This window comes from Chenopodium quinoa, unplaced genomic scaffold (genome assembly GCF_001683475.1).
Source record: "Chenopodium quinoa cultivar QQ74 unplaced genomic scaffold, ASM168347v1, whole genome shotgun sequence".
Taxonomy (NCBI): domain Eukaryota; kingdom Viridiplantae; phylum Streptophyta; class Magnoliopsida; order Caryophyllales; family Amaranthaceae; genus Chenopodium; species Chenopodium quinoa.
This window is the reverse complement of record NW_018743199.1, coordinates 1598334-1659073: the sequence shown is the minus strand read 5'-3', so window position 1 is coordinate 1659073 and position 60740 is coordinate 1598334. Positions and strand designations below refer to the sequence as shown.

General features: G+C 38.4%; 7 protein-coding genes across 7 annotated transcripts; 2 read left to right on the top strand and 5 right to left on the bottom strand.

The window, feature by feature from the left end:
* Positions 1-3905: 3905 nt before the first annotated feature.
* Positions 3906-6005, bottom strand: LOC110733400 (transcription factor DIVARICATA-like). The gene is made up of 2 exons (XM_021913444.1): positions 5016-6005; positions 3906-4627 (listed from the first exon to the last, which is right to left on the bottom strand). Exons 1-2 carry the CDS (start codon positions 5441-5443, stop codon positions 4207-4209), a joined length of 849 nt encoding a protein of 282 aa, XP_021769136.1. The 5' UTR covers positions 5444-6005; the 3' UTR covers positions 3906-4206.
* Positions 6006-23038: 17033 nt separating this feature from the next.
* On the bottom strand, positions 23039-27050 carry LOC110733399 (laccase-22-like). Its single transcript, XM_021913443.1, has 6 exons — positions 26795-27050; positions 26206-26357; positions 25819-26063; positions 25066-25200; positions 23941-24867; positions 23039-23702 (listed from the first exon to the last, which is right to left on the bottom strand). Exons 1-6 carry the CDS (start codon positions 26912-26914, stop codon positions 23572-23574), a joined length of 1710 nt encoding a protein of 569 aa, XP_021769135.1. The 5' UTR covers positions 26915-27050; the 3' UTR covers positions 23039-23571.
* Positions 27051-28871: 1821 nt separating this feature from the next.
* LOC110733398 (sedoheptulose-1,7-bisphosphatase, chloroplastic) lies at positions 28872-31908 on the bottom strand. Its single transcript, XM_021913442.1, has 8 exons — positions 31810-31908; positions 31385-31507; positions 31108-31293; positions 30495-30576; positions 30169-30390; positions 29913-30013; positions 29728-29799; positions 28872-29374 (listed from the first exon to the last, which is right to left on the bottom strand). The coding sequence occupies exons 1-8, from the start codon at positions 31906-31908 to the stop codon at positions 29093-29095; spliced, it is 1167 nt and encodes a 388-aa protein (XP_021769134.1). The 3' UTR covers positions 28872-29092.
* Positions 31909-34082: 2174 nt separating this feature from the next.
* On the bottom strand, positions 34083-34845 carry LOC110733397 (ferredoxin-1, chloroplastic-like). Its single transcript, XM_021913441.1, has one exon. It carries the CDS (start codon positions 34758-34760, stop codon positions 34308-34310), a length of 453 nt encoding a protein of 150 aa, XP_021769133.1. The 5' UTR covers positions 34761-34845; the 3' UTR covers positions 34083-34307.
* A 7619-nt stretch (positions 34846-42464) lies between these two features.
* LOC110733396 (uncharacterized protein At2g39910-like) lies at positions 42465-47373 on the top strand. Its single transcript, XM_021913440.1, has 9 exons — positions 42465-42858; positions 42963-43425; positions 43520-43606; positions 44429-44619; positions 45327-45522; positions 45611-45675; positions 46002-46103; positions 46202-46295; positions 46885-47373. Exons 1-9 carry the CDS (start codon positions 42812-42814, stop codon positions 46894-46896), a joined length of 1257 nt encoding a protein of 418 aa, XP_021769132.1. The 5' UTR covers positions 42465-42811; the 3' UTR covers positions 46897-47373.
* Positions 47374-47789: 416 nt separating this feature from the next.
* On the top strand, positions 47790-49722 carry LOC110733258 (glucan endo-1,3-beta-glucosidase 13-like). The gene has a single exon (XM_021913273.1). The coding sequence runs from the start codon at positions 48168-48170 to the stop codon at positions 49299-49301; it is 1134 nt and encodes a 377-aa protein (XP_021768965.1). The 5' UTR covers positions 47790-48167; the 3' UTR covers positions 49302-49722.
* Positions 49723-50071: 349 nt separating this feature from the next.
* LOC110733689 (uncharacterized protein At2g39920-like) lies at positions 50072-51139 on the bottom strand. The gene is made up of 3 exons (XM_021913776.1): positions 50790-51139; positions 50413-50598; positions 50072-50300 (listed from the first exon to the last, which is right to left on the bottom strand). Exons 1-3 carry the CDS (start codon positions 51137-51139, stop codon positions 50072-50074), a joined length of 765 nt encoding a protein of 254 aa, XP_021769468.1.
* Positions 51140-60740: the final 9601 nt, after the last annotated feature.

Genomic DNA, 60740 nt, shown 5'->3' with positions numbered 1-60740 from the left:
TCTTTTGTTTGGGGTTGATAATTCCTATACCACCAGTAAGAGAAGCCATTAGATTTGAACATTTTTGTAACCTTGAAGATGAACGTATGTAGAGTTACTGTTCTTCTTTTCGATTCTCTTCTTTTCTGGTTTTTACTGCATAAGACATGTAACAGTTAATCAAATAGCAGGGCATAGAAAAGTTTGTCATACCTGTCCTGTTCTCCTATATTAACCATATCTCTAATTTGGTTTATCAATGGCATAAAATTGAATTCGTCTGTTATTAGTTGCATAGCCTTGTTAGGTTGTGATATGTTTATGTTTGGTTTACCACAATAAATCTGTCTGATGTATTAGAAAGTGACTTGTCTGATGTCTCAATATAATCACCCACAGGATGATTCAAAATTCTGAGTGGGCAGAAAATTATGAAATAATAACTTAGAGGAAAGCATATGAATATCCTACAGGAAACTGAACATACTAAGTTTCACTTGCATCTAAATCAAAAACAAAAACAGGGTCATAAACCCACAGATGTTAATGACAGATGACTGATGTTAGACACTGGAAACTAACTGAATACAGACACTATGAACGAGTTTTTGGTGCATTTGCAATGCGCATTCAGAGTTTAGTATATCAATCAGATCTTGCATCATTCAACCGTTTTCGACTTATTTGTTTTTGCAGACATTATATATGGACCAAGGGTAACCCTGCTGAATTGAGGAACCCTTTGTTGAAACTTGTGAATTTGATGAGTTGATCTCGACTGTCTGAAAGCAAACCCAGAAGTTGTTGGAACAGAAACATTTAGGGTGTACCCAGGTTAGCAATATCAATTATTTCTCAACAACAATTTTGTATGTATTGTTCTTTGTTAGCTGCCTCATTTACATTATTGACCTTTTTTTTTTCTGAGATTATAATTCTATCAGTCAACCAACCACTTATTGGTTGCTATGATATTGGGACCAATGAACTAACACTAATCCTGTCATTAGTGCTTGATTAGGACATAATTAGTCGGCTTCGAAAACGTGCAACGCAGGATGCACAGTCCCAACCTCAAATGGTTGACTTAATTAATATAGATAATTAACATTAACTAAACTTAATTCACTGTGTTCATTTCAAATGACACAATGAATGTTTTATTATTATAATTTTTTTTTAACTATAGTGATTTACAAATGTGAAAAGTACTACTAGATTAGCAAAATCAAAAGAGAAATTAGTGTTAATTTATTCTTTGAATAAAAAGAGCATCATAGATTTTCCATTAAGTGTGTTTTATGGTTTAGTCATAGTCTACTTTAAAAAGGTTCATTAATCTTAGAATAAAGTTTAAAGATGGGTGAGATTATGCTTTTCTTTCCCCATAATATGTGCAATTTGCAATTGCATGAAACTATTTAAAAGAACAAGGAGCCATAAATAATTATGTGGGATATTTGTCCTTTACCTTAAAAAAAAAAAAAAAAAGGTTGAAGAAAAAATAGAATAAACTGTACTGGATCAGTTTGAAATTGGGGAACTTTAATCTCTTAGTTTGTGTTTCAGAAAATCAAATCTTTTGTCTATACCTTTTTCCCTTTTTTTTCCTCCTATTTTTTTGAGTGTTATAATCACCATATTATTTTGGCTGCATACATGAAAAGTGAAGTGTATGAACATTAGGAATTCATATTGCTGCAATGATATACACTCCCTATGATGGCAACTTCAATAACAGCAACCCCAAAATCCATGCAATATTATTGAAAGGTGCAACACATTTCGAAACATACCTATCACGTTACGTTTGATCGAGTGTCATTTTTAAGGAATTGGTTACATCTCTCTAACTCTCTCTTTAGATTTTCACTTCCAACCATAAGACTATATGAGCGATAATTTTTTTATTGAATTAAATTACGTGAATAAATAATATAGAGTATAATCAATATGGAAATTAGAGATTCAAAAGTTAATTACTGACATAATTAGAAATTGGTTTATTACGCGCATTATTATAGAACATCTTAAAATAACGAGGTGGTCTATTATTTTGGGATGGGAAGATCAGAGTTAATAAAACTTCAACCGCTCAACTAAAGAGGGAAGCTGCCAATAGTCAAATAAACTTCACATTCTGTTTGATCCCTCTATTAGCCTAATATCATTAGAATATAACAATTTAATCAAGTACTTGGAAATTATATATATATAATTTCCCATTACTTTAAACGTAGAATTATGCCTAAACTTTTTTATGGTGATACTCATGCATAATTCTCTTCCAAGAATCATGACCTTTAAATTCAACAAATGAATCTACAATTTTTTAATTAATTTGATCATGCATGTAGTAAGTTAAATAAGAATCTTGAAAAAAAAATCGAATGTTTTTATCCTGTCGGGGGATCAACCCAATCATTTTGCTTTTACTCTGTAAAAAGAAATTTTAATTTTTAGTGCCGAAAGTTGTTGTAAGATTCAATTCTTATCTTAAATTTGCACCTTGTAATTTCTTGAATATAACATTACTAGAAATTCAGAGCTCAAAGAGCTGAAGTATTCTCTACCCAAAGAAGGAATCAATAAGATAATGGAATATTAAAACTATTATTAAGCTTCATAGACCATTTGAAAAGAATAGTCAAGATCTCATTCTATATAATGGAAGATAATGGAGATGCTTTGTTCCCACAACACAGTGTTAAAAATGTGTAGACTCGACTTATGTTTAAATTAACATTTTATTAAACTCAAGAATTTAGAAAGGAATGATATTCACATTAACCATTTTTTGTGTCGATAAAAGATGGGGTGTAACTTGTAAGATCAGATATTTTTTACTTGCATTTCAAAAATTGCGTTCTATTCAACAAGGAATATTCCTAAATGTCGTTTGTGGTTGATATATCTCATCGTAAATACATGAAAATGATATCAATATTGGACTTTTTAAGGTAAAAGATTCTTTCATACGGGTGAAAAAACATATATACTTGTATCATTTATATATACACAAGTAATAAAAAAACAAAATTCTATCGATAGGGTAGAAAGGAGTGCACAATTGCTTATTCAACCCATTTTCTCAAGTCGATTCTTTTTGCTTACCTTTATAAAAATATTTCTGTATAAATTATACTTCATTTGATAATTTAAAGCCTTGTAAGCTACTAGATCATTATCTTACATGTTATTGCAGATGTAGCCTTTAATTTATTTTATTGAGTTAATTTTCACATAGTTATTTGGTAAAAAGGTAAAATATACCTGGGATATTTTTTGTCATATGTCCTTAATAATGTAAAGAGGTTATTTATTAACTACCAAGGTGCTTTGTTTGTTAGTGGAATTCAGAGTCACCCCAATGACTAATTGATGCTGATGAAGAGGTTTGGTCACTTTGGCCATGTTTGATCCACTATAATCTAATGAATGGTTGATACGTCTTTTACATTTAGCATAAGAGCAAAAAAGCAAGCGATCAGTTTTAAAGGAATTACCCTTGAAGGTGACCTCCCTTTAGTCAGCTAATTTGGCTACTACTTTTTTGGTGTGACATGGCTTATTATCCTACTTGTCTAGATTCTTCTTTTTTTTCTTAACTTGTTATGCTTATCACTCCTAAAATAAATTAGAAAAAGATTAAAAAAAGGCGCAGATCGGGTTTGAACCTTGTTCATATTACTACATTAAGTAGTGTTATTCATGCTTATTGCTCCATTTAGTAGGGGTGTAAATAAGTGTAATATGATGCAGGTTTTGGTGGAATCTTAGTCACTTTGCTTCTGATAATTGCATGCACTTTGTTCTACTAATTGTGGAAAAGTGCATTAAGAAATTTTGTAGAATGACAAGTTGTTTAGAACACTTGGTTAGCTTGTAGGGAAATGGAGAAGTTGGAGAATATAATGCTCAATCAATTTTCTGAAGCTGAAGAAACTGACTTATTCATTCTCATAAGACGCGAAACCCATCTAAGGATTATAAACAGCACGCGAAAAAATTAACCTTCAGATTGACCTAGACAACTAGATATCATATCATGAGTACTCTCAAAAGGAAATCGTAATTCAAATATACATTCATTATACCCTCCAAAAGATTGAGATGTTTTCACATTCTGTTGGTGTCTACAGACTAAAATCTGATGAGCTTGAGATATGTGATGATGTACCACACAAGAACCATAAGAGATAGTTTACCAGTTGTATTACCCTTACTCTAATGTGATCCTATATAGGCTGAGGCTCCTTGGTAGGCACTACTGTACAGATTTTGCCGCCCATGAGGTGAGTCGAAAACCATGAATGCTTCACCATTCGTGTTGCTCCAATCCAGTAGCATCTTAGGCATGACGTTGAACGATTTTTGAAGCAATGGAAATGAGCCAGACGAGTGTTCTAAGAGTGATTTGGGCTTTTCATCAGTTTCTGAAACTGATGGCATAGCATTATCAGAAAGATTAGCAGTGGTGATATCGTGAATGCTAGGTCTTCGTTTATCCTTCCCACCCGAACTCTGCCTTAGGAAGTACTTTTGGGCATGGCTAGCTACTTGAGTTGGAGTTTTCGATATAACAAAGTTCCGTGATATGTTTCTCCAGTCCCCTTTTCCATGCTTCTGAAGTCCAAGCAGAAACCGCCTGCATAACTCATTGTTAATAACTCAACCTTCTCACAGTATAAATTCCTAACACAATTCAATCACATATCATAATGTTTAACATATAATTAAGGACATACTGCACATAAATCAGACTCTTATAGCAGAACTTGCTAACCTAATGCCAACCCTGTGAAACAATCTCATAATCAGACTCTTAATTTCTATAGAAACACATATCAGTACTCAGTATATAGCTCGTGCATTCACATACAAACCAGTGCAGACGAAGTAACACGAATATTTCAGGCAGTCTAACCCACCTATTCTGTAATCACTACTCCAGTCTACACCTTATAATTGCAATACACAATAAAATTTCACAATCAAATTTCATTGACAGTCACAGAAATGAAAACATGAATTACCTGTGTTCATCCTCAGTCCAAGGCACACCCTTTTTCCTTTCTTGATCATGAGGCCTAGACATAGACATAGACATGGCCATAGAAGCCGCAGACCTTTTCCTAAAAGGATCAAATTTGGCATTATCAACCCACTCCAAAGTGAAGGGAGAAGCAAGATAGCCAGGAATCGGAACCAAGCCGGCTTCAATATCGGTTACATCTTCCAACAATTCTTTATACTGTTTCATCACATCCCAAGCAGATTTCCCAGGGATCATATCAGCAATCCTTGAAAATCTATCAGGGGTATTCTCATCAAATATTACAAGTGCTTTCTCAAATCTCTTGTTCTCTTCCTTTGTCCATATTGTACTCTTGGAATCCCCAGGAAATAGCCAATTATCATAACTTGAATTTGTAAACAAAGAAGCAGGATATATTGCTCCCATTTCTCTCCCTCCCAAAACCTTTTTTTTTTTTTTTTTTTTTTTGAATTTGTGATTTTTATTTATTTTGTTTCTCTCACTAAAAATTTAGAATTTTAATTCATGGGGTTTAAGAGAGATGAAATGGGTGAATTTAAAGGGGGGTTTGAGGTGATGATCAAATTGCAAGAACAGAGGAAATAAGAGAGGAAAATGAAGTTTCAGAATGACCCAAAATTTTTTGTTCAAGGAGAATCAGAATAAACTTTGGGTTATAAATCAAATTTGAAGAATCCCTTATACTATAAAGACCTAAACTTTATAAATTTTACTTCAGAATATCAAAGGAAAATAAAATAATTGATTAAAATTTCTAAAAAAAAAATATGGAAAAAGCCACCGACTTTGTCCTCCACAGCACTAAAAATTAGAGCTAGTGCAGACCCTACCAAATACTGCTACCTTACAACTTGCACTGCCTGCCCACTGGAGAAGAGGGGAAGAAGCAGAAAAGGCAAAGAAGAAGAACAATTCTCCTAGATTCTGAATTATTATTATTTTTATTTATTTTATACAAGGTAAATTTTATTATGAAGAAAATTACAATTTTGTAATCTTTTTAATGGTTTTTTTTTTTAGAGGTTATGAGTTATTGGTAGTGTAGAAAGAAGCGGGAGAGAAAATGCTTTGACCTTTGCTTTTGGAGGTCGAATTTGAGAATGACAGGAAGGAAGGTGTGATGAAGAACAATACGCTTTATTTAATTGAGTTGCATTAATAAAAGCTTCAGGTTCAGCTGACTTTACATATATATGAAGTACAGAGAGGTTTTTTTTTTTTTTTTTTTTTTTTTTTTTTTTTTTTTTAATGGGCTTGTTCGGCTAAAGTAGTTGTTAAGATTGCACACTTATTACTTAAGTCGAGTATTAGGGTTTTGAATTACAGAGTAATACTTTTTGAACCTCTAATCTGATTTGGTAAGGTATTAGATCAAGCTAATAACTTAAGCTTGTAGACTTGTAGTTAGCTATAAGTGAGGAATTCGTTGTTTAAGTACTATTCTAAGGCTAATTTTTAATAAATTTTACATTTTATGAAAAGCTAAATTTGGTAAAAATTAATAAATTAAAAGTTGCTTCACAATACAACAATACCATGTTGAACTTAGGGTTTAATAATAGTTTTTTTGATGAATTGCAGCATGTTCAATTATGCAATATTAATGATACGATCTGAAAATCTTTTATTATTATAAAATAATGTTTTATCATCCTAATACTATTTGTGAAGAATTTTAATTAGAATTTTAATCTTAAATTATTATAGAAAATGTTTTAGGAAAGTTATTACGAAGTATCTTTTTTCTATTAACTACAATAATGAGTGTATGTTATCTCTATTTAGGAACAGATAGAGTAAAACAGAGAACACGAGTGTGTTTAAATTGTGAGAGCAAAAGACCAAATGGTGATTGGGTAGTATAAAAGGAGGCTGACGTGGTACCAAGAAAAAAGAAAAGGGTGTCGACTGTATGGTGGCTCATTAACTCATCATCATTGGAGGCTTTACTTCCGGTAGGTCATTACCAAAAGACAAACACCTCTACTCTTATAAATCCAAGATAAAAACTATTATAATGAATTTTTAATATTCAATTTAGTACTATGATCATTACATAACTCATCTTACTGTATTTCTACAAACTACAATTCTTTCTTTTTATAACTTGTTATATTTTAAGATTTGATTAATCACCTAGATGATAAATGCTTCCAAAAAAATTTATGGAGTTCATTCATCTCAAATAATTTAAGGTAAAAATGTATGGAAATTATTTATTTTATCTTATTTTACCTTAGCCTTAGTACAAAATTAAATACGTATGGATATGTTATTTCCTATCTAATTAATTAATTCAATAAAGTCAAATTTGTTCTAGTGTCACTTATTAATTCGTAAATTCCATTTGCAGTATATGTGGGGATAACGAGAGTTGATACACATACAACCATTGTATGTTATCCCTACATACAACACCATTAAAATTTTGACACATCATTAGAAAAAAAAGGAGAAAATTAGAAGTTAAATATAAATTAAATATAATGGAACTTGGGCCCATTATTCTAGCCAATCAAAACATAACAAATTAAAGTTGTATGTAGGGATCATATACAATAATTGTATGTGTAGCCTTTAGCGGGGAGAACTATCCATTACTATCTCTAAATTTTAGTGATGGTTGTAACAACAAATAAGAGGTGTGTTTTGTGAAGTGTTGGGACTCCGTATTTAAAAAGCATTTAGTCTTGTGACACTTGTTCACCTTGCCAGCCATTCTCTATCCCAAATTTGAGAATTCAACTGTATGTGAACTGTTCTTTGCATTTCATCCGGCGAGTAATTAAAAATTTTAATTAAGTATGATTACCCTTTTTTACGGAATTAAAAATGAACAAAACTTTATAGTTTTATACTTTATTCTTAAATTAGATTGGTCCCTCTAATAATGATTCCTAACCTAGTACTACAACACTGTTTATGCCAGTGGCGGACCTAGGAATTTTCGTCCGATGAGTCAAAATTGATAATAAAACATGTAATAAAATTTTTTTACCAAACAATAAAATAATAATACTAAAAATACAACCAAATATTCAAAAAGTATAAAATACAACCAAATGTTCAAATAAATTTATTTTTGGGTAGACTAGTGAGTGATATGACTCACCAGGACAACATCCAAATCCGCCCGTGGGTGTGTATTAGCCCGTAAGCTATGAACCAAAATTTATTAAATAAGCCGTGAAATTTAAATGAAAACTATGAACTTACATTTATTAATATATAATCCATGAAAATTAAAAAGAAAAAAAAACACATGGTGAAGACACTTCACGTTGAAAAGCCTGAACTTCCAATGACTAGTCCTTTCCAAATGTGAAAGCTTTCTAAATCTAAATTTTAAGCTTTTCCTCCCATACTTGAAGCATTATCCTGCTTCCCTCCCTTATAACCAACCAAACCCTTATTATCTTTTCCAAAGCTGGCCGTGTATCCCCATCAAGGCCATCAACCTTCCTATTCCAACGCTTCTATAATTCCCCATCAAGGTTATGACACTAGACCTCACCTACATCCGGGGCTCAATGGCAGCCATCCTTTTGAGTCCTCCAAGACTCAACTTGCCCCCAAAACATCTACTTCCATTTCCGTCAGTTTCGTAACCCGGTCTAACGCCGATAGGGTTCTTCTCTTTACAGAAGCACGAGAGGAAAGCTTTCATGACTGTCTTCCTCTTTTTCTTTCATTGTGACTACTGGCATCTTGGACCGTCCGAAAGGGTGATGGTTTTTTTTTTTAAAATAAATTGATTTTTTTTTTTTGCCTCACTGGTGAGTCATATGATGACATTAACTAGGTCCGCCAATGGTTTATGCACATGCATGCAGCTAGTAGAAGAGAACTCAAACTACAAACAAGAATATCGTAAACTGTTGTTGTATAATTGTATTAGTGTTTATTATTTATTTAATATAATATATATTTTTTGTAAGTAATTGATGTGTTTCTGATTCCTGATTTCTCTAAAGTAGTACGGAAATGGAATTTTTCTTGGTGTATTCTTTGCTACAACTACTTTCAAAAACGAAATACTCAGTAACTAATTAGTTATTCTCTCTTGTCAAAAAAATTAGTTATCCTCTCTATCCAAATTACTTGTAATCAAGAAAATTATTATAGTTTAGACTTTGATTATCATCAAGAATGTCACTATTGTTTAGTTTTTAGCTTTATATTCGTAGAGGTATAACTTGTCTAAAATTCATTCTCATTACCGTAAGTTATTACGTACTAAAAAATGTACGTGTTTGTAACGTATTTCTTATATTTACTCCCTTAATTTAATTGGCTGTTTCTTCAATGACAAGCCTGACAACCTAGGTTGCTGATCAATTATTCTTAGTGGTCGAATTCAATTAAACTATATTGACTGCTTCTAATGAATATTTAATGTAGTGCTTATCTACAATTAACTATTTAAGCACTCCTATGTGGTAGGAATCTCTAAACTCCAAGCACGGTGACCCAAGCACCATCATAAAGTTGGTCTTAAAGCATCTCCCAATGCATTTAAAATAAGCCATGTCAGCCGCACTCTTAAACTAACTTAATTACTCCATTTAATTTTTTTCTATAGTAAAGATAATAATGTACTTTGTATATAATGAGCTTGTATAGGTATATGGAGGCTGCTAATTAAAATTATGACATAATTATAGAATTATGGAGGTGGATAAATCTTGAGCAAAATTTGTAAAATAGTAGATTTAGAGTCTGATTACATATAAATTCAAATAAAGTTCTAATCTAGAGTTGATTGTTTGATGGTAGATTGGAAGTGAAGTGTGGTGTTTTTGGAGGTAGGAGTAGATGGAAATAAAAGATTGCCCTAGCCTGGCCTTAATAAGTAGTGGCCTTTAATATCAATTAATGGCTTTTAGGTGCGATAACAACAAATTAAATTAAAATATACACTCTTAGAATGGTTAACTTATATTAAAAGAAGAGTATGTAAATAATCATCTTATAGAATTATATAGTCTGTTTTCTTATTGATGGAGCATTAGCTCCTCCATCATGAATCCGAGACTAGTAAATGATAACTCTTCTCTCATTTTTTCGGGATCTAGTCCGAGTTGAACCAATGTCAGTAACAAATTTTTTTTAAAAGGAAAGGGAATTAATTTGAGACACTTGGAACCCAATTGAAAAATTCAGTCCCTTATTACAAGTGCCCTCTGCCATGTAATTTTGAGCAGCCAACTTTTTGAATGTCGTTCTTTGAATTGCTCCACTTTAACCAAAGGAAGACTAAATTTTATTGTGGGTGGAAGTTTATTGGAAAAATTCATACTATAACGATATTTAAAAAAAAGTTGGTGCAGTGGATTGTGAGAAATGATGCATGTGTAGCCTCGCACAAAGACACTGGTGATATGTAATGCTCAGCACCCAACATTTTGTAAATGCTATACTATGTCTTAAAGTTGAAGACAAAATATGCCTGTATTTAGTAATTACTTTGTGTTTGGGTCCAATTTAGTCCAATTGGGCCTGGTCACTGAATGATCCAATTAAAAGCCCAAGGCAAAGGTTCAACTCTCCAAATATGCTAAAGTCAAAAATCAACATCCTCAAAGCCATGTCAAGGTCAGTCAACGGCCCAATCAGCTTGGCCCAGCCCAACTGATTTCCGGGCCCAATCCGCCTCCTTCATTAGCCAAGGTATAAAAGCCAACAATTTGGTCAATTCTTGGTAAGAAAAAGACAATAAAGCCTCAAGCAACTAAACTCTTGCACAGCTTTCTCTCTCTAATATACTGACTTAAGCATCGGAGGGGCCTTCCTCGGCGTCCCCCCCGAGGCTAGTTTACGTGTATTTGTTGTGCAGGAAACCCTCGGCTCCTGCGTCGTTCGGACCGAGACCAAGTTCCCTCAAGATAAAAGGATCTTCCGAGATTCGATTGTTTTCATCCGAAACAATTTGGCGCCGTCTGTGGGGAACGCTACTAAATTTCGCGTCAGTCATCAAACACTCCGGCAGTCGCCATGACTAAGAGTGGAAAGAGTTCCAAGAAGGCTAAGAAGGGAGGAGGCCGGATTACGGTGAGGGAACGCCAGCCGGTTTATCCCTCCCCGGAGCAAGCCTCTTCCGAATCGGAGGCCCCCATTTCTCCGGAAAGGGGAGCCTCAAGAGGTCCTAGCCTCCAGGAGGAGAACACCTCGCACCACACTCGGCAGCCGGGGCCATCCCCGAGACCGAGTGGCTCAGGTGCGAGGAACTCCCCGCCGCGCCATAGCGTGCAATCCAGGTCACATCCGCAGGAGACTCCTCCCTCCGGACCCTCCACCGAGGAAGTGGCCAGAGCAGTGGCCATCTGCATGGAGTTCCTTAAAGCTCAAGGGGCTCCAATCCAGATGCCTGATGATCACCAGCCGAGAAACCTGAAAAGGAGGATCGGTCAGGATGATGGTGGACAAGTTCCACCACATAGACAGCTCGGCCAGAGGTGGCGAGGGGACACCCGAAACTCCAGTAAGGAGAGGAGGAGGAACCCTCAACCCTCTGACCACTCTGAAGCTCAGAATTCTATGGGGCCCTCCAAGGACCCGGAATTCGCCCGCCGAAGCATTCACGAACGCTTGGGTTCGAGGGAGGTGAGTGTGCATAGCCGCCTCACCTTCCCAGAGGATACCGGACCCCACCCAACCTTGTCTCAGCCGGGGACGAAAACCACTTCCACCTCTGAGAGAGGAGGGAGCGAGGTCCCTGAGGCTGGGTACAAGGGGAAGGCGGTCATGGTTCCATCGAACTCGCCCTTCCAGAAGTGGATTCTGGAAGAGCATGTGCCAACGGTCAAAATCCCGGCACATATTACTTACGATGGTACCTCAGATCCTAAGGATCACATTGCCTCTTACGAGGGGCACATGTATCTGAACCCGAGGTCTGAGGCTACCTGGTGTAAATACTTTCCTACGACCCTCAAAGGTGTTGCCCAATCCTGGATCACCAAAGGGCTCAAGGAAGGCTCCATAACCGGTTGGAACGACCTCTCCAACAAGTTCAAGAGCAAATTCTCTACGGCCAACCGCCGAGAGAAGACCACTGCAGAGCTAATGAGTCTGCAGCAGGCGGAGGACGAGAGCCTCCGCGACTATCTGACTCGCTTCAGCAACGAGTCATCCGGAATCACAAGCCTGGATCAAGGCCTGGCCGTGTTCGCGCTACGGAACGGCCTCCAAGCTGGAAAGTTCCTGGACTTCATGGTCATGCATCCCCCGCAGACCCTGGAGGAAGCCTTGGAAGCATCGGACAGGTTCATCCGAGCCGAGGAGTGGAACAGATCCAGGTCTCAGTCTCGTCCGAGAATTGAGAAGCCGAAAGGGCAGCAGCCCGAAGTCTCGGCGCAGAGGAAAGGGAAGGCTAAGGCCTCAGAACCGTCCTCTGCTGCCGAGCCGAAGAAGGAAAGACACTTTCCCTACACGGGAAGGTACGATTCATACACTCCACTCTCCCTTCCCCGTGCTAGGATTTTCAGCACGACGAAGGACGAGGGGAGATTCAAAAAACCTCGTCCGTTGCCTCCCTGGCATCAGACGAGGGGAAAGGACCAGTGGTGCGAGTTCCATGACTCACCCGGACATCGCACCGAGGACTGCGTCCAGCTGAAGGACCAGATTGAGGATCTGGTCCGCAAGGGGTACCTGAGCCGATACCTCGCGGACAGGCGCGAGGAGAAAAAAGCTGAAAAAGATTCTCGGCAGGACCTCAACTTCGCTCGGAAGAAGGATAAGGGACCTCAGGGCAAGGAGTCCCTCGACATCCTGGTTATTTCCGGGGGAATCTCGCGAGGCACAGCCAAACGCCAACTGAGGGGTCTAACCCATCAGATTCATCAGGCTGAGCTTCGGCAGTCCCAGTCACCGGCGCCGAACATCCTGTTCACAGCCAAAGACTGTGAGGGGGTGGTATACCCCCACGATGACCCACTAGTAATCATTCTGGGCATCGCCAACCGCAACGTCTGGCGGACCCTCGTCGACGGCGGTAGCGGGGCGAACATCCTCTTCCGAGGAGCGTTCGACCAGCTGAGGATGGGAGCCGAGCACCTGGCCCCCGCACCCTACCCGGTGTCTGGGTTCAACGGCTCTTCCTCGTATCCTGACGGGAAGATTACACTTCCTGTCACCATCGGCGAAGGCCGAGCAGCTAGGAATATCATGGCCGAATTTTTGGTCGTAGATGCTCCATCTGCATACAACGTGATCATGGGGAGACCCCTCATTCACGGCATTCAAGGAGTCGTCTCCACGTATCATCAAATCATGATATACGTTTCAGACGAGGGACGCTCCGAGAAAATAAAGGGCAGTCAAAAAGAAGCCCGCCGATGCAATCACCTCAAGCCATCCACGTCTCGCCGAGGCGACCGTGGCGATGGGGAGGAAAAGCACCGGGACCGAAACGCCAAAAAGCCGAGAGGCTCAGACGTTTCGGCTAATGAAACCCCAGACAACGAGAAATCTGATGGGGGCCAAAAGGCTGACTCCGCCTCAGAGCCGAACGACTCTGATGGCCAGCCGCGGTCAGGAAAGTCTGCTAATATTGATAGCAGGCCGGAATTCGAGGAATCCAACTCTAAGAGCATGGAAACGGATGACCTGACCGAGTCAATAGAACTGACCGTAGGAGATCCGAACAGATGTGTTAGCATCGGGTCGTCACTGGAGCCAAACACCCGTGCGGCACTCGTCCAACTCCTACGGGCCAGTGGAGACGTGTTCGCCTTCTCAGCCGCAGAAATGCCCGGGATTGATCCGGACTTCGTCTCCCATAGGCTTAATGTCGACCCCTCCAGTCGACCCATTAAGCAGAAAAAGCGGAACTACTCCGCCGAAAAGAACCAGAACATCGCAGCTGAGGTCGACAAGCTCCTAGATGCTGGGTTCATTGAACCCTGTCAGTATCCGGAGTGGCTGGCCAATGTTGTAATGGTTCAGAAGGCAAATGGTAACTGGAGGATGTGCGTTGACTTCACGGACCTGAATAGGGCATGTCCCAAGGACTCCTATCCGCTGCCGAGGATCGACCAACTGGTCGACTCGACAAGCGGGCATGCTCTGCTCAGTTTCATGGACGCATTCTCGGGATACCATCAGATCTTCATGCACCCCGAGGACCGAGCTAAAACAGCGTTCATAACAAGTTCCGGGTTGTACAATTACAGAATGATGCCCTTCGGATTGAAAAATGCGGGGGCAACATATCAGAGGTTGGTTGATCAGGTTTTCGCCGAGCAAAAAGGCCGAAACATGGAGGTTTATGTTGACGACTCAATCGTCAAAAGCATAAAAGAAAAAGATCATGTCACGGACCTAGCCGAAACCTTCGCCACCCTCAGAAAATACAAAATGAAGCTGAATCCGAAGAAATGTGTCTTCGGCGTGAAGTCAGGCAAGTTCCTCGGCTTCATGGTCAGCAAGAGGGGGATTGATGCAAACCCCGCCAAAGTACAAGCTGCTTTAGACCTCCCCGAGCCGAAGACGAAAAGGGATATTCAGCGTCTAGCCGGGAGAATGGCTGCCTTGTCCAGGTTCATCTCACGAGCCTCAGACAAAGGGCTCCCTTTCTTCAAGGCGCTGAAGCTCCAAAATTCAAAAGGCATTGAATGGGGAGACGAACAAAAGTCAGCCTTTCAGCAGCTCCGTGAACACCTGGCTCAACTCCCAACACTGGCAAGGCCAGTCGTAGGAGACATCCTATACTTATACGTGGCGGTCAGTCCAGCCACGGTAAGCGCGGTGCTGCTAAGGGAAGAAGAAAAAGTTCAACAGCCGATCTATTTCGTCAGCCACACCCTGACGGATGCCGAGACGCGCTACCCATTGTTAGAAAAAGTGGCTTATGCAGTGGTGGTGGCTGCTCGGAAGTTGCGACCCTATTTTGATTCTCATCAAATAGCGGTTCTAACTGATCAGCCGTTAGAGAAAGTCCTCGGCAAGGTTGAAAAATCCGGTAGACTAGCAAAGTGGGCTTTCGAGCTCACCGAGTTCAGTATCGGTTATCAGCCGAGAACAGCCATCAAGGCGCAAGCCTTGGCAGACTTCTTGGCAGACTCTGGATGCAAGGAGGAAAATCTGGACCGTCTTCACGGATGGGTCCTCCACCGTGAACGGTTCGGGGGCAGGGGTCGTCATTACCTCTCCCGAAGGCAAAACCTTCGAGTATGCACTAAAATTTTCATTCAAAGCCTCTAACAACGAGGCCGAATATGAAGCAGCCATTGCTGGCTTAGACCTGTGCATATCGTTGGAAGCCGAGCATGTCTACCTCAAGACAGATTCTCAGCTGGTCGCCAATCAGATCCGGGGGGAGTATGAGGCTAAAGAGCCTTCAATGGCAGCTTACCTCACAAGGATCAAATCGACAATTGCGAAGCTGAGATCTTTCGAAGTAGAGCTGATCCCAAGGGGTCAAAATGCTCAAGCAGACGCACTCTCCAAACTTGCAAGCTCAACTCTGACTGAGTTAAGCCGTTCTGTCTATGTGGAGGTGCGCCGAGAAAAGAGTGTAGCCGAAGCAATATCAATCTGCTGCGCTGCACTCGAGCCGAGCTGGATGGATGACATCCTGGCTTATAAACTCAGGGACGAGCTCCCCGAGGATAGGAATTCGGCCTCCAAGATAAAGCGGATCAGTTCACGATTCCTCGTCTTCGGCGGCCAACTCCTCAGAAAATCCTTCTCCGCTCCATTATTGAAATGCGTGGGTCCAACGGATGCCGACTATATTCTCCGAGAGATTCACCTCGGCATCTGCGGAAACCACATAGGAGGGAGAACCTTAGCCCACAAAGCTCTCAGGGCAGGGTATTTTTGGCCTACAATGATCTCGGATGCAAAGAACATGGTCAGAAAATGCGAGAAATGCCAAAAATTTGCACCGGTAATCCATCGGCCATGCCTAGATCTCCAGCCAATTCTTAATCCTCTTCCATTTGCACAATGGGGGTTGGATATTCTGGGACCCTTTCCCGAGGCCCCATACAAAAGAAAGTGGCTGATAGTCGGAATCGACTATTTCAGCAAATGGATTGAAGCGGAAGCTGCTTCAAGCATATCTGAGCAAACTGTCAGACAGTTCATCTGGCAGAACATAATAACTCGGTTCGGCATCCCAAAAGTTTTTGTGTTCGACCACGGCAGACAGTTTGACAACCTGCCCTTGCGCCGATACACTGATCAATTCGGGATAAAATTGGCTTACTCCGCGGTTTGCCACCCTCAGAGTAATGGCCAAGCCGAAGCCGCGAATAAACAGATCCTTAACGCTCTCAGAAAAAGAGTAGAGGATCAAAAGTCCAAGTGGGTAGAGGAACTTCCGGGAACCCTCTGGTCACTCCGGACAACCGAGAAGGAGGCAACGGGGCATTCACCTTTTCAGCTGGTGTATGGATCCGAAGCAGTGCTTCCAGTGGAAGTGGGCTCAGAAAGCCTACGAGTGAATCTCTTCTCAGCCGAGGAAAATGAGCAGCTCATGAAAGAGTCCCTCGACTTCCTTGACGAGATTAGAGATCTAGCCCGAGAAAGGATGGCTGCACACAAGCTCAGAATGAGCAAGTCCTACAACCGAAGAGTCTATCAACGACCTCTCAGAGTTGGGGATTTAGTTCTGAGGAATGCTGCAGCTGTTCAAAAAAGTCGCATTCATGGCAAACTCTCAGCATCTTGGGAGGGACCTTATGAAATTTATCAAGAGCTTCAGCCCGGTACCTTCAGACTCAAACAAATGGATGGCACCGAGCTGAAAAACCATTGGAATGCCGATGTGCTCAAAAAATACTATGTGTAAATCCTTCGGATAGTACAATCTATGTAAGTACACTGATTTTGTTTACAAAAAGGCCATCGAGCCAGTATTCATTCAGATTGCGTGTATTCTTTAAGTCTTTATGCTTTCTACGGTTTTTCAAAAATTCAAGGTTTCATTCGGCGCTGTCCGGGGTATTGCATAATGATGCCTTGTACCTCGGCAAGCCGTAAAACCTGCCAAAAAAGGATACAAGCCCGAAGTATTGCATAGTGATGCCTTGTACTTCGGAGAAGCTGTTCCTTTGGGCAAAAAGGCCATAGACTTATCCGAAACATAGCCTAAAAAATAGGAACTGATAAAGCCCCGAAGTATTGCATAGTGATGCCTTGTACTTCGGATGAATCAGTTCCGGGTGGTAGTTGCAACTCTGAAGTATTGCATGATGATGCCTCGTACTTCAGATAAACTGCTGCCCCGGCATGGTGTTTCGGATAGTTGTTCCCTTGGATGAATTGAAGAAAGTGTCACAAGAGTACCATCTCTAGAGTGAAAACTCTCAGGTGGGAAATCAGTACTTTAAAAACAGATGTAGAAAATAAAGCAAAGTGTTCAAAGATCCTCGGCTTAGCCGAGAAAAATTATCAGCCATTCCAGAATTCAGAAGACCTCATCTTCAGATTTCTGGGGGGGCAGAGGGAAATAGAGAAATGGCACAACTGATCTAATACCCTTCAGCTCAGCCGAAGTTTGATACTTATGTCAGTTTTTTCACAAGTTGAAAACATCCGAGTACAAACGGCAAAAAGAAGTCTCAGCAGAAATGATTCTCGCTAGCCGAAGTTCTGCACTTAGCAAATATTTGAAAGATCATTCAAAGAAAGCAGTAAAGTGCGAAGACTGGTAGAGCGAAGGAAAAAATACACAAGAAAGCTGAGAAAGTGAACTTCTTTGAAATAAAAATGTTGAATTACAAAAATAGTCGGCAGCCGCCCACAAGCGGAAAATAACAGCTGCCGAAATACGTACATAAGCAAAAAGTAAAACTGCTGTACGACAAGGCAAGCTGAAGCAAAAAACAAGGCAAAAAACTCAGAAAGCGGCGAGTCTAAAGTTAAGCACATGATGAACCGCAAGATTCTGAAGACGACTGCCCGAGTTCCTATGCTTCAGCCGGGGGATCAGACTGATCAGCGTTGAGTCCCATGGTGGCCTCAGCCCCAGCAGCAGAAGAGGCGGGCTTTGCATTTTGCCGAGCCTCCCTTTCCCTCTGCTCAGCTTCCAACTCCAGTCTTTCAGCTTCCTCTTCGGCTTCCTCAGCCTTAAGAATTTCAGCTTCAGCTGGAGTTGCATACTTCATGTGAGGGTCTTCGGGATTCTGGACCCACTCAGCACATTTAGACCAGTCCAGCTTCGGCTCAGCATGAAGGCAGACTCTTCGGCAGACTCGAAATCCGTTTCTGAAACCCATCTCATATTCCTCTTGGGTATAGACACGGACCTTGAGTGAAGCCTCAGCATCAGCCAGCTTCTTCTGGGTCTCCTCCAAGTCTTCCTTGGATTTCTTCAGCTCATCAGCGATTTTGGAGGAGGAACCCTTCAGCTCATTCAGCTCTTGCTGAATTTGGGAAGCCTCGGCCTGAACTTGGACCATTTCTTCCTTCTTGGCAGTGAGCTGATCCTCAGCCTCTTGTAGCTTAGCTCTTTGAGCTTCAGCAGCAGCAGCAGCCTTTAGAGTTGGACGTCTTTGGCCTTGAGCAACTCTTTGGCCTGACTTCAGCTTGTGCAGCAGTTCCTTGAATTCGGCTCTCAATAGCAGCCTTGAACTTGGAGACGTCCACTCCCATATGCTCCTGGAGGAATTTTTCCCCTTCCATCAGTGGGGGAAAAACCTCCATCTCCATAGCATCGCAGAAGGTTTTCAGAGCTTCGGCAGCTTTTTTACCGTACTCCTCAACCTCCTGCTGCTTCTCTTCAGCTGCTGCTTGCTTCAGCTTAGCAAGCTTAACTTCCTCTTCAGCCACCTTCCTTTCGTGCACAGCAGCGTCCACCCTATCTTGTAGGGAATCTATCAGCTCTACAGTGAGAGTCTGATTGTGCACGAACTGAAAACAGGGGCACAAGTTAAAAAAGTAAAAAATAATAGCTGAAAGGTTGAGTTCAGAAAGAAATCAAGGCAAGGAAAATTACCTGCATCATCAGCAGTTGGTTAGACCTGGCTGGGTCAGGAACTGGTCTACTGGATTCGCCCATCCCAGCAGTGGCCTTCAGCGACCAGATCCTTGCCCTGTCTACTTCGGACATGCCAGCAAAATTGCCGAAGTAGGCTGCAGCTCCTTCTCGGTTTTGACCCCATATGAGGTCCCAGATGTGATCTGGGATTGGAATTCGGGGGGCCGAGAAACCCATTTCTCCAGAATGCAGAGTCTGGAAAGAAGGGAAGGACGACGATGGAGCTTGATTAGCTTTGGTTGTCTCAGCATCGTCCTTCTCAGAGGAGTCAAGTACTATGACCTCCTCTTCTTCAGGGGTGAGGACGAAAGCCTCAACCTCTCTTGCGATATCTGCCGTGAAGCCTTCAGCACTTGACATCACGGCATCTTTATTTCCGTGCTCAGCAGCACTCTCCTTGATTTCTTCTTGGACCCCTCCCTTAGGTCCGGGAGTTCTCTGATCCACCTCCATCTCAGGAGGTGGTGGAGGGGTCTTTTGAGGAGATTGGGGTGTTGGCTGGGGAACCCTCGGCGATCCATTGCCTTCCTCAGGTTCCCTTATTGCGACGCCGATGGTCATCGGCCTCTGCTGAAAATCATGAGGGCCGATGATGGCCATCCTTCGGCGCCTTTTCAGAAGGGGCTGCTCGTCCATATCTGAATCTGAAGACTCTTGTATTTGATCTTCGGGACGAACAGGAGCTTTGCCTTCTCTGTGTCTGTTACTCTCTTCAGACTGTAACAGACAGGGGGGAAGAAGAGTGTGAGTAAAAAAAAAAAAAGAAAGAAAAGAAAAGAAAAAAGTTGTCTAAAAACTCACCGAGGTCTTCAGCAAAGCCTCGTCTTCTTCAGCTGCTCTAGCTGCAGCTTCGGCTTCAGCAGCTCTGGAGGACCCTTCTCCTCCTTCACAAGCCTCAAGTACCCGTGCAACCTCTTCGGCTGTGCGGGCAGCTTCAGCTTCTTCTTCCAGCAGCTGAAACAAGGGATCCCTCTTCTTCCACCAAGGCTTCTGCCTCTGATACAGAGCAACAGCCTCAATTTGGAAGTGGGAAGAGTCTAGGTGAACCTCTCGGCGCCTTGGTTCAGTGATAGGGGGAGCCCGATCAGTTACGACTCGTTCTCGGCTGACGCCAAGGCGAGCGTAATCAATGCCGACGTTGGTCTCGTCCCGTTCTGAAAAAGAAAAGGGGAGAAGTCAATTCAGTTAGTTCGGCACATCACAAGAAAGCAAAATGAAAGAAGAAAAGAGATAATTAAAAGGCCTCGGCCCCAGCCGAAGAAGATTACCATCCCTAAACTTTCGGCTGAGGCCGACAGCTGCCAGCATATTCTCTTGGAAAACATAGTGCGTATCGGGGAGCCAAGTCTCCGGGATATGCTGCATTCGGCCGCTGCCTCCCCGGTTCGGCAGCTTGCCGAAGATGTTCTGCTGATTAAGGTTCGGGTCTGGCCCGCTATCTTCGGGAGGACCTAAACTTCCCATATCAGGATCCGGCTCGGCAAGATACCGGGGAGCGCTGAAAACATAAGGATGGCTCGGCTCCGTGGGCGCCCTAACCCAAATCCATTGACCTCTCCAGTCCTTGTCTGAAGAGTCGTTCGGCCACATGGTTAGGAACGGGGGCCGAGACTCAATCCGATACCACCCAGAACCATGGCTTCCGTGCCCACTCTGAATATTTGGCACTAGCCGATGGAGCTTTCTGAAGCAGTGCAGGTTCGGCACGTATCTGAAGAATTTGCAGACCCATAAGTACGTCATTACCCTTCGGATGCTGGTGGGGGTCAGCTGGCACAGGGAAATGTTGTAATGGATCAGCAAGTCTCGGACGAATACGTCCAAAGGGAACCTCAGCCCATACTGAAGCTGTCTCGTGTACACCCCCACATACCCCGGGGGTGGACGATGGATTCTATCGGATGCTGAGGGCATTCGGCACCAATATCCATCAGCTTCAAAAATGCCGTAGTGCAACTCAATTTGCTCAGCAAATCGATATTGATCGGCGTTCTCTACCCACCATGAGTAGGGACGGTTCTTTATCATGGCCGAAGCTACTTCGGCATCCTCCCACTCTGAAAACCCTGGGAGGATATCCCAAAGGACAGCGGGAACTTCATCATCCCGTCCTGAAGCTCTCACCCCCTCAGCCCTCTGAGGAGGAGCCGAAGAAATGGGAGTCGCCCTAACCCCTTCAGCAGGGTCAGACTCTGTCCTTCGTCCATTCCAGGTCCCAATCCTGTCCCTGGGATCGGGGATTAGCCTTGCTCTTCTTGGAGCACGGGCTCCACCTCTAACTCCCCTCACCATCGACGAATTTCGAAGGAAAAAGTCGAAAAAGGGGAAAGAGTGCAAAGTCGAGGAAAAATGAAATAAAATCAAAGGAATTTACCTTGATCTGAAGCAAAAGCCGCCGATTTACGAATTGGTAGTGACAAGTCTCAGCTTCTAAGCTTAATGCTCGGGGAATTTGCGAAGTTTTGATGCGGGCTCTTGAGCGTTCTTGAGAATTCTGGGTTTGTGTTGATGAGTGAGTGGGGAGAGAAGACGCGCCTCTATTTATATCTCCAGAAATGGGAATTCAAGGAGTCTGCGTTTCAATTTCTCTCAAGCACCCCACTAAGTAACCGTTAAACACACAACCTTGCAGTTAAATCGCCCACTACCCGTCCAACTTCCGCAATCACCCACATTAACTGTTGTTATCTCATTAATCATGGGTTAATTACGGTTTAAATTCACATTTTTGGATCAGCAAATCATTCACTTCCCTCCTTTTCTGGTTAAATCAAACCCGACCCGTCATCCTTCCAAATCGGGTCTGGGGGGCAAGTTGTTTGGGTCCAATTTAGTCCAATTGGGCCTGGTCACTGAATGATCCAATTAAAAGCCCAAGGCAAAGGTTCAACTCTCCAAATATGCTAAAGTCAAAAATCAACATCCTCAAAGCCATGTCAAGGTCAGTCAACGGCCCAATCAGCTTGGCCCAGCCCAACTGATTTCCGGGCCCAATCCGCCTCCTTCATTAGCCAAGGTATAAAAGCCAACAATTTGGTCAATTCTTGGTAAGAAAAAGACAATAAAGCCTCAAGCAACTAAACTCTTGCACAGCTTTCTCTCTCTAATATACTGACTTAAGCATCGGAGGGGCCTTCCTCGGCGTCCCCCCCGAGGCTAGTTTACGTGTATTTGTTGTGCAGGAAACCCTCGGCTCCTGCGTCGTTCGGACCGAGACCAAGTTCCCTCAAGATAAAAGGATCTTCCGAGATTCGATTGTTTTCATCCGAAACACTTTGTATTCTATATTTGAGTGCCTAAGCAATTTTAGGAATTATATGCTTATAGTGTGAAGGTAGTAACCACTAACCTTCTTTGGTAGGCTAAGCTACCAGAATCAGCCCTCGACTGCAGTAAGGGGCAGCCATATGTGTGTGTATCGCGTAACTGCTTAGCCCTAGGGACCATTATAGGGCTACAGGCTCATACAAAAATGTTGTTCGTGGCCTATTTTGGAGTTGGACTGTCACTTGGAGCCTGTGGCATGACTCATGAGCATGTAAGTATATAGTCCATGGATCGACGTGATACAACCTTGATGGCTAATCAACATCGTTAACAAAATCCCTTAGTACGTAAATACTCTGCATTTCACTATATGAATACTTAGGGCTTGTTCTCTTTGACTGAACTCAGCTGAACTGAGCTAAACTAAACCGAACTGAACTGAACTGAACTGAATTGAACTGAACTGAAATGAATATTTTATAAGAGAAGGAAATTAAGAGCTGAACTGAACTGAACTTAGCTGAACTGAACTGAACTGAACTGAATTTCAACGTAAGAGAACAGGCCCTTAATCATCTACGTCCCCAACAGCTCAACCTATAAATATGTCTAATACACTAGAATTTTAAGTAGCATATACTCTATATACTCGTAGAAAATTTTGGTCAAATGATCAAATAATATAATACGAGTAATGGATTTGATGGTACATATACAATATTCATATGAGCATACTCTTGAGATACATTTTGTAACAATTAAATTTTTCATTATTTGACGGTAAAAAATTAAATTATTATGGGAGGGATTTGTTCAACAACTAATCCATTGCTCCAAGCTATTATTTATTACAAACTTCATGCCTACCGAAAATTTAAGCAAACAAAAACAGAAACAAAAGGGATATATGAAAGTGTTACATTGTTTTTATCATCAAACATTGCAGAAATTTACATAATTTAGAAGAAAATATAGAAGAAAGAAAAAACAACACGATGATTTTTTGTTTCATGCCTTAATTCATTCTTCTTTCAATTTTCTTCAACTAATGCACTCATTCATCTGAAGCTTCTTTGCAATCTGAACTCCAGAATTCAAACGTCTACTCCCCTTGTTTTTTTTTGTTGTTTAGCGTCCGTACAACTCCAAAAGTTCTATGTTGCAAAATGCAAACCCATTTTTTTAATGAATCTCAAAAGAATCTTCTCGATCTTCAATGAGTATATTCCAATGGAATCTTTCAAGGAGCACCAATAAAAAAATACTTATTGAGAACTTAGCATTTAGGTAGGTCTTTTGGAGGTGGCACGATTGACTCATTTGGCCCGTCGCCATTCTCTATTAAAAATGCCATCTTTAGTCCCCATGAAGTGTGTACTTCTAGATGACAATGCATAAACCAAACACCTGCGTTCACCATTTAATAATGTTAAACTCGTTAACTAACTCGAAATTCTAGTTAATTTCACTCTTGGAATAATAAGTTTATCTCGAGATATTAAATTATGTTAAAGTCTCAAATAAAATCTAGTACTAGTAATTATTTGTATATTCTAAAGTGATCTATTATTTTCTATAATGTGTTTATTACTGTACATTATTTTAGACGTATGTATGATTAATTGAAAAACTGTCATTATTTTACCTGGATTATCAGCTCGAAATCTTATAGCAGTCCATCCACACGTAGGCACGTCAATAGTGTTCCTCTCAACAGGATCGACGAGATTGAAGCTCTCGGGATCCTTAGTATCATCGTAATTACCTATCCCCATACCAACAACGAAGAAATTGAACCCGTGCAAATGGAGAGGATGGCTTTCAGGTGCTATAAGAGAAGTGTCTTGGAGTACAACTTGGACCGTGGCATTAAATGGTAACCTATAAACCTTAGTACCATTCATAGTAGCCAAAGAGCCAGTAAAATTTGAAGTAGTATAGTTAAAACTTGTAAGAGGCCTTCCTGGAAAATCGTCCGTAAATACTCCCTTTATTTTGTAATAATGAGCCTGAAGCAATGAAATAGTTGGCATAACAAATGTGACATTGTTAAAACTAGCTACGAGCTTGCTACCATTTAGACATGTTGGACACGGGTTAACCCCTACACTCGTGGTGAAAAGTAGGGAATGATCAATGTCTAAGGGGACTTTCGCGGGGTAGTCTTTTGAATTTAGACTTCGTAAGGCATGTGTGAATTTTAGCTGAGCTTGTGTCGCGTTTAGAGGTGGCATTGTAGTCAGGACAAGGCGCGAGTTAGCTAGGCCACCCTTGTAGCGCAAAAGGCCATAGGTGGTTGTGTTATCAACAGCAACAGGCGCGTCCATAAATGAGGACATGCCAATCAAATATTTTCCTGTAGGAGATTGATCGGCCTTAAGAAGAGCATTCGTGGTTTGTCCTGGTGCAATGTAGATAGTGTCTGTTGTAAAAGGTTTTGTGTAACTTGCATCAACTTCTACCACGGTAAATTTGTGACCGGCAATTCTGAAGAAAACCTCGTCATTGATTGCAGCATTGACAATTCGTAATATATATGTTTTGCTATGCTCAACATGTAGGGTGTAAGTACCTGCGCAAAAATTATGGAATTGAATAATCAAATGTAATCAATTAGGGTCTGTTCTCATTTACTGAACTGAACTGAGCTAAATTGAATTATTTATGAAAAAAGCAAATTAAATACTGAACTGAACTGAAACTAAGCTAAAGAGAACATGCCCTAAGCAATTTTTTAGTGGTAACAATTATCAAGTATGAGTAAAAGTACCCTGTGTCGAAATTGAACAATTTCGGACTGGTCCAGTATGGCCATTTATGGTATGTGAATCTGATACATTTGGTGGCATACCAGATTTTGTAGCTTGATTGATCACTGCCTCTGTATCTGCTTTCCACCATTCCCCTGCAATTGATAGTAAAAGCTTAATTCAATCCAAATAATCAATACTACCATCCATATTTGGAAATAAATTTACCACAACGTCACATCTAACACAATCCTTCATAGGCGGGGAGAAATAAGGGGATCTCAATTTACAAGGAAACCTTAGTCATTTGGTCACAAAATTAAACGGTTTAAACCACTAAATTATCCCAAATTCACAATTACCAACTATAAAATTGATGGTGACGAGAATTATTGAACCCCAAGCCTCTTGAATAAAAGTGGATCTATCCATTAATTATTATACTATATAAGTTGAATTACTTCAACTTTCAACTTGCATACTTTTTGATGAAACATAAATACATATAATGTGTGTGCTAAAAACATATAACATGACAATTGTTGTTGGGCCGGTTTAGTAGGTCTGTAGGTCCAATGTCGTCTTCCAATTACATTTCAGAGAATACTAAAGAAAATGTCAAGGAATACTAATTGCATGGGAGTGTGGGACTTTATATGACATTGACATTATTTAGTACTTGGTGCAAATTAAAAATTCTACTTAAGTAATGATATTGAAAGTTTAAGTAAAATATGAATATACATATTAATAAGGTATTATTAAAGCCTTACCTAACACAATAACTTTCTCTTTGACAGGATGTGGGAAAGGGTATGGGGTGCCTTTCTTAGGCAATATAACAATGGCTCCATGTAGGGTTGCCCTTAGCCAGGATATATGTGCGTGCCAGAACAATGTTCCTCTTTGACCTATGATGGTGAAGTTGTAAAGATAGCTTTGTTCCGGCTGGATAGGGCATTGTGCTACATATGCTGGACCATCGGACCACCCCGTTCTGAGTTGTCGAATACCATGCCTACAATATACATATAATTATATCATAGATGATATGTTAGTCCTGAACTCGTCTAGTAACTTTAAGTCATTATGTACAGAAACATGGCGAGGATTATCAATTGATCAAATAATGAACGTGTTTTAAAGGTTTAAAGTCTTACCAATGTATAGTAACGTTGTAATTGATGTTATTGATGACTTTGACAAGAACGTTGTCACCCTCCCTTGCATGGAGGGTTGGCCCGGGAAATTTTCCGTTGACTGTGGCAATAGCCTTGGTGGAACAAAGTTTTGTGTAGTTCTTCATGACTACCTACTTGTGCCAACAAGAATAGTACTACTACTTCTTAGTTTGAAAAATTATTTGATGGACGTTATTAAAGATCTAACACGTTATAAACAATTTTGGCCATCATTAGAATAATATGTAGCATGTCAATTGACAATTGTAGCTTCAACAAAATTGTACGTGTTACTATATTTGTACATTCATTGGTTGCCTTTGCTTACCTTACCCAAAACCATTTTTCTTATTTTACGGGACCTTACCCAAAACCATTTATCATTGATAGAAGGTACAAAATAACTTGGTTTAGTTGAAAGTCTGAAACAAACTGCACCACTAAATAACTCTATATATTGCATGGAAAAGGAATCAAATTGTTTTGACTTCTCTAGTAAGTGAAACATAGCACTAGCTAACACATAATTATAATGTTAATTATCAAGTTAATTAAGTATGTCACGTACCTTGAAGTTGTAATGCCTAATAGTGGCCTCTGCTAATGCAGGAAACATGAGTAGAATAACTAGAGCATGAATCCAACGTTCCATCCTTCCCTCCCTCGATTTCGATACTTCCTTATTCATTCTTGTTGTTTGATCTCTAGTAATTTTGTTTTTCTATTTGATTAGTAGTATTAGTTTGTACTAATATATATTTGGTAGATTAAATGTTGTTCCTCAATCTAGAACTTAATAAGTATGCAATGGTCTGACTCCACGGCAGCGTAGATCACTACAAATGAGATGCAGTGTCATTTTACTTGAGTAGGTAAGTGAATTGCCATCCATGGTGTATGTGTGATTGTGTGTGTATAGTTCTTAGACTTGTATAGTTTTCCGCCATTGAGGGGTTTCTTACATGTTACATAAAGTTGCTACTATTTATCGTATTACTTTGATTTTAACATCATCTATCTTGTTGCCATTTCTACTGTCAGTACTCACTAGTATATAACTATATATGTAAGCTTTCCAACAATAGGCCCAGGAATATGTTTTTTACTCTATCACTCCCCCTCACACGAAAGCCCGTTTGGGCTAGAAGTGTGGATGCAGCATGGGCCCTCCTTATACCCAGCGCTTAATATTCCACTTGAAAGTGGGGGTGGATGAGATTTGAACCCGTGTCCTTTGTGTCACGCTGGCTCTGATACCATGTTAAAGGACCAATTCAACCAAAAGCTTAAACTGATGGTTGAGGCCCAGGAATATGTTTTTTACTCTATCAGGAAAAACAATTTTATTATGCAGCATACCATATTTTCACTTAATTGTGGTTAAATGTTAAGTTCTGATAAGCTTACGAAAAAAATAAGGGTTTTTAAATCAAATTTTACGACTAAAAATATGTTTAGTGAAATAACTTTAAGTTTGGAGAAGTTTAGATAAGTGAAAAACTTTTGATATGCTTTTATTTAATTTGTTCTATCTCTTTGTAACAAAAGATTAGAGTTAGTAAAGATCTTTTGCTATTGAGTAGTTTGCTGAACTTATTACTTTGCAACACTTAAATTTTGTTTGGGCATGTCAAAAAAAAAAAAGGACGAACTCAGGAACTATTGGCATATATGCTTCAAATTCTTACACGCAGTCTGCTTGTTACTTAATATACACACAAATATCATAGTCTTAATTATTTTTCACATTTGAAAATACTCTGTTCGTTGAGTACTTTATCATATTGCAAATAATGAGCACACATTAAACATTGTAAAAATGGAAATTAAGTGGTTGAATTGCAGTAAAATATAGCAAGAACCAATGAAATTAAAATAAAAAGTGGGAACAATTAGAAGATTTGCCCTATTTGTTGAACTGTTTGTTTCATGATGTGTTAATTCATCATTTTGAAGGCTACATGAAAGCGTTAATTAAACATTAAGATGAGCTTAATTAACAGCTTAACTTTTGATTGATATCTCAAAGCTTCTTAGGTGCTTAATCTGGATTGACTCCTCTTAATCACTAGTCATATCACTAATTTACATTTGGTTGTGCTGTTATTTTCAACAGAAAGACAGAGATAGTTTCACAGCAAAATTAATTTCTAGTAGGAATTTTCGATGGTGTTCGTTTCGATTTTGCATGATTTTCTCTGAGGGTAACAGCTTATCTTCCTCATGAATCAGTTTTCAATTTCTGTATGATCTTATATTGATTATCATTTACTTCCTAGGACGAAAACAAGCCAAGTAGCTTAATTTGTTGAACAAGCAAGTGGAAGGGGAGCAAAGTTTAAGCAACAACATTTGCTTGCATATATATGCACCTCTCATATTGTTATGCATCATCATATCTTTGTTAGCTTTTCAATTCACATGAAATTGATCATGTCATCTATTGTTAGCGAAATATGATATAGACGGAATCTGAACCTATCTGCAGGGAATTTTACTAATAGATTGGTTGTAGTGCTTCTTGAAACTAGAAAGGACTTGCCAAATTAAGCTAACATATGCATGCCCAAAGAATTGTTTGTTCTGTGAAAATTTTCGAACATTGATTTGAATCATTGCATCACAATAACAATTTACAAAGGATATTCTACCTATAAATGGTCCATTGAAAGATGTATATATTAGTATTAAACACATGAACTCATTTCCTTTTAAGAAATGTAATTTCCTTGATTTTTCATTATGGTGAATATACTAAATACAACAAGAAAGCAAAGGTGAAATGAAAGGGCCATAATTAATGGTACGTAAACTATAGACAAAAAAGGGGATATATATGATTAAAAAGGGAACATGACTAGCTTATTTAAGCAGCTGCTCCAACAGGAACTGGTTCCTCTAGCCTAGAAGATCCATATAGTGTCTTCTCAAACCGGATGATCTCGTTCTTGGAACCATAAGCAACTTGGGTTCTGTCATCAAGGTTTTGGACTACAATGTCTAACACAGACTTGGTTCCATCACTGCTGTGACCGCCAGCCTTCTCAATCAAGAACCCTAGTGGAGCTACCTCGAAAAGCAGCCTCAATTTTGCTTTGGCTGAAGGTGATGCTACATTTGTGAATATACCTTTCTCCTTCACTATGATCTACATATAGAAATATAGTTACATGTTAGTGTTACTCAGTTTTAGGGTTACAATGTGCATCATATTTTTATATAGAATTTCACATAAATGAGGGAGCAATAGGTTCTTGAATAATCCACACCTATAGATTGTGAATGTATATACATGAATTTACTATGCTTTTACTTTTTAGTTTTTCACTGCATGTTTGTTTCAATGTTGTCATGCTACTAATTCGATTCACACGATCAACGTGAAAACTAATTCCGGATGGAATATAAATAAATAGTAGCATTTCAATAGCAATGTTGTAAGTTAAGAGTCACACAAAAAGCACACTATAAGAATGAGAAGGAAAAGGATGTTTCTGAAACCTGGTTAACATCAGGAACCATTCCTCCTGTGTATCTCAAAGTGTATTTCTCCCTCACGTAGTATTGGATCAGCTGAAGTACAAAAGAAATTAAAAGCATGGGTTAAAATAAACACATTTTAGAACCATATTAAGTAGGTAATTTATACATGATCCAAATGAGATAAACGAGTCAAGATCGATCACCTTGTCGTAGTCAGGATTGTCAGAAGTGGCTCTCAAGTTTCCAGGGCAGAACAACTTTCCTTCATTAATTTCTGTTGTTTCCTTCACATGTTGCCATTTTCCTAATATTGCAAAAACAGGGGATTTCAAAACAGAACAAAACAGGGGTAACATTCTTAGTCACCAAGTCATTGTACTAATTACTAGTAATGTGATCAACTTATGCATTGGACATTATGAATTTATTTTCTCAATGTTTCTATCACAAAATAAGAACCTTCATCGAGAAGAAGAAATTCATGGGTGCCGGGGTAATCCTTAAGAGCCAAGACATATGTAGTCCTAGGACCATAAATTCCCATTGCAGCTGCCACTTGATCTCTGCCTGTTACACCAGTTAGCTTATCACCTGGCCATACTCCAAATATGGTGCCAACTGAGAAATTGGTATCGACGATGCTGGAGCCATCAAGGGGGTCAAATGCTACACTAAATCCACCTATAATGTTTCAAACAATCAAGAACAAAAAGTTAAAACCTTATATCTAGATAACGAAATCAAAACAAGCTCAATGAAATTGGTTAAAGACTTGAGTAAATAACCATCAACTGGGCCTCCCATATCTTGAAGCTCAGGAATTTCTTCTGAACAAGCATACTTGCAGAAGTGTGAGTAGTTCAAGGCCTGCATTAGCACACATCAATTCTATTAGTTTCATGCAGGATATTCTTCAATAATGAGTTCTCAAGAATAGCTAAAATATCTTTGTTTCCTTTTTGGTATTCATAGGAGCCACAATAGTTGAAATCATCTCATATTAACCATTAGCCCTGAATTTTACTAGAAGCAAATGTCTTAACAAGGCGATGTCTTAATGATACCAGTCATGCAACCACAAAGGATGACATAGTACTAGAAATCAATCTTACAAACTCTATCATGTCTTATTGTTACAATAGATTCCATATTATGCAGGACACAATTTAAAGACTGTTTCAGACTGATTTTTGTGACACATTCAAAAGTTTCTCTTAGATGAAAAGTCATATCATAACTAGTGGTTGTAAACGGCGTTTCACACAAGATTTTACCCTTATTAATGAGTAGAATCAGAATTTCCTAAGCTTTCATTTGTATGCATCTCATTTGATTATCTATAAGATCCAACATATAAAATAAAAGCGAGTATGGCATGAATCAGTAACGAGCAATAACCTCGAAAAGAAGCTTGTCAGCAAGCACATCAATAGCAAGCTGTTCATCTCCAAAAGTGTTAACACACTGAGTTCCACCACATGAAGCTGTTCTCACTTTAAAGCCAATAGTCCTCAATGCTTCTCCCATGCACATCAACACTCTAATCAGCCCTTTATCTGTGGTTGCCTTTGCTAGGAACTCCTCCTACATTAATCAATTCATAAATCATTTAAAATCCTAAAAAATAAAACTCCTAATGGTAATTAAAAAGTAATGTAAATTACTTCAAACTTACCAAACTGTCACCAAGTTCACATTTGGTTACAAGGGAAGAATTCTTTGCTTGCTTGTTGACCCTAACTGATGACTTGGTTGTCATCCGCAATGATTCTCCAAAGAGCGAGCTTGATTTTAGACTCTACATATAAATCAATTTAATTAAATACGAGTAACTTCAATTTCTAAATTGTCTATACATAACAATAATTTAAAGGTGTCAATGTAACACAGTAAAAAGGTTGTACGTAGTTCATCAAACTCCTAATATGTCAAATTTCAAGAAAAATAAGTCCTGATAAAGACTGATGGAATCATAAATAGGTAACAAAGCCGTTGTCCAAGATTGTAGCGTAAAGTAGATTATTGTTAAGACCATAGAAAAAGTAATCATGTATATGAATGTACAAAATTATTGAACATAAACCTTAAGCAATAGCATACCTTAGGGTTGAAAGAAGAAGGCAAAAGAGCAGAAGAATGCTGAGAAGAGACTCTAGGGAGCAAAATGCTTCTAGAACAACTAGCCATGCTGGTCTCCATGGTTTACTGCTGTGATGTTCAGAGAGATTTGGCAGCAGAAAATTGAGGGAAGGAAAGACAGTGGGATTGGGAAGTGAAAGATAAGAATTTAGATAAGCAGTTAATGGGTTTTTGCCACGTGTCTTTCTTCCAATAAGATAGAATATAAAGTTCAAGGATTGAGTGAATTACCATCTCTCAAATTTATGTGGTTATATATTGCCATTGTTTTAGATAGGTGATTTTGATTTTAATGAAAAATGGAAATGTGGACCCTTGTGACTCTATGAGTTTGTTTTTTTGATCTTTCTGAACCATATGATTGAGGTCTCAAAATTGTTTTTGTATGATCTTTTCTTAAACAGCATTGGAATTCACTAGACTTGCATAAAGTGATAATCTTGCCCTAAAAAAAAAAAAAGACTAATAATCATACTTCTTATAAATATTGTTACTCTTTCTATTTCTTTTTTATTCTTCCCATTTTGTTTTGATATGTTTGTTAATGTAGAGTTTTCATTATTAAGGCCTTTAATTTCATGTTAATTAAAATTATAAAAAATGAACATGTTCTTAAATTACTCATTAAGACAAGTTAAACCAGGTTTTACATGACTTTGTTTTTCTTAATATATGTATTCGAAAAAAAATTTAAAAATTATTTGAAAATGATTAGTGATTAGATTTCAATAGTGGAAAGAACAACACCACCTTTATATACAACCGGATGCACATAGAAATAGGAGTACCCACATGTGATTTTTTTTTTTTTTTTTGCTCCTTTTAAGTGTAAAAACTTGCGCGCACCTATAATTATTTTATTTTTTTTTGAAAAGAGCACAACTATAAAAATTTTAGAAAGGGTATGAATAGAATAATACCCATTTGTATCGGTATCCGTCCTGTGTTATACACTTATACGGGCATGCAGCTGTAACCACTTCTCAAGTATCTTAAGGCTTAATACTATAACGAATATGTCCATGGACTATAGATGGGCCTATTAGTTTCGACATTTTGGGCTTAACATTGGGTTACTTGGTTTAGCCAGCCTAGTCAAATTTAAGGTCAACTTTTTTAGCCACGTAAAACATGCAAATTTTACCAATTTAGGACGTCGGTGTCCAATTAATGTTGACAGACATGCATGGCAGTGTTCCACTACTCCGTATTAATTTCTTGGCAATCTTTAGCCAACGGCTCAACTCGAACTCTAGTGGTTCACATATTTATTTAATTATATAAAATTATTTATTGACTTAACCTCAAGGAAATTGAATTACATTAGAAAACAAAATTAAGGAAAATGTGTAGATTTCAAAAACTTTTTACTCTGCCATATGCTCTTAATGGATACGGGAGTATACAACATGAGCATCATCAAATTGTTAGACTACAAGAGTCTGTTTTCATACGTTTATTTTTAGTTTAATTCAGTTTATCTCTAATAAGTTCAGTTCAGTTCAGTCTAGTCCAGTCAATGAGAACAAATCCTAAGTTTTTGGTATTTTCAACATAATTTCTACTTCGTATATTTTTTAGTTTTACCATATGCACTTTTACTATTTTAGTTATACATAACAATAGAATATTGGTCAAAGCAACACACTAATAATCATTACAAATCAAATAGCATATGTAAAAGAAGAAGAAAAAAAAAATCACAACTTACCATTGCGTGGTGAAAAAAAGGGCTAAAACAGTAGATAAAATCATGCCCTTATTAATCATACAACTTATCATTGCGTTGTAATTAATTTGGACCGAACAAAGTAGCATTATAAATTCTTAGGAAATTCTCAGAGTTCTCATAGTGTTGTAAGTTGTAACAAATTTAGATGTTGTACAAATTTCTTATAATTTCAATTGAAAGAAAATTTGATTCAATTTAATTTGAATTGGATTGAAATTTGATGAAATTAATCGGAATAGTTTTCACGGTGAAAACACAAAGATAAGAAAATTAAGATATTAAATCATAAGTTTGAAATAATCATCACCAAGCATTATCCTTTTTAAATCGTAAACTAACGAGTTTGTAAAGTTGTCTATCTTGTAAAAATTGACCAACAAGGCATTGTGGCGTGACCGTGTGACGAATAATTTTTTTGTTTATGAATGTAGCTAAACTTAATTAATTACTCAAAACAATAACATAACATAAAATGATAAAAGCTTTAAAAGGTACTAAACGATAAAATAAAGCATATAAGAAACTTGATGAATTAATGATTAACATGATAATACACAATTACAACCCACAAAGGAGCAAAAACTCCCATGTCAATTATATCCCAGGGCTTAATTTTGCATGGAATTCATCCATGACTAAAATATTCAGTTTTTCTCCCTCTCAAATTAGAACAAAAAATGAAAGGGCCCAATATTATGAAGAAAAAAGCAGACTAAAACGTGAAGATTTAAGCAGTAAGCTCCTCCTCCTTGTGAGTCTCAATGGTAACATCACTAACAGGGTAAGCAGCACAAGTAAGAACCCATCCAGCAGCAATCTGGTCATCATCTAAGAAGGATTGATCAGACTGGTCGAGAGTACCAGACGTAAGCTTACCGGCGCATGAGGAGCACGAGCCAGCCCTACAAGAGTAAGGCAAATCAATCCCTACCTCTTCAGCAGCATCCAACACGTACACGTCATCCGGGCACTCAAACTCCTGAGTACCTTCAGGTGTAATCAAGGTGACCTTGTAGGTTGCCATTGCTGTCATCCTTCCACCTCGGCTCCCGGATTTGAGGCCGAAGAATGAGCGCCCGGTGTTGTTAGGTAGCGCCGCCATCATTGGTGGTGCTTGGGGTTTTGGGACCAGGGTTGCGGTGGCGGCCATGCCCATCATTGTTGTGCTTGCTGCTGCCATTTTGAGTACTTAGTTTTTTTTTTTTGGGAGAGAATAATTGGTTTAGGTTGGGATTGTGTATGTTAAGAAATAAAGGGTGAGAGGGTAAAGGTGGTGATTTAAAGGGAAGGAGATTGGTGATATCTTATCTGACACGTGGCGCTTTTTTATGGGGTATGTATGTTATCTTGATTTGCTTATCTATTGAGACGTTGTGGTCATTTTAGCCGTTGGTTGGACTTGGGGGTTGTGTTGTGTGTTTGCCACACGTTCGATATGAGCATCTTAGCGGATTTTTTCCCAAATTGAGCTTTATTGGTAAATTATTTACCAAATTGGTCTCGTGGAAAAAGTATTTCTCAAACTAAACTTCTGGGGTGAAACGCTGTCCGCCACCCAATTTTTTTAAAAAAAAAAAATTCAAGAAGTAAAACGCTGTCTCAGACAGCGTTTTACCTTGTTGACCTGTTGGTATGTATTTTGGCAAAATATACTAGTATATTTTTCCAAATTATACTGCAATATGTATATGAGCTTTAAAACGCAGTCTGAGGCAGTGTTTTATGTTGAAGCATAAAACGCAGTCTAAGGCAGCGTTTTATTTGAAGCATAAAACGCAGCCTGAGGCAGCGTTTTATGTTAAAGCATAAAACGCAGCCTGAGGCAGCGTTTTATGTTAAAGCAGCATCTGCTACACTGCATCACCAGCAGTTTCTGCAATCTGCTGCTGCCCCTACACATAACCCTCACCCAGCAGCATCAGCTCAGCCCCACCATGAACCACCACCCCCACCACCATCCACCACCATGAACCACCTCCCCCACCACCACCGGCCTCCACTCTCGACCACCCCTATGCAATGCAAAACACCCTAAACAACGCAAGGACATTCCCACCACCCCCATCATTAACCACCACCCCCACCACCATCAACCACCTCCCCCACCACCACCGCCCGCCACTCTCAACCACCCATAAACTACCATAAAACACCCTAAACAACGCAAGAGCATTCCCACCACCAGCCCCAACCTTTCCACCACCATCGACCACCACCGACAACCATCAAACACTGGAAACAACCCCAACAGCATGATAACCATCGTGAAACAGCACTTTAAGTGCAGGAGACCAAATATATGTTGCTTGATACATATAACGGATATAAAAGATATAGTTTCACTAACAAAAGTCAAATTTGGACAAATAAGGGAAATAAACTTCAAATTGTACAGAGAGTCATTTAGAAAACATTTCTTGTATTAATAATGTAAGTGTTATATACAACATTGTTAAATATCTGAGTACCACAAAAGGATCAACTAACTAATACTATCCGGACTCATGTATTGGAGTTAACTGATCTCCATCCTGTGTGTCCTCCGTCCGTCTACGAACACGCCTCGGACGCCTTGTGTAATGCTGAATGGTGGTGAATGGGTCTCGGGACGGTGGAGGAGTCAGCTGGCAAGACGATGAGTCATCCTGGCTGTGGCCGGGAGCGGTGTTATGGATGAAGTAATCCTCTGCCTGTGTAGAGCCCGAAGTATGACCTCCACCACTACTTTGTCCGAAGTCGAACTGTGAATGGAAGGAGTTGGGGTCATGATCGTCCCTGGGGTGGACGAGATGGCCATGGCCATATCTCTGCAAGCTATGTATGCCCATATCTTGCACCCGCTCAACCTGGGCTCTGGTGGGTACGGCTGCTAAGGACCTCCAATCAGCTGTGATGCTCTACATAGATGGCGATACAAGACCGCCAAACAAGCACTACCCCAACTGTTTCCACGGATCTCATCCCAGTCGTGGTCTAACAGCTGCAGGTAAATAATCTGAAGATGGCTTCCGCTCTTGTTTCCAAAGAGCACGCCCGAGATGAGCAGGAACAAGTAAGCTCGGGCGTATCTCTGCACTATGGCGTCGTCAGCGTCCTGAGGTAAATGTCCAAAAGTGTCGCGTAGCCAACCGGTCCTCAGCGCGCTGCCCCTGATCTCGTTTGGCTCTGGCTGAACCCCTAAAACCCGACCTACTAAACCTGCGGGGTCAAGTACCACACCCCCTGTCACTGCATTCCCATGGATGGGAAGGCGTGTGAGTATCGCGACGTCCCGCAGTGTGACTGTCGCCTCCCCCACAGGAAGATGGAAGGAGTGTGTCTCCTGCCTCCATCTCTCAACTAATGCTGTGATAAGCCCTCGATCTATTTCTCTGTAGCCCACGCGATGAATACCACCAAAGCCAACCCAGTCGACGTACTGAAGAACGCGTGGATCGACTGCCCAGCTGGACCTCAAGTGCCTGCACCCCAACATTTCCGCTATGTCCACCTGGTAATTCATTTAAAATCTGTAAATAAGGGTCAAGTATACAAAAAAACAAGACAAATCTGTATATAAAATGGCACGTGAGAAATTACCGTCTGCTCCCATATGTCAACACTCCGATGTTTATCCTGCAGTGTAAGGACAGAAGGGTCAAGTGGTCCTGGTATCCGATCGTGTCTGACCATGATATCTGTTCATTCAAAACAATATGGCCAAACCAATTAAAAAACAGAATTACTAGTCAATGAAATTGACATGACTGTCACAGGTAAAAGACAAGTACGAAATATAAGTCACCAAATCTCAAATATAATCCAAGCGTTACAAATGTTACATAACGTCATTAATCAACTACTACATGAATCTACTGTTCTACTACTATAGCTAAACAATTACAACCTTATGTTTCGGTTGATCTAGCTGGGCACGTTTTGCGATTGTGACCTTGTTGGTGACAGCGGCTGCATTTAGTCCTAGGTCGGTTAGTGTCATCCATTTCATTGCGTATGCGCTTTGACTTTGGCCGACCTTTTCCTCTTACCATGCTGACGTCCGGGATGAGTCTAGGTCCTATGTACTGCGTCCAAGTGGTCTCACATGGAATAGGCCAGAACTGTGGTGCATACGTGTTCATATACGCATCCGATTGCAGGAAAGGGTCCACCCACGGCCTCTCGGACAGTGAATAAGTCGCACACACTGCTAGAACATGAGAGCATGGAAGGTGGAATATCAGGGGTTTGTTGCATGTACAGGTTCTCAACTGGAAGTTAACAGTGTGTCTATGGCCTCCCTTTCTACCAACTCGCTCCCCCCTATGCGTCATCACTTGGTAAATGTGCAGCCGACGGTTATAGGCATCCACCTTGTGGTATCTTGCTTTTGCTGTGTTCTTCTCCAAAATAGCAGTGACTTTTGGGGATATGCAAGTCCCTGTTCGGCCCTGGTCTCAGCAGATTCTCTTCTTAAGGTGAAGTACCCTGTTAACTCTGTGGAAAGTTAACTCAACAAGGGACATAACTGGCATGAACCGAGCACCTTTCAAAACATTGTTAAATGTCTCAGAGAAGTTTGTTGTACATATCCCATGTCTGCGACCACCGTCGTGAAACAAAGACCACGTAGGAAACGACACTTGGGCAATATACTATAACGATTTCGTACATGCCTGACCAATCGAAAACAAGTCAGCTTGCAGTTTTCTTTCTTGTCTTTGGTACGCAGCAGCCTTGAACGTATCTCTCGTGATGGTGCTTCGCACGTGAGATTTCAAGTTTGAAGCTAAGTGACGAACACAAAACCTGTGGTAGGCCCGGGGTTGAGTGAATCCAATGTTAGGATCATTCATTGCTGCAATAATCCCTGCATGTCGATCAAATATAACACACAAGCCATCTCGTTGCGTAACTCTATCCCGAAGACAGCTCATAAACCAAGACCAGCTAGAAATGTTTTCCCCCTCAACCAACGCAAATGCTAGTGGAAATACTTGGAAGTTTCCATCCACACCTGTAGCAACCAAAAGTGTTCCTTTATAATTCCCGTACAAGTGCGTCCCATCGATACAGATAACAGGCATACAATGTTTGAAACCATCGATACAAGGACCAAATGCTCAAAACACTCGTTCAAATACTTCCATTTTGCTGGTATACCTACCCTCCACTAGAGCTTTGTGTTTCCATATGACTACGGTTCTCTGGTTTGACTGTTGCAGTGCTTGCATGAACTGAGGAATTCTGCTGTAAGAACTCTCCCAATCCCCAAAAATTTGAGTGATGGCTTTGTCCTTGGCATACCATGCTCTTTTATAAGGAACTTCAAAATGGAATTGCTTGGAGATGAGTTCCTGAATGAATTCAACTTTTAGAGTCGGATCTTTCTGCACAAAGGACTTCACAAACTCAGTATTATGGACGAATCCAAGTGTGGGTGATCATTAGATAGTAATTCGGTAACACAGTTCTCCCGATGCGGGCCTTTGTATGTGACTATGGTGAAGCCACGCGAGTGCTCACTTGTCCTGGTACCCCTTAGAGACCATCCACATTTCTTCTTGCAACGCAGATGAAGGACACTCTCATTTGAGGTCACTGTGGTGTAGAATTGATTTCTCTGTATAGAATACATCTTCACCATTTCTTGAAGCGTTTTCTTACTGTCAAAGTACATCCCCTTCTTGAATTCTCCTCCTGGAACAAATGATGTATGACTCCCTGAATTGGCCCAATACTCATCAACTTCATAATTCTCATTTATCTGAATAAACCAGGGTACTGCAGTTCTAACCAAGGGCTCATCAATTTCCATCTGCCCATCTTCAAGATCCATGTCATCAAGCCTATCATAATCCTCCCCATTATCATCCTCATCATCTGTATCCGCATACACATCGTACACCGACAATTCGTTATTCACAATATTATCAAAATGACTTGGGTCTTCTTGAGACGGTGATTCTTGAACCTCATCTCGCATCGGTGACGGAGCCACGGTGTTTGATGTTGAAGGACCGGATTGGCCGAACATTGTCACACAACCCCCCGCATGTGCAGGTGATGCTATATGAGGACTAAACGGCATCTGAAATTGATCATCATGCAGCAAGCGACTGAAAGTTCCCATCCCATATTCATTTGATGGAATGTGGTTTGAAGGGCCTTGGAAGGACGCGGTGTTGTAATCGGAGACATATGTAGGATGTTGTTCTACCCAAGTACTTTGTTGGGTACATATAGGCACTGTTTCTACATATATCTCATTGGGAACACCCTTCATTGTAACAATGCTTCTCAAAGCTTTTAAATGTTTGTTTGTGGAGACAGGTAACACTTGAACCCCATGCCCAGTCTCACACCTCATTTTAAGGTTCAGTTCAGCATTCATTGGGTTTGAGCCGATACTACTGTGAACCTCATTCATCAGATCATTCACAGTCATGTTCAGTTCAAGTGTTATAAGTTCCATATTCCCTCCACTGTACTCAACATTTGATCCATCACACATAATTTCACCTCCCCACCGGCATAACAACACTACATTTTGTGAAGCCATATTCTACATACCAACCAAAACACATTTAAGGATAATCGAATTCTAAAACAACGTCAAAAAACCCTAATTTAACAATACATAACATACATAGCTTCGATAATGGAAAGTTATATCAAATTTCGAGAACCTACATGTGTAGCTAATATGACAACAATGAAACAAGTCCATTCTCATTATCAACATTTTCATCACCAATTTCATAAACTCTTAGTACCGCATACAACTATCAACATACTAATACCGCATTACCATCAACAATTTTATCATTTTTTTCACAATAATAGACCACATTACCATCAAGAATTTCATCAAGAATTTCATCAAAAACAAACCACATTATCATTGACAATTTCATCAACAATTTCGTCGACAATTTAATCAACACTTTCGTCTATATTTTTCCTCAACAATGTACCACATTATCATCAATAATTATCAACAATTTATCACATTTCATTACTAATTAGCAACAAATTAATACAATTTACATCACAATTTGCTACAACATACAACAACTATCTACTACCAACTATTCAATGTAAAATTCAACAATGTACTACGAATTTAGGGTTTACCCGGATTTAAAGAGTGAGTGAGACAATGCCGGCAACAACTTCCGTTCACTTTGGCGGCGGCAGGGGCGGCGGCACGGCAGGGGAGGCGTTGGCAACGGCTGTGGTTCTTTGTTGCTGACAATGAGAGTTAGTGAGAGAGAGAGAGTGTAAATTGCGTGAAAGAGATTGAGAAAAAAAAGGCCTGGAATTCGTTATAATTCCCGCAAGAAACGCTGCCTGAGGCAGCGTTTAATGTACAGATAAAAACGCTGCCTCAGGCTGCGTTTTATGCTTGTACATTAAACGCTGCCTGAGGCAGCGTTTCATTTAAAGATATAAACGCTGCCTCAGGCAGCGTTTATTTGTATAAAACAGGTATGAAATACGAAGTTTTTGAAAAAAGTCAAACTACCATAAAACGCTGCCTGAGGCAGCGTTTTATGTCTTGATTTTTTTTTTAAAAAACTGAGTGTAAAACGCTGTCCGAGACAGCGTTTCACCTCAGAAGCTTAGTTTGGGAAATACTTTTGCCAGGAGACCAATTTCGTAAATAATTTCCGTATAAAGCTTAATTTGGGAAAAAAATCCCATCTTAGCCTTAGGTTTTCACTACATGATGACAATAAATTGCCACTTAAGGATGATGTTGTAAATTAGTGGTTCCAATTAAGCTTGGTTAGAGTCACTTTCATATTTACTGATTAAATTTTTGAGTTTATATTATAAATTTGATATTTTAAGGTTTTTATTGAGGTAAGGTATCTTCAATAAACTTATTTTTATCTGAATTTTTGTACTTTGAAATGATCTAATTTGATAAGAAAATATCATGTCTTGATTTGATTAAAACTTAATTTCATATCCATACTACATAGTATTAATTAACAAAATTGAGTATGCTAACCAAGTTTTGTTAGGTAATTCATATTAATATGTATTTTCCTTAAGAAAACTTTCATATTAAATAATTTCTTTATTTTGAAATTAATTCTCATCAAATTTATGATGCTGAAGACTATCCAGATTAAAATTGAGTAATCAATTTAAGTTATAAGTTGTATACCTAGATATAGTATTCTTGTAAAATTTGATGAGAAAATTAATTTCAAAATGATTTACTCTCTATCTTGTAGTTTGCTAGTGACTAGTCCTTATAAAGTCGTATTTAATATAAATCAGGCAAATTGAAAGTTAATGGTCTTGTTTGGAAAATTTTTTTTAGCTTATTGAGCCCTATTATATGATTGGCCAATTAAAAAAGTCATTTTGAGAGTTTAGTAAATACCTTTTTTTTTTTTGTTAAAAAAAAAAAAGCTCTTAGGCTCAAAATGCTATTTTAGGAAAAGCTCATTATAAGAGCTTTTTGAAATTAACTTATTGAATAATTAGCTTATTAGGTTAAAATGGGAATCGGAATCGAAATCTGTTGAACACAGGTTTCGGTTTCGATTTAGGATACCTTGTCTGGTAATATACTTACTAGCTTTTTAAGGATTTTTTAAAACAAAAAATTGGTTGGTCACTAATTTATAATTTTTACACCTTGCAAATAAAAACAAACTAACAGTTGTCTAACAAATTTTAATACATATATTTATAATTGTAATTTATTATTTAAAAATAAGTTAGAATTGGTGTATAATTTGAATTAAGTGATAGTTTAATCAGGTTACAGGATACCCTATATGTTCCGATTCCAAAAAATTAAGAACCTGAATCGAAACTTGTTGCAACAGGTTCTCCATTTTGCTACCCGAAACCGAAACGTCTTATACAACTTTTGATTACGGTTTTAAACAGGTTTCAGTTCCGATTAGGGAATCCTGAGTGTTTGCTCACCCCTACTAAATAGTAGTGCAAACGAGCTGCAAAGGGACTACAAATAATGATACCATAACATAACTCTCAATACTCTTGTCTCTTGAATCTTGATACAATGACCCAAGTCGTTATTAGGTGATTCAAGCCCTAATACAGCCCACTAAATTTCATGCAACCCACAAGCTTCTTACACCGACCCACTCAATCACTTGAATCAAATAATCAACCCTCCAATAGTCCATTACACTATTCAAATACTCGTACCAAAAAAAATTAAGAAATCTTCCACAAAATTCAATTCAATCGCCAACAAAAATGTCGACAAATTTATCAACACTTATTAGTCACCAAAAACTAACAGAGTAAGCTCCTCCCATGGCTTCTTCTTCTCCTTCTCCTTCTCCTTCCCACCTCCACCTTCTTCTGCATATAATTAACCCTTTATTGTTTCTGCAATTTTTCACAGGTTATCTCAACCAATTCAAGAACTTCTTTCAACAACTCCTTACAATCCCCCTGAATCCCACGATGTTTCCATCAAATCTCTCTTTCAATCCCTTCTTCCTTCCAAAACCCCCAATTCCACCAACATTCTCCCTCAAATTAGGGATTTCTGTCTCCTCTGTGCATTGATATCTTCTTCATACGCTTCAACTTCACCTCTTCTAAGCTGGATTCCTGAACGTCTCATTGTTGCGTCGCATTTGGCTATTAAAGCTCTTTCGGAAGCTGTTTATGGCGATTCTCACCCGTATTTGAGATCCGATACGAGATTGGTTATTGATTTAATGCCGGAAGTTATCCCGTTGATTAAGGAAACGATTAAGGAGAGTTCCATTGGTGGTGATGAAATTTCTGCGGCGTCTTCTAGGGTTCCTACTTCTTACGCCATTGTTGCTGCTTATCAGCTTAGTTGGTTTGTCTCACAGGTTTATTTAGGGTTTTTTAAATTTATGATGATTCAAATTAGGGGTTTATGATTTTTTTGAAAATTATTTAATTCATGTGATTTGGTGTTTTCAGGTTAAGAATCCAGAATTAGGGAAATTATGTGGTTTGATTATTCCATGCGGGCTTACAGCTCTTGATCACTGGTCTTCTGAAGTGAAAGTATGTTCTTAATAATATTTCACATTGGCTTGTTTGCTTATTTGGTTGGTTGATTGTATTTGTTTCAGTAAATGGTGAAATTATGAAAATATTTGGTATGGTTCTATGTGTTTCAGCCTATTACATTGCATTTGGGAAAAAAATTTCATTTCGAATCGCGAAATGGTTGTGGAATTAGTAACAAGTTGTCAAGTTCTTATTGCTGTTGATATTATATCAACTGTTTGAAAATATGTTGCATTTGAGAAAAAATTTCGTTTCAAATCACGAAATGGGTTGTGAACTAGTAACAATTTCTTATAGCTGTTGATATTGTATGAACTGTTTGAAAATATGTTAATCAATGGTGAATGTAACATACTCTTAGCAACGATGAAATTTATGTTTTCTAAAATCTTGGGTAAGAATTGCAGGAGGAAATTTTTTTTTTATTGTTCAATACATATGTTGACATGGAATATTCTCTTGCTTATATTACTCATACAAGACTTTTGAAGAACACAGTTGGATGAAAAATGTGTATGTGAGAGAGGGGGGGGGGGCATCCAGGGAGGGAAGGGTTTGTGTGCTAGGAAAATTAATCAGAGAGGCATATTTTCTAAATGTGTGTATCATAGTCAATCTTTGTAATTTCTACTACACGACTACACATAGTCGATCTTGTGATTAAATCTTGTAAATGAAAACATGGCCACAATGTAGTCCTGCCAAGTTTTTCTTGCTCAGCCTGCATTTATCCATTTTTCTAATATAATATATGGCACTTTATGAGATACTTTTAGGTTTTTGATTTGAGCTTTTTTTTGTTTTGGTTGAACCTAGGGTCAAGGAATGAGCAGCTTCATACATGTAGCTAAAAATGTCAATACTGCTGATCTTGGCGGATATGGAGATGTGATTCTGGATGCATGCTGTCACAATATTGTTTCAGATGATGAGATATGGCACCTTGCTGTTGAGATGTCAGTATGTTTTGTGACCTGTTTGCAGAGGAACAACCCTCGTAGCCCTTGGTATGTATTCCTCTAGTCTGCAACTTGTAGGATTTTGTATGTTGTAACTTTTAAAAAAATATATATAAATGAAGCATGAAGAAACATTTGGTTGATACTATTGATGGCTATCATATATGCAGTGTTATTTTATTTTGGAGTTAGGTTAAATGCTATCCAAATATCTGCTCAATTTGACAATTTTTTTTTTGGCGTTTGTTGTATGAATATCATTTTTTATGCTTCGATTTCTCTTTAAAAAATTATTTAGGATTAATTGTGAAAAGGCTGTGCCTAGAGTTCTGTAACTCTACTCCTGTCTCTGATTTCATAGTCAGCTACTTGCTCACTTTCTCATGTGAAGTTTCATAAGCTTGAAAGTCCAAATGAGCTGGTCCTTTTGTGTTAAGGTGAATTATAAAAAATTTGGCCTTTGGATGTTATATAGCTATTATTAGTTGCTGTCTGGTATTTCCTTGAGTTTGCTGTCAAGTGTGAGTGTAATTTGAGATTTTTAATTATCGTTGTTAATGACTGACTATTACTACCTTTCCTGTTTCAAGTTGGACTTTGAGATTTATTTGTGTATTCATTTATTTAGCACCATGGGTTCATACGACTTGTATAAATAAGAGTTATACTACTATATAGATGAAATAAAATTTTCAGTATATGTAAATTTGTGATAATGTAGCCTATTTATTCATAGTTATGGTCATTTTACACAGGTTTGAGAGGCTTTTAAATGATATGCTAGGTCATTTAGAGCGCCAACCTAGGGACAAGAAGCGCCGTATTGCATGGCTGAAACTTGTTCAACCACTCTTCTGCTGTGTTGGTCTTGTTCTGCTAGCTCACTTCAGACGTTTGTTTCCCCTTTTCTTCCAATGGGTGCATGCTGATGACGATGAAACTGTTCTATTGGTAACCTCTAATTTATTGCACTTTAGCCTAAACATCAATTTTTATGGTATGTAAATGGAACTTTTAAATGGTCTCAAAATTGTTATAGGCCCTTGAAAGTATCTACACAGTTGTGAAATTGACATGGTTAAGGAGCAGTCCACACACTATAAGGTGAGTCAGCATTACTGTCCTGCACTGCATGTGTGCATGCCATATTGGCCTTTTATTATTGGCTAATAGTTTATATGCCGGTGAAATTGTTCTTCTGTATGTATGTTACTGAACATTCAAATATGGCAATAGTATATATCTGGGATTGTATGACATACTGGCCATGATTGTTGTTTTAGCAAGTGGCTACAATGTTGTATTTGTTTGATCAATTAATGTGATGGCTGAGAGTCTTGATACCACCTTGAAAACCCTCAATTTCCTTGTGTGTAACTGAAAGTCTGAGAGCCATCTGGTTTTTTTATCACTTCAATCTTTAATTGCAGGTTAGTGGATGAACTAGCCATTCTATATAAGGAGGCTGCTTTGAAAACTGCTCGAGATGATATAAGAGTACATATTTATCATATAATGATCCTGCTTCAGCAGTAAGGACAGATACCGATAGTTATTTGTTACGTTGCCATTATTTTGTTTGAGAGGTGATGTGTTTGATAAATCTTTGTTTTTCTTCTGTAACCCAAAGATCCAAAGGGCTGCAGTTTGAAGTGACTTGGGAGAAGTACAAGGATGACCCAAACTTGGGGACTCTTGTTCAGTCCATTACAAATGGTTTTCCGGTAAGAATTCTTGCTCTTCCTTTGCATTTGTCTTATCTAATTATAGGGCTCCCAGTTCCAAACTTGTGACGGGAAAGTTGAATCTGTTGCTTTCCTCCATCTTGGAATAATTCTTCACAGGAAGAGTTATCTTAAATATAAAAAATAACTATTCATGAGTGTTCTTATTTGCCAAATTTATGCTATAGTTGCTGGATTTTTCTTGAGTTCATGGTTATAAAATGAACCCCACAAGTATTTGAATGAGATTTCAGAGGAAAAGATTTAAAAAACTATGTTTGTACTCTGTACAACAATAGGCGGAAAGTTGTTAATAGGGTGAACAAAATCCGTCACATACAAGGTGTGAACCATATAGCGGATCAGCGGTCACCATTATCTCTTTTAGCACATTGGTAAATGAGCACAAGACCCATCCCTATGGGTTTTCTGCCTTGCTAAAAGCTTTGTTTCCTGCTGTTGTTCTATATCTTCCTATATCAAGCCCTGTCTCTTACTACTATTCTTTGCTGCTCTGCTTTATGGAGCATTTTGTGGCCTCAATGAGGCAAAACAAATCTGATGTGCATGCTATTCTGGTGCAATGCAGGTTCTCCAATGAACACTATGGTGCTCATAAATGCAGCACAACACTTGAGACTTGAAGACTCAAATAGATTTGATATGCATTCCTTTGCACTACCAAGGGCTTAAGCCTTGAAGTGTTTATCAGAAAACATCGTATTGCAGCCCAACACTTGAGAGGAGTCGAGGGACATTGATATTGGAGGCTTTGGATAGGTTGGCACTTGAGTCACCCGGGCTTTGCAATATTAAAGAGGCTGCTGATTATATACGGAGTAAGAGGACATCATTCTGGAATCAGGATTATGCTATATTTTAGTCTCACTTTGGTTTCATCTACATGTAGGCATGTACTAAATATTCAGCTTTTTTTTTCTTTTTTTTCCCTTTGGAGCTGTGTTTATTCAAAAAAAAAAAAAAAAGGTGATATATTGGAGTCAACAATTGTCCTCTGTAACTATTGAGCACAACGTCTTCACTTACATTATTCAATCACTCATGGAAAGGGTTCTTACTAGTGTTGCACCATGACGTTCACTCGCCTTTTTCCAAGGAGTTCACAGACTTCACACTTAAATTATTTCAATTTAATCTAAGTTACGGAGTATTGATAAAACTTGTACCCGTAATTACTTATAGAGTATTTACCTTTATAATTCTTCCTTGAATTAATTGCTTGAAATTAATTTTTGCTAAACTTAATTTTATTTAACAATAAACATAAACTTATAATTACTCATTTCTCAATTTTAAATATTTGTTTGAAAACCAAACAAAAATGGAAGAGCTCATCGGTCTTTGTTCTTTGTTTAGTTTTCTTTCAAAAAAAAAAAAAATCACAAAAAGTGTTTTCAGTTTTTTATTGTCAATTTTTAGAATAATGGCGTTTTTAATAAATTTAATTATTTTTTATGAAATACATTATATAATTTTAAAAATATAAAACCAAAAAAAATGAAAATCATAATAATGTCAAACGGACCCGAAAAAAAAAACCCCAAAATCATAATACAACTCGTTTATTCCCTAATAGTATACTCCGTAATACCATACACCCTAACCGTAACGAATCAAAACCCTCTCGTTGAAACAAACTCAAATAACCGCCAAAACTCAAACAAACTTTCCTTCCTTTCTCTCTCCTCACTCTTCCCTCCTCTGTAACAAACTCTTCCCTCTCCCTCTGCAACTCACTTCATTATATAAACCCACAAACACCCATTTTCTCACTCCTCCAGAACTTTCCTTCTCTCTCTCTCAAACACCATTTTCATAATTCTGCAATATTCTCTGCTCAAGCTCACAACAATGGCGTTTTTTCCCCTGAAATTCTCTCTCCTCTTCCTCCTAACCACCATCACTTCCTTTTCTCTCACCACCTCAACCCCAACTATCGGCGTTACAATCCAACACCACCCATTTTCCGCCACCCCTGAACACATTTCCGCCGCCGTCAACCGCAATAGAATCGCCGCCGTTCGACTCATTGACCCTGACCCAAACCTAATTCGAGCCTTCTCATACTCCTCTGTTTCACTCCTCCTCTGCATCCCCAACACCCTCGTCCACTCTCTCGCCGCTAATCGCTCCAACGCCGCCGTTTGGCTTTACACCCACGTCGTCCCCTTCTACCCTCGCGCAAACATCTCCGCCATTTCCGTCGGCTCCGACATCCTCTCTTCCTCCGACGACCTCGCCGACGCTCTTCTACCCGCCATTCGCAACATCCATGTTGCGCTTCACGAGCTGGGTATTCGTCGAATCTCTGTCTCATCCACTTTCTCTCTCATCCCTCTCATCACCTCTGCTTTCCCCCCTTCTTCTGCTGAGTTCAGTGAACCGCTAAACGAACACTTAATCCGGCCATTGCTGGATTTCTTGGAAGAAGCGAATTCCTCTTTCTTGGTGAATATTCATCCGTACGATTTTTACCGGTTGAACCATGAGGTTGTTCTTGGGTATGCTCTGTTTCAAAAAAGTCGGTACAGTTTTGTGGATGATCCGACCACCGGAGTACGGTACCAGAATCTCTTTGATACCTTGGTTGATGCGGTTCTGTCGGCAATGGCGGTCGCCGGGCATGAGAATATTCCGGTTGTCGTAACCGAAACCGGGTGGCCGAATGCACCTGCAATCTCGGAGGAGAATAATGCCAACCAGGTGTTCGCCGAAATGTATCTGAGAGGTTTGCTCAAGCATCTTAAATCTGGGGTTGGTACACCTCTGAAGAAAGAAGGGGTTTCTGGGGTTTACATCTATGAGCTGTTTGATAAGGAAAGGGATCAAGGAAACAGCAATGCTTCATTCCGGCAATGGGGGATTTTCTACCCTAACTTGACCAGCAAGTATGATCTTGACTATAGTAGGTCCTACAGAAATGCTGAGAGCAATGGTTTCTGGAAGATTCTTGCAGTATCTTTGGTTGTTCTTGCTTTACTGTAAGCAACTCTTACTACCCTCTTACTGAGAATTGATGCCTGATTTAGTAGAATCTGACTTTTGGTTGGATTTCAATAATTCAATTAGGCATTTCATGCTTCCTGTTAGTTTCTTGTTCAATTTTTTGTTGTTAGATGTTTGAGGTTGAGTTCATTGATTGATGTAAAGAATTGTAGAAATCAGTGGTTGTTCTGAGCTTGTTGATCACTGGTTTAGGAATATTATACGAGTAGTAGTGTGTTGAAGAACAATTGTTGATACTGGGATTACTGTATAAATCTTTGTTACGCAGTGAATGAAATGAACATTTTAAGTTTTTTAGAATATTTGGTACTTTGTTGTTCATGATCTTAGTGTAATTTGAATGTTATTACTTAATGCAGATTTTTGTTGCATACTATATATTACTTATAGCTATTCCATTTTTCTGCTTTTGGTTTGATATTTGTTATATGATAGATTTTGGGTTTAATTGAAGTACAAATCATTGCGAAAAACTCGGATATAGAATTAGGGACTTGATGATAATCTCTTTCTCTTTCAATATCAGTCAGCTGTTGTTCTTGGCTAGATAGAATGGACTCATAATTAAGACTAGCCAGCATAATTAAAACCAAAATGAACCTTTATATTCAAGTGTTAGTTCTACTGTAGTATATTGATTGAGTAATGGTACATTCCTACATACAGCATGTTGGCAATTTTTCATGACTAATTTAATTGCACAGTTGCCTTACTAATGTGAGCTGGGAGTTTGGTTAAGTCAAATTGTTCTAGCTAGTTTTAGAATTATTAGTTGGTAGCTTCAACTGTTGTTTCGAACACTCTTTTTTCTGAAGTTTTATTTTTGGAAGTTTGAAAATAGGCTTTCCTATGGAAAACCCTGCTAAGATGTCCAAACTGCTGCTAATCACAGCAACAATATGATTTCCTTGTCTCTCTATTGCTGCTATTCTTCTTGAGAAGTATTCTAGGCTACTCAGCATCATTTCATCAGTTGATCTGCGAAAAAAGGCAAATAACCCACTCAAATCAACTATAGCATGTGCACATTAATACAAGTTTTAAAGTACATACTCAGTAGGAGGTGCAGTCTGTGCAAGAATGAGCTTACCTCGTTATCAATGATGTCCATCCAATATACCCTGCTGAGACAAGATACTTTGTGATGGCAATCTGGTGTTTCTGTGCCGTTCTTGTTATCAACATTAGAGTCCATCCACTTTCCTGAATTCTATTATACAAGCTTAGCATAAGCATACGCCTTAAATTGATCTCTTCTTCATTACAATCTCTACAACTGCTTCCATGATAAAACATGTATCAACTATTAATATAAATTTGAAGTACAAATTTTGCAATTTGAGTATATTGCACAAGCGCTAGATGTCAGCAGTCAAGACTAGAGCTTAATGCAAAAAAATTCTACAAGCACACAGCTTTGATCAGGAAAGAATAGTATCTGATGCTGTTTTGATATGCAAGTTTTACCTATCCTTCAAGAGTTTGCTGTAATGAACACTCGAAGGGAGGATGTCATCTATGTCCATTAAGACGACATTGAAATCATGATTGTAAGGCCTAATAATACTGCTGAAGTATTTCTCAGCCATTGAAATGCTGAAGTTCAAGTCTCTCACAAATTGGCCTTCCCTGGTATAGTAAAGAGCATAATACTTGCAATAATCCTCATTATGGAATGACTTCTGGCTCTCGAGTATACCAGAACTTTGACTTTGACATGATTGTAGCATCACAATCAGTGTAACTAACGAAGTGATCAATAAAATTCCTATAGTTATGAAACCAGCTATGAAGACAGTCGCGGCAAAGGATGACATATAGAATCCATTCTCATATTGATTGTGGCTTCCTGACTCTGCATAAATTTGTAAGATAAATACAAGTTATGAAGTCCTATAAAACCTAATGGTTGCAGAAACGAGTAAAATGATACCTCAACAACAGTCATACACTAATCTCAAAAGGTTACTAATCAAGTAATCATGCTTTCAGGCCATATATATCAACAAGATCCTAGAGTAATAACTGTCTGAAAAGTACTTTAGAGGCTGTTTAAGAAGGCATTATATATGTACTAACCGGAACCTCCGTCGCTAGAAACATTTTGAAATGAGTTCTCCCGTTCCATGTGATGATTGGCAGCAGACAGTACGGATTATGTAATAGACCAACATTAGGAAGGGTATTTTGGGAAGTCTAATGCTTTTAGGGTAGTAGTCACTTGACCTTAGTATAAATAGGGATAATATATGCAGTAGGATGGATGTGAATTATGAGGAAAAAATGTTGAGAGTAGTAACCTTAAGTTACTAGGAGAGTGATAACCTAAAGTTATCAAGAGAGTGATAGCCTTAAGCTATTAATCTATCCTTTTGTACCCAAATTTTGCCACTATTAATCTAAATTATCAAGCTTTTATCTCTTAATTAGTTTTAAATCAGAAAATACTAAGTCAGTCCATAACAGATTATCTAGCAGATGATTGAAATGCCTTCGTCACAGACTTAGCTTCTTCCAACATTAACCTGACATAGATCAGAGTACACATTAAAAAGATAGCACTATGTAGTTTTTGACTAAAGAAGGTAACGAGATTAAGAGAGGAGGCTTGTGAGTTGTGACTCAACTGGGGAGCAAGAAATGAAAAGATTATAAAGATTCATGATTTTCATGCTCACAAGTCAGAGCTCAAAAGTGTTATGCATCACCATCACCATCACCATCACGAAGTTTCCTTAAAGTGCTTGATTTTGGCAACACTTATAAATCAGTAAATTTGTATTTTATCTCTCATCAAGTGTAGTAAATTTGTTATGTGTCGCAAAATGGAATTTCATATGAATTGGTACAAAGTTACAAACTAGGAAGGTCTAGTAAATCAGTTCATTTTGTATTTTTCTGAGCACTACAACTACCCTTGGTAAATTTGTCAACTACTCCATCAGTTCATAGTTGTCACTTACATATTTAATAGGAGTAATTTTAAAACGAAACTTGAAAATACACTCATATAGACATGAATCATGATGTAGCAATACCGATATGGAGTATATTGTTAGAGTGTTAGGTTCCAAACGGGATTATATGACCCCGAGATGTATCCTATAAAATTTCAAAACTTTTCGACATCGGGCCCGAAACCTTCAAATTTCTCAAAAAACATTCAATTTTTGAAATTTTTTACTTTTTTTTTCGCCCGGAAATAAAAATTGCCGAAATGTTTACCATGGTCCCTAATATCCTCCGGGAGTCCAATTAGATGGGTGGAACCATCCAATTTGCCTTTAAACGGCCAATTTACCGGTTTACAACTTGCACTGATTTCATTAATTCAAGTCTACCACGAACATTTACAACAACAAATAATGATCAAATATGGTTCCAAACGACATTATATGTCCCCGAGATGTATCCCATAGAATTTCAAGACTTTTCAACACCTGGCCCGAAACCTTCAAAATTTCTCAATAAGCGTTTTTGGAAAATTTTGACTTTTTTTCACTCGAAAATAAAAATTGACGAAATGTTTACCATGGTCCCTAACTCCCTCCGGGAGTCCAATTGGGTAGGTGGAACTAGGGGTGAAACAAACTCGGTTTAAAAACCGAACCAAACCGAATAAGAAATTTGGTTCGGTTTTTTTTAATGTGGTTTGGTTTCGGTTTTTAAAAAAAAAAAAAAAAAATCGGTGTATGGTTCGATTTCGGTTTCTAAAATGAAAAACCGAACAAAACCAAACCACACCGAAATATAGGCCCAATCCCAATCAAACCCTAGCCCAAATCTGAATTACCCTAGGTATATAAAGTAAAAAAAAAAAAAAAAAAACCTAATCATTCTCAGCCTCCCTCTCTCTCTTTCCATCCTTTCTCTCTCCTTTCCCCTTCTCCTTTTTCCCGGATTCCGCCCAATCGCCCATACTCTCTCCTCTTCTTCGCTTTCAAAGTTTCATTCTCCTCTGTTCTTTTCGTTTTTCTTGTCTAAAATTCGAATTCGCTTCACCATTAACGAACACCATCAACTAAATTAAATGTTTTGATTTCGAACACCATCAAGTAAAGGTTTTTCATGTCAAATTCGACTATGTAAACTCTAGAGCTAGAGTTTTCATGGTCGATATTGACCTTTAAAACCCAAATTCGACGCTTTTTCGGTGGAATATGAGGTATTTCCTCTTTTTCTTTCTTTTAATTTGGTTTGTGTTTTTTTTTCTACTAATTTATGTCCAATTTTTTCTGATATTTCGGAGATTTTTATTACAATTAGTTCAATGAACTTAGGGTTTTATCTTAAATTTTCCGAAATTGTAGCAGTTCGATCTTTATAGTAAATATTTCTAGGAATGTTTGCGGATCTGGGTTAAAACTTGTTTAATTATGTTTGTATAAATGGGTTTGGTTTGGTTTTGTTTTTTGGTTCGGTTTTGATTGGTGTGGTTTGGTTTGGTTTTTTTTTTTTTTTTTTTTTTTTTTTTTTTTTGAAAAATTTGATGTTTATGATGCTTGATATGAAAATTCGGTGCGGTTTGGTTTTTTTTAAGAAAACCGAAATTTAAGTGGTTTGGTTTGGTTCAGTTTCAACGCTAAAGTGGTGCAGTGTGGTTTGCGAAATCAAGAAACCGAATTATGGTGGTTCGGTTTCAGTTTGGGCAAAAAACCAAACCGAAAACCGAACTTTCACCCCTAGGTGGAACTATCCAATTTGCCTTTAAACGACCAATTTACCAGTTTACAACTTGCACCGATTCATTAATTAGAGTCTAGCACCAACATTTATGACAACAAATAATGATCATATATGGTTCCAAATAGCATTGTATGACCCCGAGATGTATCTCATAGAATTTCAAAACTTTTCGACACTGGGCCCGAAATCTTAAAAATTTCTCAAAAAACGTGGATATTAGCCTTCAATTTTGGAAATTTTTGACTTTTTTCTTTCGGAAATAAAAATTGCCGAAATGTTAACCATGGTCCCTAATACCCTCCGGGAGTCCAATTGGGTGGGTGGAACCATCCAATTTGCCTTTAAACGACCAATTTACCGGTTTACAACATGCACCGACTTCATTAATTAAAGTCTACCACGAACATTTATGACAACAAATCATGATCATATATGGTTCCAAACGGCGTTATATGACCCCGAGATGTATCACATATAATTTCAAAACTTTTCGACAACAGGCCCGAAACCTTCAAAATTTCGTAAAAAACGTGGACATTAGCATTCAATTTTAGAAAATTTTGACTTTTTTTTCACCCGAAAATAAAAATTGCCGAAATGTTTACCATGGTCCCTAATTCCCTCCGAGAGTCCAATAAGGTAGGTAGAACCATCCAATTTGCCTTTAAACGACAAATTTATCGGTTTACAACTTGCACCGATTTCATTAATTCAAGTCTACCACGAACATTTATGACAACAAATAATGATCATATATGGTTTCAAACGGCATTATATGACCCCGAGATGTATCTCATTGAATTTCAAAACTTTCGACACCGGACCCGAAATCTTCAAAATTTCTCAAAAAACGTGGATATTAGCCTTCAATATTGGAAATTATTGACTTTTTTTTCTCGGAAATAAAAATTGCCGAAATATTTACCATGGTCCCGAATACCCTCTGGGAGTCCAATTGGGTAGGTGGAACCATCCCATTTGCCTTTAAACGACCAATTTACCGGTTTACAACTTGCACCGATTTCATTAATTCAAGTCTACCACGAACATTTATGACAACAAATAATGATCATATATGGTTCCAAAAGGCATTTTATGACCCCCGAGATCTATCACATATAATTTCAAAACTTTTCGACACCGGGCCCGAAACCTTCAAAATTTCTATAAAAACGTGGACTTCAATTTTGGAAATTTTTTACTTTCTTTCGCCCGGAAATAAAAATTGCCGAAATGTTTACCACGGTCCCTAATACCCTCATGGAGTCCAAAAGGGTGGGTGGAACCATCCAATTTTCCTTTAAACGACCAATTTACCGGTTTTAAACTTGCACCGATTTCATTAATTCAAACCTACCACGAACATTTATGACAACAATTAATGATCATATATGGTTCCAAACGGCATTATATGACCCCGAGATGTATCCTATAAAATTTCAAAACTTTTCGACACCAAGCCCGAAACCTTCAAAATTTCTCAAAAAAGTGGATATTTTTGACTTTTTTTCGCCCGAAAATAAAATTTGCCGAAATGTTTACCATGGTCCCTAATACTCTCCGGGAGTCTAATTGGGTGGGTGAAACCATCCAATTTCCCTTTAAACGTCCAATTTACCGGTTTACCACTTGCATCGATTTCATTAATTCAAGTCTGCCACGAACATTTATGACAAAAATTAATGATCATATATTGTCCAACGGCATTATATGACTCCGAGATGTATCCTATAAAATTACAAGACTTTTCGACACCGGGTTCGAAACCTTCAAAATTTCTCAAAAAACGTGGATATTAGCCTTCAATTTTAGAAATTTTTTACTTTTTTTTCGCCCGGAAATAAAAATTGCCGAAATGTTTACCATGGTCCCTAATACCCTCCAGGAGTCCAACTGGGTGGGTGGAACCATCCAATTTGCCTTTAAACGTCCAATTTACCGGTTTACCACTTGCACCGATTTCATTAATTCAAGCCTGCCACGAACATTTATGACAACAATTAATGATCATATATTGTTCCAACGGCATTATATGACTACGAGACGTAAACCATAGAATTTCAAGACTTTTCGACACTGAGCCCGAAACCTTAAAAATTTCTCAAAAAACGTGGATATTAGCCTTCAATTTTTGAAATTTTTGACTTTTTTTCGCCCGAAAATAAAAATTGACGAAATATTTACCATGGTCCCTCTTACCCAGCGGGATTCCATTTGGGTGGGTGGAACCATCCAATTTGCCTTTAAACGACCAATTTACCGATTTACAACTTGCACCGATTTCATTAATTCAAGTCTACCACGAACATTTACGACAACAAATAATGATCATATATGGTTCAAACGGCATTATATGATCCCGAGATGTATCCCATAGAATTTCAAGAATTTTCAACACCGGCCCCAAAACCTTCAAAATTTCTCAAAAAACGTGGATATTATTAACCTTCAATTTTGTAAAATTTTGACTTTTTTTTCACCCGAAAATAAAAATTGCCGAAATGTTTACCATGGTCCCTAACTCCCACTGAGAGTCCAATTGGGCAGGTGGAACTATCCAATTTGCCTTTAAACGACCAATTTACCGGTTTACAACTTGCACCGATTTTATTAATTCAAGTCCACCACGAAAATTTTTGACAACAAATAATGATCATATATATATGGTTCCAAACGGCATTATATGACCCCGAGATGTATCCTATAGAATTTCAAGACTTTTCAACACTGGGCCCGAAACCTTCAAAATTTCTCAAAAACGTGAATATAAGCCTTCAATTTTGGAAATTTTTGACTTTTTTTTCGCCCGAAAATTAAAATTGCCGAAATGTTTACCATGGTCCCTCATACCCTCAGGAAGTCCAATTGGGTGGGTGGAACCATCCAATTTGCCTTTAAACGACCAATTTACCGGTTTACAACTTGCTTCGATTCCATTAATTCAAGCCCACCACGAACATTTATGACAACAAATAATGATCATATATGGTTCCAAACGGCATTATATTACCCCGAGATGTACCCCGTAGAATTTCAAGACTTTTCAACACCGGGCCCGAAACCTTCAAAATTTCTTAAAAAGCGTGAATATTAGCCTTTAATTTTAGAAATTTTTGACTTTTTTTTGCTTCGAAATAAAAATTTCCGAAATGCTTACCATGGTCCCTAATATCCTCCGAGAGTCTAATTAGGTGGATAGAACCATCCAATTTGCCTTTAAAAGTCCAATTTACCGGTTTACAATTTCCACCGATTTCATTAATTCAAGTCTACCACGAACATTTACGACAACAAATAATGATCATATATGGTTCAAAATGGAATTATATGACCCCGAGATGTATCCCATAGAATTTCAAGACTTTTTTACACCGGGCCCGAAACCTTTAAAATTTCTCTAAAAACGTGGATATTAGCCTTCAATTTTGGAAAATTTTGACTTTTTTCGTTAGGAAATAAAAATTGCCGAAATGTTTACCATGGTCCCTCATATCCTCCGGGAGTCCAATTGGGTGGGTGGAACCATTTAATTTGTCTTTAAAGGACCAATTGACCGGTTTACAACTGGCACCAATTTCATTAATTCAAGCCTACCACGAACATTTATGGCAACAAATAATGATCATATATGGTTCCAAACGGCATTATATGACCCCGAGATGTATCCCATAAAATTTCAAGGCTCTTCAATACCCGGCCCGAAACCTTAAAAATTTCTCATGAAACGTGGATATTAGCCTTCAATTTAGGTAAATTTTTGACTTTTTTTCGTCCGGAAATAAAAATTGCCGAAATGTTTATCATGGTCCCTAATACCCTCCAGGAGTCTAATTGGGTGGGTGGAACTATCCAATTTTCCTTTAAACGTCCAATTTACCGGTTTACCACTTGCACTGATTTCATTAATTCAAGCAAACCACAAACATTTATGATAACAATTAATGATCATATATGGTTCCAAACGGCATAATATGACCCCGAGATGTATCCCATAGAATTTCAAAAAAATTCAACACTGGGCCTAAAACCTTCAAAATTTCTTAAAAAACGTGGATGTTAGCCTTCAATTTTTGAAATTTTTGACATTTATCGCCCGGAAATAAAAATTGCCGAAATGTTTACCATGGTCCCTAATATCATCCGAGAGTCCAATTGGGTGGGTTGAACCATCCAATTTGCCTTTAAACGACCAATTTACCGGTTTACAACTTGCACCGATTTCATTAATTCAAGACTACCACGAACATTTATGACAACAAATAATGATCATATATGGTTCCAAACGACATTATATGACCCTGAGATGTATCCCATAGAATTTCAAGACTTTTCGACACTAGGCCTGAAACCTTCAAAATTTCTCAAAAAATTTGGATATTAGCCTTTAATTTTTGAAAATTTTGACTTTTTTTCGCCCGGAAATAAAAATTGCCGAAATGTTTACCATGGTCCCTAACTCCCACCGAGAGTCCAATTGGGCAGGTGGAACTATCCAATTTGCCTTTAAACGATCAATTTACCGGTTTACAACTTGCACCGATTTCATTAATTCAAGTCCACCACAAACATTTATGACAACAAATAATGAGCATATATGGTTCCAAACGGCATTGTATAACCCCGACATGTATCTCATATAATTTCAAAACTTTTCGACACTGGGTCCGAAATCTTCAAAATTTCTCAAAAAACGTGGATATTAGCCTTCAATTTTGGAAATTTTTGACTTTTTTCTTCTGGAAATAAAAATTGCCGTAATGTTTACCATGGTCCCTAATATCCTCCGGGAGTCCAATTGGGTGGGTGGAACCATCCAATTTGCCTTTAAATGACCAATTTACCGGTTTACAACTTTTACCGATTTCAATAATTCAAGCCTACCACGAACATTTATGACAACAAATAATGATCATATATGGTTCCAAACGGCATTATATGACCCCGAGATGTATCACATAGAATTTCAAGACTTTTTGACACCGGGCCTGAAACCTTAAAAATTTATTTAAAACGTGGATATTAGCCTTCAATTTTGGAAATTTTTGACTTTTTTCGCCGAAAATAAAAATTTCCAAAATGTTTACCATGGTCCCTAATATCCTCCGGTAGTCCAATTGGGTGTGTGCAATCATCCAATTTGCTTTTAAACGGACAATTTATCGGTTTACAATTTGCACCGATTTACCGGCTTACAACGACCAATTTAATTAACTTACACCAAACCCGAATTGAACCGAAATTGACTCAAACCCATTTTAACTCGTCAAAACCCAAATTTAACCCGACCCGTTCCTAACCCGACCTGAATTTAATTAACCTAACCTGTTACAAATCTAACCCGAAACTGACTTGTTACTGATTTGACCTAAAATTCAACCCCACTTGTTATTGACCCGACCCGAATTTTACCATACCAATTACTTACTCGACCTAAAAATTCAACCCGATCTGTTACAAACCTGACTCGAAATTATCACGACTTGTTATTGACCGACCTAAATTCAACCCAAATTGTTCTTGACCTGATTTCAAATCACCTTAAATGCAATTTAGAACTCCATATTATTGTTGATCAAAGCATTTTGTCTAGAGAGACCAAGTCGGTCTAGGCCAAAAAAAGAAAGGAGCATCATCCTCAAATTTAATAGTTAAATATAGTATATATTTGTTGTATGGTCAAAGGAGATAATTATCTTCCTAAATTATAGACTATAGTTCCCTAGTATATTGTCATATATATTATAGTCAAAGGAAATAATTAGCTTGATAAAAATGATAATTATCTATTAGTTAGTTGAACCCGAATATGACCTGACTTGGAAATGACTCGTCCTGATTGTAACCTGTAAATTATTAACTTGAACATAACTCAACTTGAATCCGAGAATGATCCGACTTAGAAATGACCTAACGCGATTATAACCCGCAAATTATTGATTTGAACCGAACCCGACTTGAACCCGAGAATGACCCGACTTGAAAATGACCCGACATGATTATAATCCGCAAATTATTGACTTGATCTGAACCCGACTCAAACCCGAGAATGATCCAATGCAATGGAGTGAAAAGTGAGGGGACGGAACTTAAATTATTTTTGCTGAACTAAAATTATTTTTACTGATTTTCTATTATAAATTTTCTTTAAGAAAACTGAATTTTACTGAACTGAACTTATTTTTGCTGAACAGAATTTATTTTTACTGAACTGAATTTAATTTTACTGAACTGAAATTATTTGTACTTAATATTATTTTTTTAAGGTGAAGAGAACAAGGCCTTACAAACGATTTATACAAGGTTTTTTTTTTTTATTTTTTTTAACAAAACAAATAATACAAGGTTTGGTGTGTGAAGGTAATATTTGGGAAAAAGAAGTGTAAATTCAAACTAATACTCTATACTATTAAAAAAAAAACTAATATTCTGTACTCCCTCCGTCCCTTTTTTACATTCATGCTTTTCTTTTTGGGTATTCCAAAATTACATTCCTCATTTCCTTTTTTAGTAAGTATTTTTTTTTCCAAATATCCCAAATTATCCTTCTTTTTCTATTATGTAATTAATGCTCACTCTTACTTTCCTATTCTCACTCCTAAATTTAGATGAATATGATTGGTTCTTAATTTTCTAATAGGAGCATGTTATTGTTTTTTTTTATTTTATTTTATTTTTTGTGGAAAGGATTGATGACATGACATCATTAAATATTAATCTATCTTTGTTTTACTC

Bases quoted from the DNA above. Each gene is read 5' to 3' on its own strand.
- LOC110733397 (XM_021913441.1), bottom strand. From the start codon at position 34,760: ATGGCAGCAGCAAGCACAACAATGATGGGCATGGCCGCCACCGCAACC.
- LOC110733398 (XM_021913442.1), bottom strand. From the start codon at position 31,908: ATGGAGACCAGCATGGCTAGTTGTTCTAGAAGCATTTTGCTCCCTAGA. The intron at 30,577-31,107 runs GTTATTGCTCGT...GTGCTAATGCAG, and splicing joins CTGACAAGCTTCTTTTCGAG to GCCTTGAACTACTCACACTT. The intron at 30,391-30,494 runs GTTATTTACTCA...GAAACATTATAG, and splicing joins TATGGGAGGCCCAGTTGATG to GTGGATTTAGTGTAGCATTT.
- LOC110733689 (XM_021913776.1), bottom strand. From the start codon at position 51,139: ATGTCATCCTTTGCCGCGACTGTCTTCATAGCTGGTTTCATAACTATA. The intron at 50,599-50,789 runs GTAAAACTTGCA...TCATGGAAGCAG, and splicing joins AGCAAACTCTTGAAGGATAG to TTGTAGAGATTGTAATGAAG. The intron at 50,301-50,412 runs GTAAGCTCATTC...CTTTTTTCGCAG, and splicing joins TGGACATCATTGATAACGAG to ATCAACTGATGAAATGATGC.
- LOC110733396 (XM_021913440.1), top strand. From the start codon at position 42,812: ATGTCGACAAATTTATCAACACTTATTAGTCACCAAAAACTAACAGA. The intron at 43,607-44,428 runs GTATGTTCTTAA...GGTTGAACCTAG, and splicing joins ACTGGTCTTCTGAAGTGAAA to GGTCAAGGAATGAGCAGCTT. The intron at 46,104-46,201 runs GTAAGGACAGAT...TGTAACCCAAAG, and splicing joins ATAATGATCCTGCTTCAGCA to ATCCAAAGGGCTGCAGTTTG.
- LOC110733399 (XM_021913443.1), bottom strand. From the start codon at position 26,914: ATGAATAAGGAAGTATCGAAATCGAGGGAGGGAAGGATGGAACGTTGG. The intron at 26,064-26,205 runs GTAAGACTTTAA...TGTATATTGTAG, and splicing joins TACAACGTTACTATACATTG to GCATGGTATTCGACAACTCA. The intron at 25,201-25,818 runs GTAAGGCTTTAA...TATCAATTGCAG, and splicing joins AGAGAAAGTTATTGTGTTAG to GGGAATGGTGGAAAGCAGAT.
- LOC110733400 (XM_021913444.1), bottom strand. From the start codon at position 5,443: ATGGGAGCAATATATCCTGCTTCTTTGTTTACAAATTCAAGTTATGAT. The intron at 4,628-5,015 runs GTAATTCATGTT...TGAGTTATGCAG, and splicing joins TGGACTGAGGATGAACACAG to GCGGTTTCTGCTTGGACTTC.
- LOC110733258 (XM_021913273.1), top strand. From the start codon at position 48,168: ATGGCGTTTTTTCCCCTGAAATTCTCTCTCCTCTTCCTCCTAACCACC.